The 71,079-nt window shown below is 35.5% G+C and overlaps 6 protein-coding genes across 8 annotated transcripts; 5 read left to right on the top strand and 1 right to left on the bottom strand.

Moving 5' to 3' along the window:
- Positions 1-8,899: 8,899 nt before the first annotated feature.
- LOC109012030 (protein SCAI-like) lies at positions 8,900-15,750 on the top strand. 2 transcript variants are annotated; one of them, XM_035694328.1, is made up of 9 exons: positions 8,900-9,714; positions 11,452-11,658; positions 11,778-12,020; positions 12,735-12,801; positions 12,884-13,078; positions 13,240-13,331; positions 14,117-14,299; positions 14,386-14,522; positions 14,937-15,750. In XM_035694328.1, the coding sequence occupies exons 1-9, from the start codon at positions 9,217-9,219 to the stop codon at positions 15,121-15,123; spliced, it is 1,809 nt and encodes a 602-aa protein (XP_035550221.1). In that variant the 5' UTR covers positions 8,900-9,216; the 3' UTR covers positions 15,124-15,750. The 2 variants fall into 2 exon arrangements, 1 of the variants encoding a protein (XP_035550221.1); XR_004802501.1 differs by lacking the exon at positions 14,937-15,750 and having other exon boundaries at positions 13,240-13,335; positions 14,386-14,499.
- A 7,720-nt stretch (positions 15,751-23,470) lies between these two features.
- Positions 23,471-25,304, top strand: LOC109012029 (histone H3.3). The gene is made up of 5 exons (XM_018993457.2): positions 23,471-23,583; positions 24,324-24,395; positions 24,496-24,572; positions 24,690-24,780; positions 24,862-25,304. The coding sequence occupies exons 2-5, from the start codon at positions 24,324-24,326 to the stop codon at positions 25,030-25,032; spliced, it is 411 nt and encodes a 136-aa protein (XP_018849002.1). The 5' UTR covers positions 23,471-23,583; the 3' UTR covers positions 25,033-25,304.
- A 1,112-nt stretch (positions 25,305-26,416) lies between these two features.
- LOC109012031 (putative WEB family protein At1g65010, chloroplastic) lies at positions 26,417-29,707 on the top strand. Its single transcript, XM_018993459.2, has 2 exons — positions 26,417-26,986; positions 27,707-29,707. The coding sequence occupies exon 2, from the start codon at positions 27,727-27,729 to the stop codon at positions 29,539-29,541; it is 1,815 nt and encodes a 604-aa protein (XP_018849004.2). The 5' UTR covers positions 26,417-26,986; positions 27,707-27,726; the 3' UTR covers positions 29,542-29,707.
- Positions 29,708-38,635: 8,928 nt separating this feature from the next.
- On the top strand, positions 38,636-43,044 carry LOC109007618 (serine/threonine-protein kinase SAPK1-like). 2 transcript variants are annotated; one of them, XM_018987365.2, is made up of 9 exons: positions 38,636-39,006; positions 39,124-39,198; positions 40,768-40,869; positions 41,322-41,375; positions 41,490-41,582; positions 41,785-41,877; positions 41,967-42,071; positions 42,200-42,298; positions 42,429-43,044. In XM_018987365.2, exons 1-9 carry the CDS (start codon positions 38,881-38,883, stop codon positions 42,714-42,716), a joined length of 1,035 nt encoding a protein of 344 aa, XP_018842910.1. In that variant the 5' UTR covers positions 38,636-38,880; the 3' UTR covers positions 42,717-43,044. The 2 variants fall into 2 exon arrangements, with proteins under 2 accessions (XP_018842910.1, XP_018842914.1); XM_018987369.2 differs by lacking the exons at positions 38,636-39,006; positions 39,124-39,198 and adding an exon at positions 39,225-39,656.
- Positions 43,045-48,486: 5,442 nt separating this feature from the next.
- Positions 48,487-50,941, top strand: LOC109007609. The gene is made up of 6 exons (XM_018987354.2): positions 48,487-48,556; positions 48,654-48,746; positions 48,847-48,939; positions 49,070-49,644; positions 49,986-50,112; positions 50,624-50,941. Exons 2-4 carry the CDS (start codon positions 48,663-48,665, stop codon positions 49,400-49,402), a joined length of 510 nt encoding a protein of 169 aa, XP_018842899.2. The 5' UTR covers positions 48,487-48,556; positions 48,654-48,662; the 3' UTR covers positions 49,403-49,644; positions 49,986-50,112; positions 50,624-50,941.
- Positions 50,942-65,296: 14,355 nt separating this feature from the next.
- Positions 65,297-67,249, bottom strand: LOC109007617 (peroxidase 17-like). The gene is made up of 3 exons (XM_018987364.2): positions 67,014-67,249; positions 66,697-66,888; positions 65,297-66,077 (listed from the first exon to the last, which is right to left on the bottom strand). The coding sequence occupies exons 1-3, from the start codon at positions 67,206-67,208 to the stop codon at positions 65,421-65,423; spliced, it is 1,044 nt and encodes a 347-aa protein (XP_018842909.1). The 5' UTR covers positions 67,209-67,249; the 3' UTR covers positions 65,297-65,420.
- Positions 67,250-71,079: the final 3,830 nt, after the last annotated feature.

Here is a 71,079-nt window from a genome sequence, read left to right as displayed (position 1 = left end):
GCAGAGCGACACCGTTTCAGAGGAGTTTGATGGCTTCTCATGGTGTTTAGAGGTGACTCTCGTCGAGTTGGAGTCATTGAGTGAGACCTACAGGATTCCTCGGACTGTGGAACTCGAAGTGCCTCCCCTACCGAATGGGCGGTAGATTTCAAGGGTTTTACCTCCAAAGTTGCAGTATATCCCGTCATGTTCTCTAGCGATCTCAAATTGTAGTCTTAAAGTATGCAAATCACACATACTCCATTTAAAAGAAAAAAAAAAGATTCATGTAAATCTTAAATTTATTCATTTTTTTTTAAAAAGAATTGGCAATATTTGCACATTCTAAAACTACAAATATCATTTTTTTTAATCTTAATTTGAAGCGATGAAATGCAATGCATATTACATAAATTGTGCGAGAATGAATCATTTGATGATTTATATATTAAGAAAGGCAAGTTTATATTTTTTTTTTACAAGCTTTTATACAGTCAGATGATCTTTTGACTGACCAAACGTGCAAAAAATTAACAATCATTATTTTGCTCTTCTTCGTGTTTGACCTGTGAAAGGGCTCTATATCCAAATCATTTCTAATTATCAAGTTATTGCATCTGGTATGGGAACACTCGATACAATGTCAAATTGAATTAAATAGACACTCTAGGAGAAATGAAATTTGTATTTCTTGAATGTGTAAGTCTAGCATATTTTTTTTTTTAAATTAATAAATATGAGATTTATATCTAAAAAAATTATATAAAATATGACACATTTATTACAATTTGATGATTCTAAAATGAAAATAAAATCAAAGTAGGATGGATAGCATTATTATTTTTTAAAAGAAATACACAATACTTAGGCTAAATATATAAACAATTACTCAAAGTTAAAACAACATATGCTGCACTACGGTGAAATACCCAAGACTGGATGATTGGAGAATGAGATGAAATGATAGTAAGATGGTTTGTGAATAGTAACGAGATAGTTTGAATTAAGTATTTATTAGATTTTAGGAAATGAGAGGAAAAAAAAAGTTAAATAAAAAATATTATAGAGTTAAAAGATATTATTAGAATATAATATTTTAATATTATTTTTATTTTAGAATTTAAAAAAATTAAATTATTATTTATTTTAAATTTATAATAATTAATTTAAAAATATTTGTATTTAAATAATGGTCACAAGACCCACACTGCCACGAAACATCCAGCCACTCAGAAAAAAGTGTAAAAATTTTCCTTAATTCCCTCCATTCATCATTTGTAGGTCAGGTCAGGTCAGATGGCTCTTCGTTTGTTTTTCCTTTCTTTTTTGGATCAATCGCTTTTGAACTTCCTCAAACGGGAATGCTTTGGAAGATTCTCTCATACAAGACTAAAGAAAGCTTTCCACTTCCTTTGGTGTCCATTCCGTTCTGTTCCTTAGCTTGTTTCTCTTGACATGGATGGGCCATTTTGTTTTTCATTGGTTGCTGTCATTCCATGTAACATTATAAGATAACTAGAGGCGGGTCGAATTACTAAATTTATTAAATAAATAAAAAATTATTTCTTAGACAAAAAATTTGAAAAGAGTGTCATGACTACTACTAATATTTTAATCTCTAATGAGAACCTAAATCATTTATCTTATATTTTTCTTTTGTTTGAATAAATATATTTGCAAACTTGTTTAGTGACACACTAAACACATTGCTGATGTGAAACCTTGCCACATTAACTTACTTTAATAAATATTAGTGTTTTGACTATTTTTGTACTAATATAATGAAGTAAAAATGAAAATTTCAATTATCATTTTTTTTCCATCATTATTTTAACATTTCTTAACGTGATATTAAATGATTGGTATGTTCACAGATAGAACATAATAAATAACCTTCATTCATTGAATGTTACATCATCATATGGTAGAAGGATGCTGGTAAATCCCATAGTAAAAGATAAATGATATTTACAGTCACGAGTACGTAAGTGTCACGCAATCTTTTTTAAAAAAATGAGTAAATACGAAATTCACATGTAAAAAAATAATAATTTTTAATAGTGAACCCCCCTTTTTTAAAAAAAATAATTTGTACACGCTCCAAATAAATAAGCTCTGAACAAATCTTTATAAAAAAGTAGACCATACTTTAAAAATGTCTAAAAAAATTATTTTTTATTAGTAAGATTTATTTTTTTACAAAGGGCTTGCACGAAGTTTGTATATTCAGGACTTATATCTAGTATTATTCTTTTTTTAAAAAAATTATAAAATACTTATACAATTCACGATTATATTTAATATTATTCTTTATAAACATTGTTTTTCCTTTTGTAATGGACAAATAGCTAAAATTTTTATTACTTTTTCTTTGCAGCCAAAACTGGAGTTTTGTTTTCATGGGGCAGATAAAATTGAAGTTGGGATTTAATTTGTACGCCCAACTCCTACTCTTGTAATTGAAAGCTTCTGGAAATGACATGTACAGGAAAAGGACGAAATATTAATAATAAATAGGACAAGTTTCTACCTGAAAGCAAAAGAAAATGACGTCCATAGAAAATAGGAAAAGATGATAAAGCCATGCTTGGAGCATTAAAATGTTTTGATAGGAATAAGTCACTGTAGTGGTTCGTAACATCTTACGTGTCAATTTTTTTTTTTTAATGCAAAATGCACCATCTCTCTCAATCTCATAGGTCTCTCTCTCATTGACTCTCTCTCTCATCGGCTCTCTCTCATTGGCTCTCTCTTTCTCTCATCGGGTATCTCTCTCATTTGGACTTTTTTTCTCATCAACAGCTCTCTCTCTCTCAAAAGGAAATGAATTCAAAATATCAAATAAATCCGTAGATGCCAGTCAGTCACTTTACAAAACGCACCGTTTCAGACACGTCATGTGTTTGCCAAATGCAGCTGCACAGTAACTTCTCTCAAAATTTATTCTTAAAATAAAGATCAGCTTTTATCTTTATCTATATCATAAATGCAAGAAATTCGTATGATGTTACATACAACTAAATTTATTTACTTCATTAATTAATAAAAAGTGTTAAATTTATATAATTTTATTTAAAAAAATGTTACTATTATCACTTATTCTTATTGCTTAGAATTATCGATGTATTTTTTGTTTTATTTTTTAATTTTTTTTATTTAATGATTAAGAAAATATTTTTATAATAATATTATATTTTTTATTTTTTAAAAAAATATTTAAAAGTATTAAAAAACATATGTAAGAAAAAGTTAAATAAAATATATATATATATATATATATATATAGAGGCTTATAGCTGTTATTATTGAATGGACGGACCCTTTATTTAGCAAATTACAACTTTTGGCATCCTTTTCAGTGCCGCATAATATTGGAATGAATGAGTGAGTGGTTACAGTCCAATTTTGATAATATATACAAGATTTCTTTTATTTATTCTTCCCTAATAATTGAGCTTGCTTCGTGGATTTCACATGATGATGATACTCTCAGAAAGGGGGTCCAATTCTAATGGTTGTACAATTATTAGCCAACAATGTCAACAGACACCTTTCTTGCTGCAACAAAGTTAAGACACTTAGGGTCAGTCCTACCTTTCTTGTTAGGGCGGCAAAGGCAAGACACCAGGCTCAGTGATATTGCTGATTAAGATTTAATTTTTTTTATTTACACATATTATTATAATTTGAAGATAAATGGACACACAAAATTTTCGTAATTTCTATAATATATATTTTAAAATAAAAATAGATTTATAATTCAATATTTTATATTAATATCAATCAATTTTGTAAATTTATTATTATAAGATCTCTTTGTGAATAAAATATTTCTCATTAAATATAGAGAGGCTCATAAATTATATCTATATCTGTCTAAATTGTAAAAAATAATTGAATTAAAAATTATAACAGATCGTTATAATTTGTAATAATTGAATTCAACACCAATAATATATTAAAAAATATATATTTGTAATTGATAATTATGTAATAATCATGTAATTATTTTAAAAAAATTGAATAAAATATAAAATTTATATAAAAATATTATTTTTTTCAAAATAATTGTATATAAAATAATTCAAAAAATGTCAGCAAAACAAACATGCAGGGATGATTGTATTAGTACAAAATATATTCTCCAAACAGATCAAAAGACTGATATATGTAAGAAGATATCAGCATCACGTTTTGGCCATTTGGTGGTTGTCCAAATATCTTTTGGTTAATACAGAGGGGATCGAGATTCGAGAATGATGCACAGCTGATCACATGGTAGTTGTGTGCAGACCTGTACTTACCAAAAGGCAACCAACTTCTACGACTTTGGATAATAATTTATTTATTTTTTATTTTAAGAAATTAATACCATGTCCAATGAGTTTGTTATTTTAATTTGATTTTTCATGTATTTTATTTTAATTTTTAATTTTTTTATTTAATAATTAAAAAATTGATATATTTTAAAAAATATAATTTACATTAGAAATGCTCTGAAAAGCCAGGCGGCATAGTACCATCAGATTATTTTTATTTATTTATTTTTATGTTGTAACCCTCAAGGAATCCTAGTGAAGAACGTATCAAACATCCAATGAAATCTACGGAACAAGCGGTAGAAGGACACCCTTTTCTGAAGTGGTTCTCCATCGCTTCAACAACTCAAAGCTTCCCATGACCTAGAACTAACTGCCTTTGTGGTAGTTATTTTCTTAGTACCTGATCGTTTATAAGAAAGGAAGTAAATATTTTTTAATAATATTATGAATTTTTTAAAATAAAAAATTATATATTAAAAAAATACATGTAAAAAAAATGAAATAATTAGCAGGAGCCCAAACGGCAGCTCTCAATAGTGAGAGTAAAACTACCAGTTAAGAAAAACTAGAACCGGAGTATTCATTTACATCTATTTTACTTTTTTTTTTTAATTTTTCAATAGAGTTCACAAACTAATATGATTTATTGTGATATCATATATATAATATCAAATCATATTATGAACATAATTTACGCTAACCAAAATCAAATGACATTAAGATTACAACAAATGATGCATGAGAAATGCTTTAGTTATAAAAATATTTTATAAAATTAAATTTATAAATTAACGTGATTTAATATAATATATTAAATTATAAAAATATTTTTATTATAAAATAAATATATTATATTATATAAAATATTTATAACTGGAGTCTGTTTCGAAGTTATTCTCTTAAAATAAAATAATGGATGAATAATTACGGCCTACACCTGGATGAGACATTATTTGTGGCATTATGAAAACTACTGTAAGTGTCAATTCCCGGACTGAAAATAAAATAATTTGGTTCAATAATTGTATATACATTTTGGGCAAAACACCTTGACCACAAGTACAAATAGCTTTACAGCTATCTCTGCCTATAGATGTATGAATATAATAGCATGATTGTGATGCATTTGATTCTTGAGTAATCATATACATATAATATATTTTTATAATATATTTTACAATAATATTATATGATAAAAATATTTTTATAAAATAATATTATTTTTAGAAGATATTTTATAAAATTACTTCATTTAATACATAATTAGGTAAAATGTTATAAAAAATATTATATATAAATCATTTTCCTTGATTCATATATTGAGTTTGGGAGGATTGTGGTTTTTGTTTTTATCTCCCGTTTGCCTTTATTGTCTCGTTATACATCAGTTACAATTAACTTTCACATATTATATTTATAATTTTTTTTTACAAAATATAAATATATTTTTTACAAAATATAAAGTGTGAAATGGTAAATAATAATTGATAAAAAATAATTTATTGTTACCTTTTGCTTTTGTGGTATTTTTCTGTTTTCTCGTTTCCAGCAGAGAATAATATTGTTTTTAGAGAGAGTCTATTTTGCCTCCCAAAATTGACAGTTCCATTTGATCGTTGATTAAAATTTTTATTATTTTTTTTTATTTAGTGATTAAGAAAGTGATTTTAAGTGTATTAGTATATTTTTTTATTTTTTAAATATATTTAAATATGTTAAAAAAATGTGAAAAAAAAAAGTTTTACGCTGGGCAGTATGCCCAATAGTCAAAATGAGACAGCATGGTAGCTGCACCCTTGTTTTTATTGTTGTTGGTGAGTTTGTGAAAAGAGAAAGTCTACTTTACCTCTCTAAGTTGACACCTCTATTTGACCATTGATTAATTTTTTTGTTACTTAGTAATTAAATAATTGATTTTAAATATATTAATGTATTTTTTTTAAATATATTAAAAAATATATAAAAAAAAAGTTTTATACTGAGCGATATGTCTAGCGATCAAAATGTGGCGGCATAGTAGCCGCACCATTGCCGAAAACACTAGCGACAGTACTTCCACTTCGGAATACTCAAAAATACAAGAGAATAATCGCTTCCCTTCCTTTTAATATACTAAATTACGAACACATAGTCCTTCCATTATGTAAACTTTAAGGTCATGCTCCGTTGTATTTTAATTCATCTCTTAAATTCATTATTGATAAAATTTATTATTTTTTTTTTATAAAATAATTTAAATCCATCTCAATATATTTTATAGGTTCAAATACATACTTCAATATATTTATATTCAAACACATCTTAATATAATTTATAAAATATTACTATTTATTAACTTAGATCATTTAAAATCATCTCAACATGTAAAAGCAACCTAAAAAGCATCAAGTCTCATATGATCTCTACAGATAATTAGGACATGATTAGTGAACCTACACTATAGACTTATCATTATCTAGACTCCACTCAATCCAATTCTAATCTTCTTCATCCGTTTGTTAAAAAAAATCAAATCAAGGAAATAAAAACCTATATTCTAAAATGAATAATGCTATCATGTTTTTTAATTTATACTATTCACTTTATTTTACTGACGTAGCACCACATTACAGTAGCACCACATTACTTAGTTTATAAAAAAAACCTTAAAAAATATATATTTAAAACAAAATGCCCAAAAATACAAAAAAGAAGAAGTTTAAAATCATAGACTTCCTCTACTATTTTATATTTGTGTGTTTTAATTATGTTAACAAGTCATGTAGCGCCACATCAAGGGAGCAAAATGAGTGGTATAAATTAAGAGCATATAACATTTCTCTTCTAAAATTAAAATCCTTTTAAACTTTTTATCTAAATTATAAAACTTAGGCTGCGTTTGGATGTTGAGCTGAACTCAGTTGAGTTTAATTCTTTATAAATAGTAATGAGTTGAGTAGTTGAGTGAGTTATGTGAGACTCATCTAAACTGAGTTTAAAGTGTGTTTGGATATTAAGACGAGTTTAATATTTTTTATGAAAAATTGAAAAAGGTTGTGAATCCCACGTATAAATATGTTTTAAGTTAAAAAAAGTTGTGGGTTCCACGTGTAAAAATGTTTTAAGTTGGGATGAGTTTAATAATTTGAGAGTTGAGTGTTTGGATATTAGACTCAGCTTAAAATTAGACTGAACTTAACTGAACTTGAGAACCAAACACAACCTTAGAGTAAGAGAAAAATAGACATATAAAATAGACATTACATTACTCTAATTTCATCCCTCCGTCTTTTTCTAAAAGACTTATGACTTGATAATTAGCTTACCAAAAAGGAAAATTCTAGTATGACTCTTAAATGTGCCTACCAAATATGTCAATTAATATATTTTAATTTTTTTTCTTAATATTTAAATAAGTGACTAATAGTGAATTTATATTTTTTAATTTGTTTGTCAATGATTAAAGATGTATAAAAATTGCTTGAAAGAAAAAAAGAAAAAAATCATTTACACTGATGTGCATATTTGGAGTGCACATTTGGTGTGCACCCTAGCATCGTACCACTTTAAATTTTTGCTTAGTCGTTTCTCTTACATGCGACAATGTAAAATTGCATAACTTTGTTACCTAATTTGCATAATAAAATAATAGTTATAAACAAATTGTTATAGTTTAGTAATTCAATCATTTTTCATGTTCTTTATCCAATGCAACAATTGGTGAACTTCTTGTCATCCAACTTTTGTGACTTATCCTAATTTGTCCATACAATAGTATCATGTGTTTTAGCATAAAGAGTACCAATTATAACTAGTTAATCTTTTACTGAGCATGGTACCATACAATAGTAACTTTTGTGACTTATCCTAATTTGTCAACTATTGATTATTGAGAATGGTACAACTACAAAGAGATCTTATAAAAGTAATTTTACAAACTGATATGATTTCATATGTTATATTTATTTTACAATAAAAATAATTTTATAATCTAATATATATGACATCAAAGTACATCAGTTTGTGAGTTTATTTTTATAAGATTTATACTTGGCTAAAATATCTTTTTATATTGATTACTTAATTTGTTAGTTATCAATTTTGACAATGTAATGCGTAAATTAGGAAAAAAATAATTGAAAGATGTAAAATGTAATTTATGATGTTTTCTTTTTATGGGTTTCGATTTGGGGTAGGTAAAATTTTCGAGTTTCAACAAGGCTCCAATTCTAAATTTTGTAAAATTTGAAGTCGGAATAACTAGTAATCGGAGTTCGGAGTAGGAGCCGGAGTCGAAGTCTATATGGACTTTGAACTTTAATTCCGAATTCCAACTTTTTTGTAAAAATTAAAATTTTTTTTTTGTTAAATTTTGGGTGATGTTTGCTTGTTATATAGATTGTTCGCTCGAATGAACGCAACACAAATTATTTGTTCGAGTCCGTTTTCTATACTGGTTAGAACTCCAAACTCTGATAGGAGTCGAAAGTCGGAGTGCGTTTTGACCCCTAGTTTGGATTGGCAAAAAGAAAAAGAAAGTGATAAGTTTATTGCAAATAAAAAGTTCAAAAAAGGGGGAAAATAGAATCATATAGGACAATAGTATTATAGAGCCAAAAACGCATCCAACGGTAAAGAATGCCCAGGAAGGCGTACTTGCGTGCATCACAGCAACAACACCCGCCAGGAGGAGACAGGAGCAGGAGAGCACTCTATTCTGTAGCGGGAGTCGGATAGCAGCAAGTACCGGTTTTCCCCGTCGTCCCACTGTCAAATCATCCAATATCTCATTGCAGAAAGTCCACCTCTCTCTCTCTCTCTGGTGTTTTCTCTTTCTTCCAAGACTTCCTCATTTTCCAATGGCCGCGAGAGGAAACCATTACGGTTCGGAGGATTGATTTTTGATTTTTGATTTTTGATTTGGTTTGGGCACGACATGGCTGAGAACGACGCCGTTGCGCAGACCTTCCGGGCGCTCGTGGAGGGCGCGGACCAAAAGTTCGCGAGGGTCCGGGACATACCTGCGTACGGACGGGTGACGAGCCACTACTACTTCCAGAAAGTATTCAAGGCGTACACGCGCCTCTGGAAGTACCAGCAAGAGCACCGAGGGGACCTTCTCAAGTCCGGCCTTAACCGCTGGGAAATCGGCGAGATCGCCAGCCGGATCGGCCAGCTCTACTTTTCCCAGTACATGCGGACCAGCGAGGCCAGGTTCTTGGTCGAGGCCTACATCTTCTACGAAGCGATTCTCAGTCGGAGGTATTTCGAGGAATCCAAAGGCTACAGCAAGGACCTCGGGGTGAGGTTCAAGGAACTGAGGTTCTACGCCAGGTTTTTACTAGTCTCCTTGATTTTGAAAAGGACCGACATGGTGAAGGCTCTCGTGGACCGGTTCAAGGCTGTTGTTGAGGATAGCAAAGCTGCTTTTCGGGTAATTTATTCGTTTATATTAGCTATACGAGGAGTTTGTGAATTTAGAGCTTAACTTTCGTACGACTTTTTATCTTCTTTCTTTCTTTATATTCTCTTGTTCTTTATGTACTGTAAAATTTAACGGGATTGGTTCTATTTACTCGCACTTGGATTTGTTTGGTTGCTGGGAAAATGGATTAAATAATTCGGAGTAATTCGAGTTGCCTTGTTCTACAATTTCTACTTGTCAAAGTTTTTTTTAACTCAATATGTATACAAACTTTTGCAAGGCGCTTTTACATTTTCCTTTATTATTTAAGAGATTATAAGAAATGCTTGGTTTCAGTTTCTCATTTATTTTCCTCAATTTCTCAGCAACCAAACAACGTCTTAGAAGTTAGGAGCACGGAGGATGATTAATACTTCAAAACTCTTTGAGAAAGAAAACAGTTTAAATTGTGCAAGGATCTTTCAAGAAATTTTAAGTAATAATTTATATTTTATCCAATTTTCAAAGGTTTATGTCTGCAAGAACTCCAGATTCGGTTAGAAGTGAGACGATGCTATTTGAGCTGTCGTGATAGCTAAGATATATAGATTATGGAATCTGGACTGGCAGTACCTTTCGCATGCTCATGTTATGCCCTTTTCTAACGTGAATAACAGAATATGACTTATAAATTTGAAATTAATAGATATTACCTTTTTATATTGTCTATAGATGAACTGTATGACCAAATCCTGAGCTGTAAAGTTGTGTTATAGTTGAAGTAAGATGATAAAGTTAGGTTATGGTGTGAACTAATGCTTATTTAAAGTATGGCGGTTGCGTTATTGGCCCAAATGTGGCTTAAATAGCGAGTTGCCATGTATAAAACTGATCTGTACAGTAGATTTGCTTGGTTGACGGGGTGACTAACCCACACAGAGGAAGGGGTAAAGAGAGAAAGGGGCAAGAAGAAAACAGAAATAAAAAGGAAGTCTTGCCTTTGCCAGCAAGTCTATGGATGCTCTAATTTGTTACTTCTGACAGTGATATAAAACTAATGGCTGAATGCTGTTTCTTGGAAAAATTAACATGGCACCAACATCAAGAAATTAGAGAATAGGTATCGCAGAAGTTTAATCCAGAAAAAGCTTAGCTGGATGGACTGTTTAATACGGTGCTCCACGGGTCACCTAAACTGCAAAAATAGTGTATTGGCGAAAGTAGAACGGTTGAATATTTGCTCTTTTTACAAGACAATATTCGCCTTCCACTTATTAACAGACTTTTATAAATCAAACTATTAAAATTTACTTTCTGAAAATAAACCTTTGGTGATGTAAAATGTTTAACTGGATGCATGTGACTTGAGGAATTATTAATTTAAAAGATTAGGAGTATTAAATTGAGTCTTTAAATGTATATCTCTTGGTAGTCTATTTACATGAATATCACCACAGACATCATTGATTCCTCCTAAATTTCACCGGTTTAGTTTAAGATCTTTAATTAGAATTTTGATCTTTCTAAATATCAACTGATACTACTTTCCAGTCGTATACTGACATGATTAAGGGCATTTATACTCTCCTGTCAGGAAACTAACTTCAAATTTACATGAATATCACCACGGACATCATTGATTCCTCCTAAATTTCACCGGTTTAGTTTAAGATCTTTAATTAGAATTTTGATCTTTCTAAATATCAACTGATACTACTTTCCAGTCGTATACTGACATGATTAAGGGTATTTATACTCTCCTGTCAGGAAACTAACTTCAAAGAATGGAAGCAAGTAGTGCAAGAAGTTGTCCACTTTGTGAAAGTTGATACAGCATTTATGGATGTTAGACCGTTGCGTTATTGTGGTATGTTTGATTCGCATCCAGCTTCTCTTCCATATGTGACTCGCTTCCATGCAAAGAAGGTCCTAAAGTTTCAAGATGCACTGCTGACAAGCTATCACCGAAATGAGGTTAATAAGTCATGTTTAAATGTATTTTTCTTGATTAGAGATCATCTATACTAGATGGATCATTAATTAATTCCTGCATTAGGAAAATCTTACAAATGTTCACGTCTTGTTATATTCAGGTCAAATTTGCTGAACTTACTTTGGATACTTTTAGAATGCTACAATGTTTGGAATGGGAGCCAAGTGAATCTTTCTATCAAAAGCGGCCAGTTGAATCAAATGGGAATGGCACTTCAATTGATCATTCTGGAGCATCTGGATTGATTGATATAAAGTTGACTGCAGACATGACTGATCCAAGCTTAACTCCAAATCCAAGGAAAGCTATTCTCTACCGACCATCTGTTGCACATTTGATAGCGGTGAGTTTTTAAGGCATTACTTAATTGTTTATACTGTGATCACTTATTCACCTGCTTGGTTTCTCCTAGTCAACTAAACTGTTGCTTATACTTCTGGATCGGTAGAAAATTGAAAATTCTATTAAGTTTTTAGTCTGGTGATCAGAAGAGAATTCATATTGGAGTGCTTAGTTATCTCTAGGTGGCCTAGATGCTTGGTTATATAGGCTCTTCTAGTAATGAAGCTCATCTGGATATCATATCTCGAGGCGTAAATTCTATATGGAGTGCCCTTAAACACAATGTTTTGTCTCTGCTTTCTTTTGAGGGAAGGGGGGGGGGGGGTTGTCGTGTCAGTGTGGATACTATCCTGTGAAAAGCAGATGCTATCAACCCTTTTGCATTGGTACTCCATGTTCTAGTATCCAAGAGTTCATATCTCAGCATTGTGTTAGTCCCAACCTCGTTGAACCAACTTTCATTTGTAGCTAGTTATCTTATAGGGTTCTACTGCCTACAATCCAGTGTGCTAACACACCGCTTACTGTGGGGACCACGTCAATTATAAACAAATTTAAAAAAACATATGTTTTTATACTAATTGATGCGGCAAGCTTCCACATCAGTAGTGTGTTCATTGAGTCAGCAATCAAGTTTGCAAAAAAAACTTATCCTTCCTTCTCTCATGGCGTTTTCATTAGTAAGTCTGCTTTTAACTTAGTGATGCATGGGCAGGTTATGGCTACAATTTCCGAGGAGCTTCCTCCAGATAGTGTTATGCTACTATATCTATCGGCCTCAGGTTTTTGTCAGTTCTATGTAACCACAATAATAACTGAGCTTTTGTTATCCTGGATTAGTTACCTACATGATTATCCATGCAGGGAAGGCTAGTCCTAGTAGTAATATTGCTCAGATGGAAAGCTCCGGTGGATCACGGAAATCTTCAAAAAACAAAGTAACTTTTCAGTTCTCTCAAGAGCAGAATAGCAATATGTCTGAATCGAGTATTAATCATAAGGGAGAGTCAAGTGGCTATTATGATAGTTGTCTGTGGTTTGGTTCAAGAGGACATCGTGGTAGGTACCTATATTGAATGCATGCTCTGCGTGTTATGTATTTGAAGCATTTGTGCATAGAACCTGTTAATTTAAGTGCTATTTAGTTTCTATTCCATTTATGAGTGGCATAATCCCCATACCATCCGTGTACTAACATAGTTTGTTTTTGTATTTTTCAGGTTCAAATAATCTCTACCCTGGTGATATAATTCCTTTTACCCGTAGACCTCTTTTCTTGATTATTGATAGTGATAATAGCCATGCATTCAAGGCAGGTTTGTCAAAACTTTTATATGATTTGATAGGCTTAGTGCTTTATTCTAGATAAGTATATATGTTCTAAGTATAAGTATATATGTTCTAAATCAGGTTTTGCTGCTTTAAAGTCATGATGAAAATTTGTGCTTATTGTAATATCTACACTAAATTTAATATTGGAGTAAGTCTCGAAATGTTAAGACTGGGATTTGGAATTTAACCCAATGGAAGTCCACTGGGTTGATATGGTGCCATTGCTCCATGTTTTTGTAGGTCTTATTTTTGCCCATATGACTGAGCAAAGTTTCCAACCAAATTGAGTTGTGCGATTTTCATTGAAAGGGTTCCAATTGTACCGCCACCACCCCTTGATGTGTATGCCCCATCCCCACAAGCATTGTTCAACTATAACTTATTTTACAGAGTTTATTTGAACTTCTTGTTTTAACTACAACTATGTAAATGACATTTGGAGAACCCCTTTCACTGAAGGAAATGTTTGGGGATAGAACTCATGGAAAAAGTACGTCCAAAGCCGGTAGAATATTTCTACTATTTCATTCTCTCCTAGAACATATATTCAAGCATTGCATTTTTTACCCCATACATTTGGTATGTGCCAAGATTAATTGTAAAACGCAAATGTTTTAAGGTTCCTTTTAATTGTATTAGCATATACCTTTATCCAACATATAGTGTTTCTTCGTTGCAAGATTAAATGAGCGAGCATGAGTACATCTGATTCTTATTTCTCTAAAGTTGCTTCTACGTTCCATGTTACTGATAAATGATTTGCAGGTTTTACATGGTGCGGAAAGGGGAGAGCCAGCTGCTCTACTCCTTTCACCTTTGAGGCCAGCATTCAAGAACCCATCAAATGCTGATTTATCACAAAATGGAAGTCAGTTTACCTTTTTCTTGACTGCTCCTCTACCAGCATTTTGCCAAATGGTTGGGCTCTCCTCTCCTGATACTGACTCAGTAAGTTAATTGCTGAATTTTTTTAAATTTGTTCAAGTTCATTATATTCTAGTTGTTGCAATGTGTTAACGAGGCTTTATTTTTAGGATGTTTACAATGATGCGGAAAACATACTCTCCACTGCCTTCGCTAAGTGGGAAGTCATACTTTGTACATCAACTAGCGTGGATATTGTTTGGGCACAAGTTTTAAATGATCCATTTATTAGACGGCTTATTCTAAGGTATTTTTTTCTTTCATTTTGAGCAAAGTAGCATCTATTATTATTTATTATTTGTTATGCTCATTATTGGTCCAATGGGACCTACAGCCCGACCTAACTGAACTTGACCTTATAATCATTTGTGATCCATCGGGGTGTAGAGTCAGACATTCTAGGTTGGATTCCCCGTTAGGAGTTCCCTTGGATTGTTTGATACATGGTTCTGGTGGGTGGAGTCGTGTACCCGGGTTTACTGTCTAAGGGCGAGGGACCTTGGACACTTTACAGGGTTAGGTTGAACGTCATCAAAACCTTATAATAATTTAGGAGGCCAACTCCATAATGAAAAGACAATTACAATATCTGCGGAATTGAATCTTGTTATATTTTTTTAATTAACTTGTTGGATATTCATATCCTGTTGGTTTTCTCCAGATTCATATTCTGCCAATCTGTGCTTTTATTATTCTGCCCTTCAGAAGATAGTGATCAATATCTTCCTGCTTGCCTACCCCATCTGCCTAGTTCTGTCTCTCCAAATTCTGAAGTTGTGCGGTCTTCTGTCGTCCGGCTTGCAAAGCACTTCAGGGTTGCTGACTATTTTCACTTCGATGACATGTGATGACCACACATATCAAAGTAAGCTTGTAAAGTTATATTGCAGCCTTCAGGCGTTGATAGCTTCTGCAGTTTAATGGGGGTAGTGACCATTTGAATATATATACGAGAGGTTTTTGGGGAGATTTTAGGAGGAATATAATTCGTTAAGGGGAGCTTTAGCTGGCGGTTTAGAGGTATATCCATGTTTGCATAACTAGATTTTTTTTTAGTTTTCTTCACACATACATGATTTAAACCCCAAAATAAATTTTCATTTGTTCAAAAAAAAAAAAAAATTTGTTACGCAAGCATTCTCTATATGTCCGAGTGAGGTTTCTGCTGCTTGTTTTATTGTGCCTATGTGCAACCCCGCTGGTTCAACAGTGCTGAATTTGTATGGTGATTTTGGTGTTCTGGTCAAGACAGGGGGGTGTAGGATGATTTGTAGGTTTAGTCTGAGCATTGCATATTAATTGTTAGAGGCTTTCGATTTTGTTCTAATTGTTCATGCCCCCATTGTTAGAGGTGTTGGATTATTCTTCATTCTCTTTAGCGTAGTTTTTGCAAATATTCTAGGACACGGGAATTGACTGAATGCTATTTGTTGATACCATTATGGGCTCGGCTTTCCAACTTCTTTTACTTCTTACTCGGTGTATCTGTTTTTATTTTTATTTTTTTGGGCATTGAAATGAAGTCTGACTTGGCTATCTTGTTGGGCATTGCTGTCTCAATCGGATAGGTGATAGAAATCTACTAATGATTAATTGATCTCTTTTTGGGTGGATATTCCAAATTATTAGAAGTTGAGAACTGAAACTTGTTTTTTTGGGTAGCAAAAATGTTCATGCATTAAGCAAATCTTAATGATGTTACATGAAAATTTTATTTAAGGATTAGCTTGCTACCGTTAATCCATGTGTATAAATGATGCCGAGGACACTAGAGTAGCTGCTACTCCCAAACCATATGAAAAACCATCGTTTCAATGGCTTTCGAATTAAAATAAGCAAATCTTGCTTGTGGCCATTATTATGCTTGGCTCAAAGCGAGATGCAGAACTACATTGTCCAACCTCAGTAAACTTGGTAGGCATTTGCCAAGTCAAAACCCTATTTTTAGGTTGAAAGCAGCAGCTTCTCCAAAATGGCTAGCAAAGTAATGTTCCATACATGTGATGATGTCAAGACATAAAAATATCACTCCGATTCCGAGAATTAGATCCAACAGATTATATAAGTAAGCTCGTTGGTCTCCAACAGCACGAAAACAATAAGCCAATTCCATACAGCCGAACCAAATTAATTAGTCCTTTTAGGGGTGGCTGGGCGATTTTATTTTGCTCTACTAGGGTTAGTGCATCTTCGTATGGGTGCTCAGGGGTCGGCCTATGGCCACTTTGTCTTGCCCTCCGGTGGCCCCTATTGCTTGTGGGATTGGGGTGAGTTCTGGGAAGGAGTTACTGCAAGTCCGCAGGAGGGGGTAGGAAAGGAGAAGGAAGCGTCAGTGATTGGAGGGGGGAGATCAGCGTTCGTTTGCCCAAGCGCTTCAAAGGCCGTTGCCGTCTGTGAAATTCAAGTTGCCTCTGCGGAAACCTGAATTGATTAACGGCGATTTGGGTTTCGTGTTCTTGGACATAGAGATGGATAGGGCGGCAGAAGATTTAAAAGTTTGCGTTAGTGCTGAAATTTCTATCAAGGTCATCTATTGATGTTCTGAGGTTACATATCATTAAGACTTGGGGTTTTAGTGAAGTTCCGATGATAAGTTTTATGGATGACTTGCATGTGCTTTTGCATTTGACGAATGTGAAAGATTATCTTCATGTGTGGGCGGGCAAAGGAAGAATTATTGCAGATTGTCAATTTCGTCTTTTTAACTGTTTGTGGATTTTGATGTTCATAAGAAGCCTTCTATTGCTCCTCAATGGATTTTTGTGCCAGGGTTGCCGTTACACCTTTATAGATTGGATAATTTGCAAATTCTTGCTTCCCGGGTTGGAAGGTTTCTTGGTACGGATAATGCAACTATATATAGAACAAGAGCGACGGAGGCAAGATTATGTGTGGAAGTTGATTTACAAGATGAGCTGGTTGGTGGTTTCCCTTTGATTATAAATATAAAAAATCAGCTTTGGCAGGAAGTAGTGAATGCGAAAAAAGGTTTTTATTGTACTAAATATTTTCGATAGGGTCATACTTCGGTGGTATGTAGGTCTGGTGAGAGAGTTAAATCTAAGCCTACTAGGAAGGAGGGGGTGAAGGTGCCTGGGAAGGAGGGAGAAGATAAAATTTGGAAGAAGGTTGGCCGTAAGAATAAGAAACACATGAAGTCTCGGCCTACAGTGTCAGGGGAGAATGTTATTGGACCTACAAATTTGAGTGTTGGGGATCAGGAAAAGGTTGAGGGGATATCTGCGAATCCGATTATCTTGCAGCTGAACGATGGAGTTTACTAATAAGGTTTCGAATATGATGGTTCATTCAGGGGATCATGTTGAGGAGAGGGAAATTATTAAGGCGGGGGTTTCGGTTGAGAACAAAGAAGTTGGAGAGAGTAGTCTTGCTCTTGTACCTGTAGGAAAAGTGTTGAAAGGAGTGGAGGGAGAGATAGTTGTGGAGGAAGAGAGTGATCATACTAGGCGGACTGGTGGAGATTTTGAGTGTTTTAATACTTTTGCTATTTTGTCGGAAGGTGAGAATGAAGTTACTCTTAATGCTTAGAAGGATTATGGCTCGGATCCTGGATCTATTTTGGGGGATCATCCCTTTAAAAAAGTTTCAGTGAGGAAGTCTCGTTGGGTGAAAGTTGAACTTCAAAAATTGAATTTATGATGGACAAAATAGTAGTGTGGACTGTGAGGGGTTTGGGTACATTGAAAAGAAGGATAGGAAAACTAGTTCAAAAGCATGATATTTTAGTATTAGTGATCTCGTAACCTTTCCAGGAGCTGTCGAGATTGGAGAGGTGGGCTATTAGTTTGCATTTTACAAATTTTGCTTCTAATTTGGAGATGGGTGGAAAAATATGGGCGTGTTGGAAAGATGAAATTGAGATGGATGTTGTAGGTATAACTAATCAATCCTTGAATGGTTTATTTGAGGCAAGTGGTGGAAATTTGTTAACAATATTTGTATATGCTAAATGCACTCAAATTGAGCGTCAGGAACTTTGGTCTCATTTGAGTGGAGTGTCTTGTGCGGGACTGGCATGGGTGGTGTTGGGGGGCTTTAACATTATTAGAAGCAATGAGGAAAGGGTGGGTGGTAGGCTGAGGCTCCTATTGGCTATGAATGATTTTAATGCCTGTATTAACAGGTGTGGTTTATTGGATTTAAGGTTAGAAGGAAGACAACTATCATGGTGCAATGGACAACAAGGTATGACTAGAAGTTGGGCAAAACTTGATAGAATGTTGGTATGCCTTGATAGAGTGCAATGGACAGGTGTGATTTCTTCTTTAGAGTCGGTTTGTCTTGGGGTATGCCTTGGAGATTGGTGGATTTTCTCGCAAGCTGGACAGGACTACACGAAGATTCTTAGGTAGTGGCAATCTGGAGATTGGTACCAATATGTATGTGTTGGTGCATTTGGAGGGAGAGAAATTCTAGATGTTTTGATGATCAAGAGAGAACAAGGGAAGAGCTTAAAGTTTTCTTTTTTAAGACATTGTTCTTATGGGCTGGGGCTATAGTTTGTAACGGGCATAGTGTCCATGATCTTCTTCTTTCTATTGTATCCGCTAGTGAGGCGTGTTTTCATGTATACTTCCTATATACCTAGGCTATGCCTATATCTTTGAATATATTATCTTTGATTACCTATAAAAAAAAAGACTTTATGTCTAAATTTGATGAAGCAAATGCCAGATTGTTGAGTAGAAGAACATTGGATCGCTCATCTATTTTGTTGCAGTTGACTTCGGGGTCTGAGATATGGCCTGACTCCTTTTCAATTTCAAAACATGTGGGTCTCTCACGAAAAGTTTTTAGAAGCAGTGGAAGTTTCTTGGAAGGAATCGATTGATTGTAGCTCAGGACTATTGAAATTAGCCGGTAAGTTAAAAAGGCTAAAAATGAAGCTCGTGTATGGAATAAAGAGGTATTTGGCTGTGTTGGTGCAGTGATGAGGGAGTTGGAAGAGAGAGTTGAACATTCTTGACTTTGAGTTGCAGGTGTCTTACTCTGAGGAAATCGAGGAGGAGCTTTTGGTCACTAAGGCTGAGTTGGATATTTGGATTAAAAGGGAAGATACGAGATTGGTACAAAGATCTTTATTTTTGAAATTTGGTTGGAATCTCTAGACTCAAAACTCACTTTGGGCGAACTTTTTTTAGACCAAACATGTAAAGCATGTTCATATTGTGCTTAGTGGTGATAGAAGCTTGGGTTCACTGTTTTGGAAGAAAATAATGGAGGTGATGCCGGTGTTACTTGGAAATTCTAGATGGAAGGTTCGGGAGGGGAAGTCTCATTGTGGTATGACAATTTTTTGGGTACTGGGTTGCTGTTTGAAGGAAGGAATGAAGTCTTGGATGAAAATATTAAAATTCAAGATTTGGTTGTGAATGATAGATGGAATATGCAATGTCTTCAGTTGATGCTTGGAAGTTAGAAGGCTTTAGAAGTCGTGAAATCAGTTGGTGTTTTGAAAAATAAAATGATATTTTGTTATGGTTACCCAAGAAGAGTGGATGTTTTTCTAGTAAATTGGTGTGAGAGATAATTAGAGTTAAGATGCCAAAGTTTGAATGGGCGAAATGGGTGTGAAATAAATTCTTGCCAAAAAAGGTATCGAGGTGTTTGTGGAAGGTTGTGTTTAATTGCTTAAGTGTGGATGAACATGTTCGTCATTTGGAGATTCCTTTAGTATCTTACTGCAATTGCTGTCTGGGTGGGCACATAGAAAACTTAGAGCATGTCCAAGGCAATGGTGAGTTTGCCATGGCAGTCTGGAAGAAGGTATCAGCAGAGTTAGGGATCCCGTTTTTTCCTCAACAGAGTTGGGAGGAGAGGGTCCAAGTCTAGTTTAATAGGGCATCTCGACAGTCACAAATGGGTATGTTGATGGGGCTACTTCCTTATATTGTGGTGTGGAGACTTGGGCGCAGAAGATGCATGGCAAGGATGAAAGGGAGAGGCGAGTCCTTACTGGAAGTGTGGAGCTTGATCAAATTCTGGGCTCAGCAGCTTGCTAGTCGGATGGTCAAGGTTCAAAACTTTCAATTTTTGATGAGCGCAAATTGAGGAGTTTAAATGTGCCGACAATGGAAAAGAATTTGTTGAAGGTGAAAGTGGTGCGATGGTTAAGACCGTGTACTGGTCGTTTAAAACTAAATTTGGATGAGTAGCTTTGGGAACCCAAGTTTAGCGTGGTTTGCTTCGGGATTCTAGAGGTAATTTGGTTTTTGGTTTTGCAAAATTCTTTGGTACTTGTTCTAATAACGAAGTTGAGCTTTGGACGGTTATAGAAGAAATAAAAATATGTCAACAGTTGGGGCATAGAGTGCAATTCTTTGCTGGTTGTTTCATGGATTTTCGCTAGAAAATGTATAGTATGGTATCTTTGGGACTATTGGGATGAGTTGATGTCGTTGTGGGCGAGCTTTGATTTCTCTATTAAGCATTCATTTTGAGAAGGGAACCAAGTAGCGAATTCTTTGGCTAAAGGTGGTGCGTTGGGGGAAAATAAGCTGTTCACAGATTATTTTTATTTTCCTTGGTCGATTAGAGGGCAGTATAGATCGAATAAAATGGGCACAACGTATGTTCGACGTAGTTGGAAAATTGTATAGCTTATATGTTTCTTTTGTTTGGTAAATTGTATAGTTGGTAAAATTGGCAAGGGGGGAAGTTTCTTTTGTTTTGTTTGGTTTGTTATGTTTGAGGGTTTTTCTGAGCCATAAGCAAGGAGTAATAAAGTTTATGGTGGTTCCGTTCTCTTTTTTATTTTATTTTTAAAGATGGTTCACTATATTTCTTGGTCATAAATGAGGATTTGATTTATATTATAATTACGGTCATCGGGTTAAAAAGAAAGAAAAACATTTTACCCACTCGTAAGCTAAATGATTTATAGCATGTTTGGAAAATTATACTCATCTCATCTTAAATTTTTTTATATATTACTTCTCAAACATCACTCAAACATAAATACTTTTTAATTTTTAATTTTCAACTTTTTCCATCTAAGCATTATCTAATTATTACAATTTTCTTAAATTTTTAAATAAATCATAAAAATAATACTAAAATAAAAATAATATTCAAAAATTATTTTAACTTTATACCCTATCTACCACTCTATACCCCACAACCTATGAAAAACTCCTCCATATCCTATGAAAAACATCTCTACATTCTATAAATAAACTATAGGTGTGAGGTGTTAGAGTGAATAGTGACTGATGCATAGTAAATCTCTAATATTTTTATTCAACTTTTCTCTCTCATTTCTCACAACTCAATAAAGCATTATAACCGAAAATATTTTATTATTATTCACAAAATTCTCATTTCATCGCATTCACAAGATCCTTCTTAACGCAACTTCTAAGAATGTTAGGGAGGGGGAGTTTATATATATTTTTTTCCATTTCCTCTCCTTGACTGCTCTTATCAGATCCCCTGTGATCCCATCGAGATACAATCCTTTCTCCTTCATTTTTCCCTTTAGGCAAAAGAGATTGTGAGTTTGTAGCATTTCCCTTTGTATTGAACACCAAAATCCATTCAAGTTTACAATATATACAAATCTTATCACAGGGGATATCCATTGACAACTGAATTAAAAACTGTTTCGCCCCCACCGACATCTCCCATCATCCTAAACGAACCACGAACGACAGCAGAAACAGAGTCTTTCCAAGCTGCATTAGAAAATTTATCAAACATCTCCAAATCCCACGGTTTGATCCTCCCTACAGAGTGAAATGATCTTGCCAAGCTTCCTGCCTCGAGCATCTTCTCGCATATGGACCAAGCAAAACAAAAAAACTGACCGCCTACACAGTGCTTCGATTGTGAAATAATTATGCATCCACATTTGGGACACATCCGAAATCATCCCCAAACGAGTTATAGACACCTCTAAACGTGGCCCTTCTCTTTACCCAAATTTGAAAACAAAGCTGTTAAAATCATCGAGAGCCTCCACATTCAACACGCTTTTCTTCTTCTCGCCTACCTACTTTAATCAAATCCCACAAGGCCTATGCATCTTTCTGGTTAAGATCACCACATATCCCACAAACAACTGCATCCACCACTCATGTCGTTACCTGAAATTCGGGTTCTCCTTCATACCCCACTTGAAAAATCTAATCAGATTCTCGCCCGAAACAAGTGGCATTTCAAGCACTTTCACCACAAATTCCTTATGTCGGGTCAAACTCATGTCATCAAGACTCGACTCCGAAGACCCATCAACACTACTCTGTAAAAGAGACAACAGATTCTCCAACTGTTCCACATTAATCTCATAACCCCTCCCCTCTCCATCCCCAAAACCAATAGCTTCAATCCGAGCATCACCATTTCCCTCCCCGGCGGTTAAACTATCCCAATTTAGCATCACACGATTCTTCCCCCGAGTTCCCGAAACCACATCCCCAGAGGCAAAACTATCCAACTGGGCATCCCCATTGTCATCAAAATCGACAGAATCTTGGTGCAAAACCTCATGAGTCTCCAAATCAGGTGCAAAATTCTCCGACGGGTATCACCATTGTCAGCAAAACCCTCTGCGGGTTATTCTGCCTTAGAGAGATGGGAATCGAGATCAGAGTGGTTCGTTGAGGTTTGAGAGAAAATATCTACTGGGGGAGACCCTTGTTGTCTTGTTGAAAAATGAGGAGATTCAGCTTGTACCTAGAGAAACAAAAAAGGAAAAGGATTTTAGAGAAAGAAGGTACCTTGGACTTGGGGTTCTCTCTTGCTACAGAAGCTCCGTGCTCCTTCCTTTTTTGGAAAGAGCAATCTCGCCACCACTTACCTCCGCATCCTCTCTCTCTCTCCTCAGTGCGTGCATGCGCGACTCTGCCACTGGGCCCGACCCGTACATAAAAACCAATCAAATCACGACGTTGAGCGAACCTTTAAAAAAAAAAAAAAAGAAAATTCCGAAAAAGAGTTTTTTTATTTTTATTTTTATTTTTATATACAGGAATTTCTAAAGGCCTTGTACAAACCCGAAAAAGAGTTAAGTTGCTTCAACCAATAGGAAAAGGATATTCGTTGCACACAATCCGCGTGAAAGCTCTAAAACCACATCCTTACCGTCCATTCCGGTCGAGAAAACACAAGTTATGCCCCCATCCACCGTTTGATTCCGTATATAGAAAACACACGGATGTTAAATTCTATCCGTTCGATCCTATCGTCATAGGCTATATATAACCCCCAACGTTTTCTAAATCCGAATCTTTGGTTGTTGCAGACACTGCTCATTGAGTAGAGAGAAGAAACGAGTGAGAAGAGGAGAGGTACGTTTTCATTTTTTTGTTCGAAATTTTGGTTTTTGTTTCTATCTATTTTCTGATTTGGTGCTCTTTCATGTTTTTCTAAAATTTTGCGTTGTCTCGTTGTCTCTCTTTTGAATTCCTTAAGAGTTAGGGTTTGGAATCAAGAAGGTATGTGTCTGATTTGTGGTCGTGTGATCTCATAATATTAGTGTTTTGAGTGTGTTTTTGGATCGTTCTTTTGTGATGTAGTTGATTTTTCTTAGATGACCTGCCATGGTTTCTGAAAACTTGGTGGACTAGGAAATTTGCGGCAAAGTGTCCTTGATCTGTAATTATATTGAGTTTGTTCAATATGGGGTTTTGAAGAGGACACGAAAACTTTATTTTTGTCTGAAATTTTCGCCCTGTTTTGGAGAAACATGAAGCATTTGAGTTTATCTTTCTTTCTTCTAATTTTCTTGGTAACCGAACAGAAAGTCTGCCTTCAAATATAAGGACGTGCAGTTCCAATCTTAAAATTGCTCAATGTTAATATTTATCTCGTCTTTTTTTTTTTGGGTGTGCAGATACATTTATAATCTGGGAAAACTTATATTCTATCTAGTCTAGCTTAGCCTATTCTTATTATTATTTTTTTTTGGTGCTGTCTATAGTCTATTTGTGAGATTATTTTCGCTCTGTTTCGGAAAGGACAACTTGATCTTGGACAATATTATTCAGTCTCGCTTTTTCATTCTAATGACTTGGGTATTTTTTTGCAGATGGCCCGTACGAAGCAAACTGCTCGTAAGTCGACTGGTGGAAAGGCTCCTAGGAAGCAACTCGCTACCAAGGTTTGTACTTTGGAATCTAAATTGTCTCTCTTGTGATTGTAGTGTTCTTGAATATTTGTTAATTATATCCGTCATCCCATGGCTTTGCTACTATTCACAGGCTGCCCGTAAGTCTGCCCCGACCACCGGTGGAGTCAAGAAGCCCCACCGTTATCGCCCTGGAACTGTTGCCCTTCGGTAAGTCGAGTAATTTTCCTCTTTGGTTAGGAGAACATGCTTTCCTTTGCTTTCTGGGGTTGGAAGACTTGTTCGATCTACTACTAAATGTCCTCTTTTTTTTCCCATTTTAAACAGAGAAATCCGTAAGTACCAAAAGAGTACTGAACTCCTGATTAGGAAGCTGCCATTCCAGAGGCTTGTCCGTGAAATTGCCCAGGATTTCAAGGTAATTATTTATTTATTTTTGGGTAAAGAAGGTATAGCCTGGTAAATGGTTCTTGCTAATCATTTGTGACTGCCATTGCAGACCGATCTGCGTTTCCAGAGCCATGCGGTGTTGGCTCTTCAGGAGGCGGCCGAGGCTTACCTGGTGGGTCTATTCGAGGACACCAACCTGTGTGCGATCCATGCCAAGCGGGTTACCATCATGCCCAAGGATATCCAGCTGGCTAGGAGGATCAGGGGTGAGCGTGCTTAAGAAAAAATATGACTCGAATGGGGGCTTGGATGTGGATGTTGTGGTGGGGGTGAATTGAATATATGGTTTTGGTGGTAGTTGATGGTGGGATTGTGTGTATTGTTATTTTTCTATTAAATTCTGTTAGGTAGCCAGCTAATAGGTGAAGGTCTAATATTGATAGTTGTAGTTGGATATATATATTGGTTATAACTGGCAAACATTTCATAACGATGCCTTTGTCTCGACAATTTGATAATTTAATGTGTTTGGTGGTTTTCATTGTTTTATTATATATGTTCCTAGATCGCCGCCCTTCCCTTTAAAATCTATTAAGATTCTAGTTGTTGGATGATTGTTAACTTTCTCAGTGTATGATGATCATGAAATTGAATTTTGGGGTATTGTATCACTTTTGGTTGGAATTGATTGTGGTTGGGGTAACAGATAGTGTGGTCAGGTTCTGTTTCGTGTACGTATTGCGCCACTACTAAATGTGAGAGATTCGAGAGAGGGTGTTGGCGCTGGGGCAGCCTTGGGACTTTTGCTTTTACCAAATTTCATTCCAATTTTTTCGTGGGTGCACGACTCTCCGCTGCCTTCTTGTTTGAAGCCAGGGTTAGCTCTGCCTGTAATTCTAGTTCTTTTAATACACTCGTTCATTGTGCCAATGACCAAATAAGAAATGGGAGAATGATGAAGCTTTCCCCTTTCTGCTATGGACACAGACGTGTACTAAAAGAAAGTACCCACAAACGTTACTGGAATAAAAAGGCAAGAATGAAAACGTCCAAATGCTGCACCCAAGAGAAACGGCCACTCCATTCTAAATGGGCCTCCCCTCCTCTGGGTGGGTCAGCTTTTTCGATTGTTAAAGCATATAATAGCAAGTTAAAGCATATAATAGCAAGTTATGATTAGAAGTTAAAGTGAGTTGAATTGAGTTGAGATAATAAAATATTATTAAAATATTATTTTTTGATATTATTATTATTTTAAAATTTAAAAAAGTTGAATTATTTATTATATTTTGTATTGAAATTTAAAAAAATTATAATGATGAGTTAAGATGTGTTTGAGATTCAAACGAATCCTAAAGATTTCATTTATTCGGGTCATGGGATTTTCAGTTGGTCGCTGTTGGAAGTCTAGTCGTCTCCCAGTTCATCACCGGGCGGTCGGAAAGAGAGACAATGTTTTTGGACATTTCCCAGCAACATATACACACGCATGGTCAGGTTACGAAGATCCGTTCCAAGCACAAGAAAATGATACCATTTGACAACTATAGTACATTGCTAACATCAGTAAATGAAATGAAAAAAAAAAAAAAAAAAAACAATAATAAATAATAACAACAGGGATCGATCCTGAGGTGTGATAAAATCCTGTTTATCATCCAACGTTCGACAAACTTGTGTCCAAATTCCCAAGTAGCACCCACCTCTCATTTCTCTCATATTTGCCGCTGCGGAACACTACATTCAAGCCGTAGGTTCCTTTAGTGGAAAATCCGCCAACCTCGGGTTTTCCTCCATAAACACACACGGAAGACAGATACACACTCCCTCTGTCTCTCTCCTCTAGTTGAAAATACGTAGTACAAAGAATCACACGTTTCCCGTCTAAACCGATATCCTTTTGTTTCATTCCATTCTACAATATCAATCTCTGTTGAAAATTCCATGCTTTGCTGCACTTTTATGGGATTGTCCCTTTCCAGACAGTTTTCAGGCCTTAATCTTTGGTGGGTTTAATTACAATTTCTTTCTTTTTTAAATTTCCACCCACGTTTTGATTGCTTATCCGAGTTTCCTAACCCGTTGTTTCATGGATTTGGCGAAAACATTATTGGTTTCTAGTTCAGGGTCTTGTGTTCTCCAAAACAAATCCTTCATTAGTCATACCTATCAGCCAGTCATCTGTAACATCAGAAATCAATCCAAAGCTTTTGGAGGTTGCGAAACTACCCGAGGTATAAATAATTTCTTTTGGGTGATTTTTTCTTTGATTTAGAATAGATTTGTTGAATCATGCATCAATGTGATGATTACTCCTAAGGAACTTAATTAATTTGTTCTTTTCTTAGATTTCATTGTAAGAACACGAAAAATATGTTAGAAAACAGAATCTCAATGAACAAATATAGAATATGGAATGTAGAGAATGTACTTGCGGAAGTTATGATTTGAGAATGCAGACACACCGATCTTTCCTTCCTTGCTCTTCACAAAATATCAGCTATCGATGGGGCACGCCAATGGACGTATAGAGAGGAGAGGGGACCTAGCCTCTTATAAATATAAAACTTATGGAGTCTTCCTATTAAGGATTCAAATTCCAATGGGTCTATAAAAATTCCAGAATAAAGACCCTTAAGTTTCTAATCCTACATACGTAAGTTTACCACAATTTAGATAGGATATAATCCTATATTACTAAGGTGCAATAAATCCCAAATGATCACTCAACTTAGTGGGTTAAACCAAAGTACCATTGTGAGCTATATATATATATCTAACCCGTTTTATACAACATGCAATCAAATGAAATCTATATTTGAAATTATTCTAACATTCATTTGATAAATAACCAAAAGAAAAAAAGAAAACCGAAGTTTACTTTGATTTTGATAAGGCAAGATTGATTTTTTAAAATTGTAATTATTTTATTTTTTATTTTTTTCTGTGTCAAGATTTTTGAAGAGTTTTGGAGATGCAGCAGCAGCAGATGGGGCAGCTTGAGGAGGAGCTGAAAGAGTCGCAGGCGCAATTAAGTGTAACCGAGAAAGAAAGGGATCGAGCACTTGATGAGCTGAAAGAGATGAAAATGCTGGCTTTGGAGGCCAACATGAGGCTTAGTGAGGCGTTGTCCACCACGAAAGTTGAGGAGATAAAAATGGAGCTGAACTCAGTGCAGGATTCATTGTCGATTGCAAGTCAAGAACTTGAGATCAAAGAAAAGAATATCGTGTCTTTGAAAATCGAATTAGCAAAGGCAAAGGGTTTGGAGAAAAAACTAGCACAGAGAGATGCCTCATTGGCCAGGTTAAAAATGGAGTTGAATAACTTGACAAGATCCGAGGCTAGTGCGAGAGCCTTATTGCCCGAAAGTAGGAAAAGAATTCAGGAATTAGAGGCAGAAGTAGAGAAAGAAAAGGATTCTGATAGGAAAACGTTTGATTCATTGGTAGCGCAGACAAAGCAGCTCGAGCAAACCAAGATTCTGCTTGAAGAGTCAAAGCTTGAGATTGCTTCTCTTCGTGAGAGTTTGAAAATATTGGAGGGCTCATCAGGGCAAAGTGTTCCAAATTCCCAAAGTTGCATGGACGATGATCTTGCTATGCAAACAACATTAGAGAGTTTGGGTCATGGACAGGAGAGTGAGAAAACTGCTTCCTTCAAGGGAAAGGGAACGACTCTCATGAAGGAAATGGATTTGCTAAAAAATGAACTGAAGTTGGCAACCGAGGCAGAGGAGAATGGGAAGAAGGCGATGGATGATTTAGCATTAGCACTGAAAGAAGTTGCGGCAGAAGCCAACCAAATAAAGGAGAAACTCGGAGTAACCCAAGCAGAGCTGGAGTACACAAAAGAGGAGGCAGGGAATTTGAAAATGATGCTAAAGAGCAAGGAGGAGAAGTACCAACTACTTTTGGGTGAGACAAGGAAAGAAGCTGATCGATATAGAAACAATGCAGAGAGGCTGAGATTAGAAGCTGAAGATTCACTCTTGGCATGGAATGGGAAAGAAACCGGCTTTGTTGATTGTATCAAAAGAGCCGAAGAGGAAAGGTTTGCTGCACAAGAAGAGAGCAGAAGACTGCTTCAGTTGCTCACAGCAGCTGAGAATAAGGCCATGGCGTCCAAGGAAGAAACTCAGAAACTGCGTGACATCCTTAAACAAGCCCTGAATGAAGCTAATGTTGCAAAAGAAGGAGCAGGGATTGCCCGGGATGAGAATTCCCAGCTCAAGGATAGCCTGGCTGAAAAGGAGGATGCCTTGGATTTCCTTACTCGAGAGAATGAAAACCTTAGGCTTACCCATTCCGCTGCTTTTGACAACATCAAAGAGTTGAAGAGGATGCTTTCTGAAACATTAACAACAAAGGAGGTGAAGAAGGAGGACAAGAATACATGTTCAAAAGAAGACGAACATAAGGAGACAGGGAGAAAACTGAAGACTCAAAATTCCAGGGATAAGGAACATTACAATGGCACTGTAATGTGCACAGCTTTCGGTTTCAGTCTCAAGGACCTGAAACCTCCCAGTAAACACAAGGATCATGTGGAGGGTGACCTTGAGAATGATGAGTCACTTGGGGGCTCAATATTCGACACTATAGATCATTCACCAGATTCAACTGCCCATAACAGCAAAAAGCCCTCCTCTATATTCCAAGATGATGAGGAAACAGTACATCTGGATGAAACCCATTTTGATGACTCGGATAATGATAGAAACTTGAGAAAAAAGAGAGCTTTACTACGAAGATTTGGAGATCTAGTAAGGAGAAGAAGTCTTCAGTGAAAGGAACCATGGATTGAATTAGAAAACTTTTCCAACCACTTGGTTTTGATTCTTGTCCATGCACTTAGTTTTGATAATGGGAACATAATCTCAATCATCTGGAATATTGTACAGTTTTACCTCAAATACATGTCTTACAAAAGTGAATTTATAAATTAATATATTATAATATGATGCATCATATTATAAATATTTTTTTATTATAAAATAGATTTAACAAATAACGTCAAACTACATCATTATGGAATTAAAAAAAGTGATCAATCTAGCTGGTTGGTTGTTGCCCTTTGCGGTTATTTAGTGTAAAAAAAATAAAAAAATCAATACTTTTGTGGTTCTACCAAAATGTGAATACCGATCCTATTTGGTCATATTTGATAGGACAGGCAATCAGCTTTTTCCAAATGGTTTTTTATAAGCAGTTTTTTGCTAATATTTCTGTTTAAGTGCGCCCTTTCATATGGAATTCATTGAAAAAAATAATGATAGATTTATTACTTTTTATCATTTATTTATTATTATTTTTAATTTTTTATTTAATAGTTAAGGAAATGACTATTAATGAAATTGTATATTTTTTAATTTTTTTCTTAATGATTAAAGATATTAAAAAAATACTTAAAAATAAAATAATAAAAGATAAAAATTTCAGATATACTATAGAGTAGTAAAAGGATAATAGGAGGTAGTAAGGGCAGGTTTGGGAGGTGAGATGAGAATTTTATATTTTATTTTAGTGTTTAAAATATTATATTTTAGTAATATTATTGTTTTGAGATTTGAAAAAGTTGAATTGAGATTTGAAAAAATTGAATTATTTATTATATTTTATATGGAGATTTAAAAAAGGTGTAATGATGAGATGTGATGAGATGAAAATTTTATGTCTCATCCCACCGCCAAACCTGGCCTAAGTCTATCATTACCTAAAAAATAGTACTCCCAGACTATAAAAAGTAAATTCACAACCTAAATCAAAATCTGGTTTAAGAAGTCATTCATTTCTCATCTTAAGAGAGTTCCAATCTAGTTTTGATTTTGAACGTTTTATACATGAAAAATAAAAAAAGTAAATAAAGAATATGATATTAATTTATAGAATTGCAAAAAAGGAGTTTATAAACAAAGATGGTTTGATATAGGCTTGCTACCTGCCCTTAGTGGGAGGCGGGCTGCATATGGACCCCAGTACTCGGTCTTGTCCCGAAGTCCCCTCCCTCGCGTAACTGATTTCTTTACCCCTCCCTCTCACGCAACACCGATTGCAGCGTCGATTTTCTCACCCTTGCACAGCGCAGCGTAGCGCCGATATCCTCTCACAATCGTGGGTAAGTTTTTGATTTTTTCAGATGCCATTTTTTTGTTGGATTTATGGGTTGGATTTTAGGGTTTGATTTATGCCATTTTTTGTAAGGCCTTTCCCGATAACTATGAGGTTGATTTATGGGTTTGATATATGCTTTATGCGTAACATTGCTTTTTCTTTTGATGCTCCAAGAGACCAATTGGTGCTCGACTGAGGAATTGGATTTATGGGTTTGATTTATGCCATTTTCTGTAAGGCCTTTCCTGATAACTATGAGGTTGATTTATGGGTTTGATATATGCTTTATGGGTATGATTCTCACATAATTATTTATGTAAACTATGCAAATTTACGTAAACTAAATAAATAGTTTTTGACTAATGACAAATTGATGAAGAAATTTTTATGTAAACTATGTAAATTTGTGTTTCTTTTTGCACTGGGTTGTGTTTTTTTTGGTCTCCAATGGGTTGTGGGGTAGCTCAATATACGACTAGAGAATTTGGGGTTCATTCAAATTAGGAAGAACCCAATGCAGTTTATATCTTTGTGAAGATAATAAGTAAAGCAAAGGATTTTAGTGGAGCTGTAGTTTAAGATCACTTCAGGGGGATTGAGTTGTGTGGGGCTTTGCAATAATGTCTGGTGAGCTAGCCACCACAATTGAGATTTTGAATGTACTAAAATCAAGCAATTGAATGAAGTGGTCCACCTCCACATATTCCTTATTTTTGAGACTATCAAATACCATTGTAAATCTATACTGCCATCAAAATGGTTGTAAGAGAGTGAGGTATAGAACTCGTTTGTTTACTGCTTGTTTTTATATTCTTTTGTAGAAATATGGTAAGTAGTGGCGGAGACACCATATCTAGTTTACGTTTTATGAGGGCAGAAGATGAAATGATATTGGGACGAAGACCACTATGTTATTGTGGCATTCCCTCCAAACTGCAGACGTCGGCCAAGAAATGTTATCAGTGGACTGCTTCATATATATAACAAAGACGTTCTTTCTTGTATTTTAATTTTTTCTTCATGATCATGGCACATGAATTGCTTCATATTTGAATGCAAAACTCTTAAGAAAATCACACGAAATTCCAATGTATTTTTAATGTTACCATTTTTTTTTTTCATTTTACAGCTATTGGCACATAACACTTCATGTGTGTGTGATTGAATGTTGAAAATCCGTCAATAGTCACTAGAGTATTAATTAAATAATAATCTTTCAATTGAAACGGACTATCAGAAAAGCTTTCTACTATCAAACATTCATCAATCTTTGATTCTCATTGCACTTAAATATTTATTTCATATTCAACAACGAATTGTAATTAGGTTTTCAGAATTGCTCCCTGGCTTATGCAAGTTCGAACCAGGTCCAAAAAATGATGGATACATAAAAAGAATGTTACATAAATTAATAAATATGATCCTTACATTTTAAAAATATAATAGTGAGAAAAGTAAACTAAAAAAAGATTATAAAAAAAAGGAGATAGAGAAATGCCTTCTGGTTGTTTCAGTTGATTAAATTCATAAACCCTAAAATAATTTGAGAAAATAAACAAATAAACAATTGGAGAGAGAGAAGGGTTAACCAGAGACCCACAAAAATAAAAATGAGGACATAAACAAACAAAAAATTTTACCTTTAAGGAAGGTTCAGATGAGCCCCACAAATCTTGAAAACCAAAAGCCCCACAAATCTTAAACAAGATCGTATTGGAGAGAGAGAGAGAGAGAGAGATGAGGGGAGAGTGGGACGGTCATGTGGGTGGGGGAAAGATCCAAAGAAATTGTATTTATTACTTGTGTGAGGGTGCAAAATGAAAACTATGGAGACACCTATGTGGTAGCCTTCAATTGGTTGGTGTAAAATTGTTTTTATCACCCAATCGACTCCAAGTGCCTCATAAATCTATCCATCAAGTCCACGTATCAAACCTCAAATACATAGATCCAACAACAAAAATCATTTCCAACAAAAATAATAAAATAAAGTACAGTTGCGATGCAAACCACGACCTGTCGTGGCTCTAGTTCTCTGAGCAAATCCATGGCCGAGCTGTTGCTTGTGGCTCGGGGCAGAGAACCATGGCTAGTCGTGGTCGTGGTTCTTGTGGCCGTGAGTCTCTTCACAAACTCATGATTGCACCATTGCAGGGTTGGGGCCGGGGACAAAAGAAGAGATAAGAGATTGAAAGATGGGGGGAGGGGGGGGGGGTTGACAATGGAGGGATTGAGAGAGAGAAAAAATATGTGAATGATGAAACTAGGGTTTTTTTTTTCTCATTTTATAGTTTGGGCCCTCCACGGGGCAGGCGGGTGAAGCATCACACTCTTCCTTTTCTTTTTTTGAAAAGCCCGCTCGCCTGCTTGGGCTGGACGAATTGCCCACCTGAGCCCATGTGGGGGCATATGGATGGGCCGAGAGGGCCTGATGCCGGGGCCGCTCCCAGCAACACTAGTTGGATATATATATATATATATATATATAACTTATCAAATTTACTTTATAATCTGCTATATAGACCAGGCCATGTCAATTACAAAATAATTGTTTTTATAATTCTCTATATGATTGAAATATGAGTGTAGTTCCTAAAGGTGTGTATTGGCAATAATTTTTTTCTCTTAATGTGGATTTTAAACTTAGTTAAAAAATCGTAAAACATCTTAATCTTACTTTCCTTTGGCAACATCTTCACTCTACAAATGACGAATATGTTGTTTTCTCCACGTGTCTTTGATCATGAAAAGAACATAATGTGTGTTGAAAACAACAAAAAAAATTCTAGAAAAATAACCATATTGCCCTCAACGGTTTTGGTCTCTGGGAGGGGAATTTTCACCCGACCCATCGAAATTGGGCCTGGGCCCAACATTGGGTCTTGTTCTAGCCCGAGTCTCACTCTTCCGAGGCCCTAGAGTTGCCTAAGGGGTCCAATCCTCTAGGTTGCATCAGAGAAAGAATGATGCATATCGCGAGAAACCAGACACAAGGGATAGATGAGACACCCCGACTCTGACATCTCCTTTTAAATCTAGCATTAAGGGACTTACGTCACCAGATAAACGGAAGACGCGGACGACCCTCCATTCTCAGATGAATAGTGCTAGATACAGTCGTGGAGTGTGAAAACGCCGTGCAATTCCTTTGAAAAAGAGTGTGGTACACCATTAAAAAATTAGTTTTTTTTTCTTTCCATGTGGGTCTAGTAGTAACTCACTTTTCTCAAAGGGATTGCGTAGTGCTTGTGTATTCTAGAACTGTAAATATAATTTCTCTTCTCTGACGGAGGGGACCTGAAATGACAGTGCCTTTCACCCACCATCGGGGCTCGCCCTGGAAGTCACGCCACATTAAAAGCACCGTCCTAGAAGCCACGCCGCATTGAAAACTTTGCCTCAGAACACCATGTCGCATTAAATACCCAGACTAAGATAGATGCGAGCAGGAAGGCTTAACCTTGACACGGGGAATTGAATGTTCCCTCGAAACTTTGTATAAAAGCCACATCCCAGTTACAAAGAATTCTCTCTGAACTCGATTATTCTTAGGCCAATACCGAAAATACGCAAGACTAACTTAGGCATCGGAAGTTCTCAGGACCATGTTGAGCCCACCTTCTTCTTTGTGTTCACGGGTGAATATCCTGATCTGAGTTGCTAGAATCTTGTCTAGGTAAACAAAACACGACGTTAACAGTCTCCTTTTTAGATGTTTGGCTAGAATAATTTGACAAGTTTCAAGCTTTAAAAGGTGAGACAAGTTTGGTTCATAAAGATGTGTAGTAAAAGCAAATTTAAGAATTGATATAACTTGATGTGACATATTAGATCTAATATATCATAAAAAGAACTTTACAATTTAATGTACCAGCAAGCCACATCATTTTATATGTTTTAATTTTATGAAATCTTTATGTGAGTGTAAAACATGCCTTAAAAAAAAAAATGAATAATGCATATTTCCATTGATATTCTAAACTAGGTATAAGTGGTGAAATTGATAATTCGAAGATGAAGTTAGAGCTTCTACTTGTCTTATATGTGCGGGTAGATACCCCCTCTCCACCCTTTCCCCACGTGGGTGGGGTGGCCATATGCCCCCTATCCTTCCTGTTCCCGCCACTAGCCTGCTCCGCACATCATAGTTGAACGGACATTCACCCTTGATCTCCAAATCTGTAAAAGGCAATATTAAACACAATAAATCAACATCGAACGCAAAAACTCTATAAAAAATTGCAAATATGCTCGCATAGAGATCACCATGCATGGGTCTTTGGTCATGATAGACCCCTTTGTGGGTCTAGTCTAGAGTAGAGATCCATGTCCATGGGTCTCTACATGCCAAAGATCTATAACTGTGGGTCTCTGTTTGAGCGCTACTCATGATATGAGAGCAATGTGAAGAAGAGAATTGAGGAGAAGGAATGAAGGAGAAGGAATGAAGAAAAAGAAAGAGTGAAGATGAATAACAGAATGAGAAGAAATGGAGAAAATAATTAATTGGAACAAGAGGTGAGCGATTATCTTAATAACTAGGGTTTCGACATTAATGTTATTATATATATATATGTATATATATACTAGTAAAAGATGTTATGCCTAAGCACGTATGCCCAATTGAATGTTTTCTATGTTTTTATTTCATTAATAAGACACTTCTTTGATTCACAAAATTTTCACAAGTAGATAAAAAGGTTACAAATTTGACTAAAATGTAATTTTTTTTCTTTTAGCCAATCACTCATTAATTGAAATCTACATTAAAGTAGTTATTATATACCCTATAATAATAAAATATTGTTATTCTTTATTATTAATATTTCTTTAAATTATATAAATCAACATTACTTATATTATAATTTGTTATAGGATAAAATTATTGCATTATCATTTACTTTGGACGATGTATGATGGATGCTTTGATTCGTCATCGGTGAGCTACAGAGAGTGAAAGAAAACAAAGAAATTGAGAAATTTTGTACTTTCTTTTATCTTCTACACTTTCTTACCCAGTAACCAAACAAAAAAAACCTAAAAGAAATACCTTACGGTTAGGAAACCCTTTTTTCTCGCTTCTCGCATTTCCAAGCAAGCAAACAGATCAGGTAAAAAAAACCAAAGTGGCTCAACCAATGAACAACTAAAATTCATCAAAACCCAAGATCAGCAACACCATTTCTCCCTCACGCCACCTCTCGTCAGCCAGCTGCCGCCACACGTCGACGGTACCACGAGCACGCCGTCACCAACGACTTCCCCATCTCAGGTCCTTCTCTCTCTCTCTCTCTCTCTCTCTCTCTCTCTCTCTCTCTCTCTCTCTCCCTTCCCAAAGCCCTCTCTCTATCTCTCGGATCTTGTTAGATCCTTGTATTGCCGCCATGCGTTGCCCATTCGGCCTAGCCTCGTTGGCCTCAACGCCACCGATGTCCCCATGCCGACCACCAACGTAAGGTGGTAAGCCCTTTCCCTCCCCTTGGATCTCTCTCCCTCTCGGATCTAGATAGATTCGTGTACCCACGCCTAGCCCCACCACCCACAGTCGCTAGCAGCGCCACCACGAGGCACCGTGGGCCTCATCCCATTCTCTATCTCTCAACCCGCGGCCTCCAGCCCTCCTTGTGCCGCCACCAATTGCCTTAGGCCACCACGGCCCATGTCCAAGCCCACCTCCCTTAGCTACTGCCTCTGTTCCCTGCACCATCAAGAGAAGACCAAAAGAAGAAGAAGATGCAGAGATGGTGTTACGCGGAACAAGTGTCAAAACGTATCACTGTTCATCACTGTTCATCTATTTATAGCCGCTTTTAAGTATAAAGAGGGATATATATATTTATATATATCATGTGGGCGGACGGGTACATACCGAGTTGAATAAAATTAAGCAAGAACCCTCCCTCCCTGTAATGCTTTGTAATAAAATCTGTCCAGCCCGCCTGTGTCAATGGACCTTCGGCCTGCGAGCTAATCAGAATTGCAAGTCAAGTAGCCCCACCTGAAACCATGTCTAGTTTTCTTAACTACAGAAACAATCACCTCCTACTTTCTTAATTAGATGAGATGAGATGAGATAAGATATTTGTAAATAATAGTCAAGTTATTAGTGAATAGTAGTGAATAGTTTGAGTTAAGATATTTTATGAAATTTTAAAAAATGAGAGAAAAAATTGAATAAAAACATTATAAAGTTAAAATATTATTAGAATATAATTTTTAATATATATATTTTTTTGGATTTGAAAAAATTGAATTATTTTTTATATTTTGTCTAGAAGTTTGGACAAATAGTAATGATTAGGTATAAATGATTAGGGAAATACTTAAGCCACAAAGAGATTACATAAAAGCAATTCTACAAATTGATGTGACTTGAAATAACTCGTCAGATTGTAAAGTAAATCTAACAGATTAGATGAAGTCACGACAGTTTGTGCAATTATTTTGTATAATTCCCTTGTGGATGTAGCGGTACTCTAAATGATTAGATAAAAAAGTTAAGATTTTTATTTTTTGAAGGAAGAAAAAGTTAAGATTTGAAATTAAAAAGTATTTATTTTTTAGTGATATTTGGACGTTGAGATAAAATGAAATGAGACAATCTCAATATCCGAGGGGGGATCTAAACCACTTCAGTGTATAGAATTTTATTTATAAGATTTATGCTTAGATCTTCTCTATTAAAAAAGTCGACGAAAGCTAAATTAGGCGTTAAAAAATAAATGAAAAATAATGACTATATAATATGCTTACCTTTTTCTATCCACAGATAAACACACACACATATAGATATATATATATATAGATATATATATATATATTTATATATATATATATATATATATATATCAGCCAAAAAACTAACCACATTAATTTACGTAATTAGTATTGTAAAACTGTTTTGTTCAACATTACTCATTGGCTTTTGGATTCTAATTCGAACTTCTCTTCCTGCCCTAATATTGAAATATAAGACTAACGTGCACGCGTGGACGTTACTAGTAGATAAACATTGCGATTTCCTTCGATACCAACTATCACCAATTCTATTAATTTATTCACCATTACTTTCAAGATAATGACATTCAATAATATTATAATATTTATTTAATGAGCAAAAACAGCTTCCACATTTTTAAGTATAAATTATAAAAAATACTATTCATCATCCATATGACCATTATTATCGGCCTTCATCATCTTTTTATTCTCACTTAATATATTTTTTAGAGAAATGCTTGGTGTACACATAAATCTTATACGTATAATAAAATTTACCTACTGATTTAATGTAATTCATCATTTCGTAATTTTTTTATTATAAAATATATAAATCTAATAAATCATATTAAATTTTTTGATGTAGGATTTATGCATATAAATAACACTTATCTATTTTTTCACCATTTAATAACACTTTAAAAAACAATAAAAAAGACTAAACACTAGTTTGGATATAAAAATAGTTTCATATCATATCATTATTATAATTTTTTAAATTTTTATAAAAAATATAATAAATAATTCAACTTTTTAAATAATAATTATATTAAAAAATAATATTTTAATAATATTTTATTTAATTCATTTTAAAACATTTCATTTCATCACATTATTGAAATCAGTGTTAAAAATACGACCAATAGCACTCCGCTAAAGTTAAATCATGTTGAACTAGAAGAGCCCATGTGGACACGTTGCTCTCTTGTAAAGCAATAAAAGCAGTTTTGGCAGATCAGTAGCATATGTGATTGGTCACAGTTTTGTTTAGTTCCTTTCGAAATTATAATATCATCTAGTATTAAGCCACGTGTACTTCCTGCTCATCCTTGTCCTCGCTTCCGAAGACTTTCCACAGGGGGGCAGGCCGGGCATAGAAAACCATGGAGATGCTCGAAGCAAACAAATAGAGAGAGAGATAAAGAGACACAAGAGAGAGAGAGAGAAAGAGAGATTTACTATTCATACGTAGAAATAGTACTTCTTAGTTTTTACAGGCGCTTTTAGAAGAAAAAATGGAGCGGTATGAGAGACTGAAGGATATTGGATCAGGAAACTTTGGGGTGGCTAAGCTGGTGAGGGATAAATGGAGTACTGTTGATCAGCTCTACGCTGTCAAGTATATCGAGAGAGGTCAAAAGGTCCCTTTTTTTTTTTTTCGTTTTGTTTGCTTAAAGCTTTCACTTCCCACTTAATTCGCTTTTGGTATTTGCTGTAATTCGATAGATATTGATCTGGGTTTTTGTGAGTTGGTGCAGATTGATGAACACGTGCAGAGGGAGATAGTGAATCACAGGTCCTTGAAGCATCCCAATATAATAAGGTTTAAGGAGGTATATCATTTTTTTTACACATGATGGATGCAGATTTTATATATGCATGATTGCGGCCATTTTTCCATCAAAATCTACATCTGTGCTGCTCATTGGTGATTACGCATGCCTTGTATTAGTACTTGTTCAATGAAAAGTTCTCTCCCAACTACAGAGAATTACTTCAAAAAAAGTACCCGACCACTTTATTAATTTGGTCGTATACATAAGATATTGTGCTTTAGTTTTCAGCATGTTTTTATTTTTTTCCTGGTTTTTCGAGGAGAGGGACGTGCCGTCGAGGCAAGGGAGGCGCTTCGAGAGGATGGACTTAATTGCCGTCTTCGATAGGATGCGCTTCGTGGAAGGATCGAGAAAGAGAGTTCTTGAGAAGGGGGCCATGGACTGAGGAAGAGAGGAAACGCAGAGAGAGAGGGAATGAGGGAAAAAAATTTGAGGGAAGGCCATGGAGTGAAATGGTTCGTTTCGATTTTTTTTTCCCACATCAACAACCGCTTACGCGGCGTTTACCCCGGTGATTGAATGCATCATTTTTCATATATATACATGAACGATCTAGCTAGCTAGCAGAACATGAGCTAAAACTTTAATTCTCTCCCAATTAATCTTCGTCGAGATCAAGGCCGTACGTGATGATCAATCATAGAAAGATTATTCTTTTAACTAATTATTCGTTTGTTTACTTATAATTTATTTTGATATTGGTCATGCATGCATGTGTGCCACTTAGGTTGAATTCTTCAAACGAATCAGATTCCTAGCTGCATGGAGTTTATCTTTTTGGATAGAATTATTATATATGTTGGCGTACTTGCTTGCTAATTGCTTGTTTAATTTTTACTCTATACTAGGCTCTAGCTAAGTACCACTTTGCCGCGTCGTTATTAATCCATTTATAGTGGTCAACGGACACATAGATTAATTAGGGTATTTTTAAACTAATAAAATTCCCTATATTTGTCCGTCCGGCCGTGTCATGATGATAATAGGATTGTTTGACCTAATTAATTGTTTGATGATAGGGTTTAATTAAGTCCCCTGTCAGATGCAATGACAGAGTGATAGTAGTATTGATGAAGATGATCAGAGAGGTAGAGAAAAGTGTCGGAGCATTTCTTTTTTTAAAAATGATATCTATGTAAAATAATATTTTTAAAATAAATTATTGCAATTTAATTATTGAATTTATCAAACAATGATAAAACAATATTCCGAGTCCTAATCAAAATGAAGACTTTTAAATTGACGTGATTATTGAGTTGTCAATTAGCTAGCTAGGCACACATGCATCAAATTTATTGGCCCATGCTCACTTTGCAATTAATTTGCTCGTGCGTGGGACACGATTGATGACGATAGGTACTTCACCTACGTATAATATTACACTATAATTAGCGAAAACAAGTTACAGTTATAAATATCGATCATGTAGTAGACACTTGCAGCATTAATATTGATATTGTACGTTTTACACACACAAACACACACACGATATAATATATATATATATATTAAGTAGAACAGAGGGGCATGGCATGTGATCATCTTTAATTGCATGCATGCATGCAGGTGCTGCTAACACCATCTCATCTAGCCTTGGTCATGGAATATGCTGCTGGAGGAGAGCTATTTCAAAGAATATGCAATGCTGGCAGATTCAGCGAGGATGAGGTACTGAATCAAAATTAATGTCATGTATTTGTAGGAGATGATTAGATTAATTTTGTATTTAATTGTAATGGTAATGACTCGTACGAGAGGCATGCATATATACTAGGGTACGTATAATTAAACGAGTCGAGTTTGAGTGAGCAAGTGATCTCTTTCATTGAATTTTTGTTCGAACAATAGTACTCTAGCTCGAACTTTTCATCGATCGAGTTGGATTTTATGATCATCACTAGCTGATCATTTAATATTTATAAATTTTATTGACAAAGTTTTTTTTTTGTTTTTAAATCAAAGTAGCTAGTTAGGACCTAATTATTATATAATATTATTGAATGTTCATGCATAGTACAATTGAATAATGTGGCGTATTAAAAAAATAATTAACATGGGCTATACTTCTCCTCTCATATTTAATTGATCTTAATTCATGTTTGTTTGTAAAATGCATGCAGGCAAGATATTTCTTCCAACAACTTATTTCTGGAGTTAGTTACTGCCATTCGATGGTATAAATCATTTTTAGTTCATATATATATATATATATGCAAAATATCGTAAAAAGGATAATTTATCTTATATCTATTAATTATTTCCTTTTATTTTTCTTTTATTTTTTTCAGGAAATTTGCCATAGAGATCTGAAGCTGGAAAACACCCTTCTAGACGGAAGCTTAGCACCACGTCTTAAAATATGTGACTTTGGCTATTCCAAGGTGGTTAGATTAATTTACTGATCATTCATGTTTTAATATTCAACAAAATATTAATATATAATGAGAAAGGATATAGTTATTATAATTTTATAATTAAAAATATGATCACGTCAAATCAAATCATTTTATAAATTTATTTTTATAAAATCATTTTACGAATAACACTTCTCGTTATAATACATGGTCCTGCCTTATTTTGCAGTCATCTGTGTTACATTCCCAGCCCAAATCCACTGTAGGAACACCGGCTTATATTGCACCGGAGGTCTTGTCAAAGAAGGAATATGATGGGAAAGTAATTTATATTCCTTTCTTCTTTCTCTTAATTTATGGGTTTTCCTTATCATTTTAATCTTTTTTTTTTGGCCCCCGAAAATTTTAAAGATCGCAGATGTTTGGTCTTGTGGGGTTACCCTATATGTGATGCTGGTTGGGTCTTATCCCTTTGAAGATCCAGAAAATCCAAGAAATTTCAAAGAAACTCTTCAGGTTAGTTTTGGGTATATATAACCAGTTGGCCATATTCCAGATGCATATATCCTTGTCGTGCGTGCATATATGGCTTTTAAAAGGAAAATTAAAGATTATGCTAAGTACTGCAAATATATATATGGCAGAGGGTTCTTAGCGTCAACTATTCAATTCCAGACTATATTCGTATTTCCAAGGATTGCAGACATCTTTTATCTCGAATCTTTGTAGCCGACCCAGAAAAGGTATGATATATCATGCATGCATGAATTAGAAACGCTAGTACAAACTTCGTTTCAAACTTGAGATTTAAGCATATCCCTTGTACGTGATTGATTTAAGTTTCATGCATGCGTGCATGTTGTCATCATGTAGAGAATAAGCATCCCAGAAATTAAGAAGCATCCCTGGTTCTTGAAGGACTTGACAGTCGAGAATGAATTAGATGAATTATGTGGCTTGGAAAATGGTGATATTTCGTCCCAAAGTAATGAAGAAATACTGTCCATAATTAAAGAGGCTAGGAAACCAGGTGAGGGACCCAAACTTGGTGGGAATGATAATATTCTTGATGGAGGCAGCATGGATTTTGACGAGATAGAAGCAGATGATGATGACACAGACGACATGGAGACAAATGGGGATTTTGTCTGTGCATTGTGAGTGCTAGCTAGCTTGCATGCAGGCCAAAGTTCGCATATATATATATATATATATATATATATATAAAGGCATTCTTTTCATGTTCAAGGGGAATCAACTTTTTTTTGTTTAGTGGGTGGGTGCATATTGATGTTGAATCGTTGATTGCCTGAGTCCATGGAATTAAGCTGGCTGTCTTGTTCTGATATTCTCTGTGTAATCAAGAGCATCAAGTTGTTACTTAGGCCATGCATGGTATCTTGCTTTTTAACATTTTGTAGCTACTTTAAATTATCTGTTCTTTATGTTTCTTCTTGTATTTATGTTTAATGATCAGCAGTTTATCTAACTTTTTGCAGAGAGTTTTAGTTTAAATGAAACTTTCTTTTTCATAATAATAGAGTAATTATATGTTTTATCTTTATATATATATATATATATATATCTATATTTTAGTCATTTAATAAGTCAACCACTTATTGTTGAAACGTGTTGTATAAGTTTTTAGTTGCTACTCTGTAGTTATCACTTGTAGGATGTCTTTTTATTTATTTTTATTTTTATTATTATTATTATTGAAACTTTATGAAAAGAATAAAAAAGTAATTAAGCCCGAAACAACAAAAGTTGATGGCATGTTCACATCAGCCATGCATGATTGATGTTATCAACGATGACATCTTCAAACCGAAGGGATCATGCCATGCCAGGCCATGCCCCTCCCCTGGTTACTCATATTATTGGTATTTGTTTAGCCAAATACTTTTTTATTTTTAAATTTGATATCATCCACATTTAACCTATATTAAATTAGTCAAACTGATTTTATCTAAAATATAAATTAAAATAATTTTATAATTCTTTTCAAATATGAAATGTACAGTCTAAATATATTTTTTTATTATATTTTGAGATTATCATCCACATTCTTTTCAAATATGTACTGTGGCAATTATATCATTCACATTCTTTTCATGTGATTTTCTCATATGTTATTTTATTATATTTTGAGATTATTATATTATATAGGATTTTTATGGATTGTACATATGATATTTTTATTTACATATGAGATAATACACAAATATATACATATGAGATTATTATATTATAGATTGTTGGATTGTAAAAATGAAAATGAATATGATTGTTGAAGATTATGAAAATAAAATAAAAAATTAATTAAAGAAATATAAATAGTAAAAAATAATAATATTTTATTATTATAGAAAACGTGATGGTTAATCCAATGTAAATTTTAAGTGTTAAGTGATTAGCTAAAAATTAAAAAGTTATATATTCTTTAAATTTTGAAAATTGAAATGATCAATCTAATGCCAATGCTCTCATATCCATGTGAGCCCTTAGCTACAAGCGAAGTATAAATACATAAGGAGGAATGCAACGTACACATCTATGGCATTCGCATTTTCTATCAAGTAATGCTAGTTCGATACAGTTGTAAAGTGTGTAAATCTCGCACACTCCTTTTTTTAAAAAAAAAGACCCACCATTAATATATAAAATAATTTTTTCATACGAAATGCATGAAACTTATGTTAAATATCATTTCTCTTCCCATCTCCTGTCACTTTCTATTGATGTGGTTGTTTGTCGTCTGAAATTCATAACTCACTTTATAACGAACCGTTCTACAGTCACCGCTCCCGGCTACCGCTGGGAGCTACCGTTAATTATAATTTTTTTTTTCTTTTTCATAGATGTATTTTTTAGTACTTTTAAATATTTTTTTAAGAAAATAAAAAAATCACAATAATATTATTAAAAAAAATACTTTCTTCATCATTAAGTAAAAAAAAAAAAAAAAGAATTAAAAAATCAAAGTGGTAAAATAGAGTGATAAGAGTAGTATTATTCCTTTATAATATTATATCAAGCTGTTGTAGTAGGGAGGGCCATATTGGTTGGTAAATTATTTTTATAAATATATTGATATCTTTACGTTTATATAACACATAATCCTTAAATATACTCAATATTTGTAATATTCTTATCTTAGATTTTATCGAGATACCTCAACTTGTAACACATATTTTAAGTGATTTTATTGTTTGTCGTTTAATTGGACATTCGTTTAAAATATGATAAATGATATTTATAGTCATAGAGTGTGCAAGTGATGTGCACTCCATAAATATGAGATCCTAAAAAAAATTAATTTTTTAATAGTGTACCTTACTATTTTTAAAAGGAATGTGCAGCGTTTGTACAACCCATGATTATATATAGTATTATTAAAATACATCACATGCATCAAACTGTATGTTATAGATTCCATACAACATACATTTGGTAAGGGAAGAAAATAAAAAATAAAAAAAAGCTGTGCTATGCAGCTGGAGAAAGGCATTTAATAAAGGATGTGGGTTTCTATTAAATTGGAATTTCCTAATGTGCCAACCCAGTATAAAGAAAGTACGTAGTATCCCTCTAGCATATTGACTAGAGAACAACATCGGTTTTACTCTAGGAAAATTCTTCTTGCAGTCCGGGACTTCAACGCACTCCCTACATGGCAAAAACTCACCGTTTCACTTAAATTGTACATGACGTCGTTTGGACAACAAAAATGAAGAGCTGTGAAATGAAGAGTTTTTGAAACCTTTTTCCCCTTTCCCTTTTCCGTTTTCCCCTTCGAGAGATTGCTCCCGAACTCCCCCCATCTCCTTCCGCTTGAGCTTTGTCGTCCCCTTCCTTTGTGCCAACAAGTTGATGCAGCGCTGTCCCTCTCACAGGTATAAGTCTCGTCGCTCCCTCTTATGAAGGTACTGATATTTTTCCAAATGTGCTTCTTCGAAAAATGAATAAATTCTTGAAGAATCTGTACGATATGGGTATTGATTTGGTTAGTTCTTTCTTGGACGTGGGTTTTCTATAGGGTATTGATTTGGTTAATTGTTTCTTGGACTTGGGTTTTCTAGAGGATTTGGGTTTTCTAGAGGATATTGATTGGGTTAGTTCTTTCTAGGACATGGGTTTTCTATGCGATTTATATATCAATTATCACTTTGTTTCTTAATTATAGTAATTATCTTTCTATACTTAGCACCTCAACTTCATTAAACTGCCATTGAATTTGTCCTTAAATTTGGGAGAACAACATATGTGCTAACAATTAAATAAGTCTATTTAGATTGGTTTTAAATTGATAAAAACAGGAACTGAATTCGATAAGTAAATGGGTATTATATATTTGTCGAATGGGAGAAGGAGAAGCCAGTTTAATGTAAAAGAATCTGCCAATGTTTAAGTTTGAACTAATTTTACTCACTAAATAGTTTGTAGTAGCATCAAACTTCAAATTTAGAAAAAGAAAAAAAATGTTTAAAGAGAATTAGACACTTACAGAAATAGATACACTCATGCAATTTTGTTTTCTTTGATGGATGACATAGTCGTAATTATCTAAAAGAGAGCTGCCAACAAAAGGATCACTACAAGGAAAACCACTTATTGTGTCGAATTTGGCATTGTCGCAAACAAAATCGTCAGAAATGGTACCTAATTGCAATGGTTAAAATGTCGCTGCAAGTTTTCGTCGACAATTACGGGATCGGCAATCAAGGAGCAGTGATTCAATCTACTACGGCGATTCTTCATCATTTGCGACGATTTTACCGTCGCAATAACCATAGCTTTACTGCGTCGGCTGGTCATCCACGAAATAAACATATTGCAGCGATACTAATCAACCGACGCAAAAAATAAAGTTTTTATTCTACAATCTTACGTCGACATTTGGTCCTTTTTTGTTTTCCAGAAATCCCCCATCTCCTTTTCGAGGGTCATCTACAGCCGTTCTCGTTGTTTCGATTTCCCCCAACAAAAGCCTTAATTTCTGACATGAGCTCCTCGTTCCGGCAAGGTTTTGATTTCAACGGTAGGATAATGATGATTTCTCTTTTTTTTGGGTTGCAGGTTTTTCATATATAATTTTGTATATATAGAAATCATCATCCCATACCACTTGCCGACTAAATTTCAAGCACCATTCATGAGTAATGAACTTGCATCCCATATTTGATTTTGAGATTCCTTTGAGCATGCGATGATGATTTCTCTATTTTTTGGGTTGCAGGTTTTTGTGATTTCTCTTCGTAAGCCATTCCATCCCTTAGCAGTAATGTAAATGGCAATTTTTGGGACTTTGTATGATGGGGAATGATCCAAAATCTGGCATAATCGAAAATCCAGAGGTTGATTTTTAACAAATTTTGGCTTTTATCAAGGTAATTTTTTCCCCTGATAAAGTGATGTTTGTGAATTATATAGAATTATTAATTTGTGTACAACTGTGAAAAGTTTGAAAAAATATAAGTGTTTAGATTATTTGGTTGTTTCTTGGAAACAAAAATGTTATGTTTCCGTTATGGCATTTCATAGTTGGCTTTTTACTTCCTGGCTGATAATAGAAGAAGTGGGCATCTTAACATTTGCAAGTTTATCTATTTTTGGCTGAATGTTATGTAGCATCAATGTTTTGCTTTAAGCCATTTACATAGGCTTCACCTAATATTCATTCATTCTCAATAAAATCTCATCTTACTTGCCTACAAATTTTTGGCAATCCGCCATTTACTTATATTCTTAGGAATGGAATCCACTTTTTCTGATGAAAAGAGGCATGAGAAACACTCTTAAAGTGAACTCCATCCATTCCTAAGTTTTCTTTGGTGCGTGCCCAGCTCCCCCACAAAACCAGTTTCTTGCATTTTTCTTCAAGTCTTTGGTTAGATTTGAAGTTTAGAGCCATTCAAAGAGAGGAACCCAATATTCATCCTTACCTTTCAGTTCAGATTGAAGACTCATCAAAATGACACTCAATAACAAACCCAAGAAGCCCATTACTTCTTTCAAATCCTTATCCATTTAATATGTATGAAGTATTAAATGTTATGTATGAACTATTAACATTTGTTTTGAACGATAAGAGACATAGTATGAACAAATAAAATAGAAGAGGAAACTAAATCTATTTCTTTTTCTTTTTTATTTTACATACTTTATATACATATAATCTTTATTCATCTAAGCTATAAAGTAAAGAATATATCTTAAGACACGTATGTATCATGATATATTTAATGAAATAGATTTAATGAATATGTATATAGACCCATATCCATTAATTGATACTCATACAAATTGAATAATGTGCCAGGAACCAGAATTGAAATGGTGACACGAGGATTTTCAATCCTCTGCTCTACCAGCTAAGCTATCCTCTACTCTATGAAACATATAGGTGGTTAGAGCTATTAATACCAATAAACTTTATGTTTGTTCCCCTTTTAAATGAAGAAAAGGATCTCAAAATTAATTCCAGAACTGATTAATAGTAAGTTAAAAAGAAATTATAGTTAATATATATATCAACAAACTAACTAGGCAAGTACTAATCATACGTATCTCAATTGAGGTGATGGCATTTTATAGGATACTTTATTCATCATGGAAGTCATGGTTATCTTCTATGAAATTCTTCTCAACTCATTTACGTATTACTATACATATACCTGAGTCTAGATAGTTGCTAAGTTCCAAGAAAAATGCAGTTTTTCACATGCATAAACTCAAGTTTCAATATGTCAAATCTGAAAAGTCTTTTTCCACACACTTTGCTATGTGATGCATATTAACACAACGTTATGTAGCAAACTAATGTTAGTAATTTGCTGAAGTTTTTTTCACTCCCAGGAAAAAATAACCAATAAAATTTCTTACTTACAAAATATTTGGCTTATTCAAGTCATGAAGAAGCGTTGGCCAATGGGTGTGTCTTGCTGGATCCCTTGGTGTGGGTTAAGTTATGCGGGAGGTGGGGAAGCCACGCATTCAAGGTATTGGACACAGAAGTTTATTGCATCAGTTTTTTTTTTATGTTCATTATTGACTTGGTTTAAAATAATAACTGACTTCTATTTGTTCATATGGCAGAAAGTTTCAATGCAAAATACAGAGAATAGAAAGAGGCTGACAACTAATCACACAACTGGAAGAAAATCGTTTGTGAGAATACTAGAGGAGCAGGTATATAAATTGTATCAGCCTTCATTTGATAAGTGAACTTTTATCTGTACTTTTAACACAAAATGAGTATGAACTGTATATTTTAATTGACATACAACAGTCACCTACAAGCAACCTAGTGGACTTTTACAAGGAAGTTCGTTGGTCTAAGAAGAAGGACCAGTTTGTGTCGCCCACAACAGAAGAACTTTATGTGAGCAATTTCCTTGGAGGTTGCTTTGTATTCATTTTCGTAGTCAAGTTCTTTGAATTATTTGTTTCAGTTTATATTTCAGTTAATTAAGTACATTGGCTTACAAGTAACGTAAAATTTGTTGGTGTAGCACAAAATGGTTGGAAAGTTGTCTGATTTGGAACCCGAAGTTCGTACAACAGAGGCAACAACATGGGTTTTTAGAGATGTTTTGGGACATAAGTCTGGGTATGCTAAAGGTTTAGGAGAGATGATAATACCAGAGTCTATCCAAAAACAAGACAGCGAACGTGATAAACAATATGTTGAAGTAGTAAAAGAGGCTGCATACTATAAGAATGAGGTTGCAGAATTACGGGGAGATGTGAGGGTCCTTTTGGAGAGACAACAAGAGTATGACAAGTTGATAAACATGTTAATGTCCGAGAGGCAGTCACGGGGAGATTCTCTCCCTATTGCTTAGGATATTAGGTCCTCCAAGCTCTAATAAAACATTTTGTGTTTTTTGAGATTGATGTGCTAGCATCCTTTTGCAGGAATCAGTATTTTGCTTTTGAGGCTAGAGGTAATGGGTTCTAGTTACAGTGTAGTAACCTAGTTGGGCTTGCAATATTTTCTAACTTTTGGAGGGTCAACCAAACGTCGTGAAGTGGAATTGATGGCTATATGGTTTGATGCAAGAGATGGGAGATGCATATTAATCATGTGAGTAGAACCATATTATCCACTCCATTGATTACATGTATAAATATATAAATTAAGTCATGCATATATATATATATATATATATATATATATCTAGGTGCAATTTCATATTGAGTAAATCATTTTCAAATAGTTTAGATTCTTGGGAAATGTAGAAAACTTGTGTATGATAAATTGCTTGCCATTTTGCTACACATACTGGGTGTTGGCATAAGACATAGGTAAATACTGAAATTTTCAGTTCTGAATATGCTTCTAAGTTTGATAACTGCCAGTTGTTGCCTCTCTTAATTATTTCAAATGTAGTGTCAATTAATGTTATTTTTTTCCTCTTCTTCTAGGTGTTATAAAGTGATGTTTGTTGAAAGTGGATGTGGTTATGCATGTGAGACTTGTCAGCATTGAGTTTGAGAAGAATGATTGTGGATGGCTTTTGTAAATTCCAAACTTTTAGTGAACAAATGAAAGGTAACGAACTGAGGCTGTTTTTGGGTTTTCTTGCAATACTTCATGTTATCAAAGTTGTGCATATGTTTTCTTGTTTCTTAGAATGTCCCTGCATATGTAATGTTTTTAGATGGATCGAGTTTATAATGGGCTATTCTGCAGTTTTTTGTGTTTGTGCTGAAGCAGTTTTTGTATTTTTAAAAATCATTGCTTATCTTCAAATAAGCCAGATGCTTCAAGTCCCTACTAACTTCCTGTGCAATATTGTGTCCTTAAAAAAATGTTGTTGTGTAAAGCCTTTTTAGTGGGTAAAATCTTTAATGCTTCACCATGTTTGGCTTAGAAGACTTGACAGTAGGCAAACAAATAAGTGTAGTTTCCTTTACCAATAGTATTTGACAATTTCTGTACAGCTTCTTATAAGATAATTGTAGGGAAATGATTTTTTGTTGTATAAGGTTATAACATATTTGAATGATGCTGTCCATAATTGTAGTAATCCATGTTAACTGGTTCTTCTATTTTGTTTTAGGCAACATCAAGTTATGGGTAGATGATAAGTATAACCATCCAAGAAGATTCTTTGTCTATGGGCTCACATGATTGAGAAGCAATATGGTACAATGATAAAGTAGATGCAACACCAACTTCAGATCAAGTAAGCAGCCCAGCTGGAGATAGATTCCAAATATAAGGTTAATTATGCTAGCATATAGGGACTTATTTCCTACATAGATGGAGGAATATCATGTGACAAGTCATATGTTTAGTACTTAATATGGATCTGTTACTTTATTAATGTAAATATTAGACTTGTTGATATTATATCCAGTATGCATTGAGATGTTGATCCACCACATGATATTTGACTTGAGTTCAATATATAGTTCATCAATGAAGTTGGACAACAATCATGTTCTAGTTTCTGCCCAAATATGGTAATTATCATTTTTTCCATACTGATCTTGACTATGAATATTCATCCAATAATGGTGAATATCTATATAGCCAAAATGTTACTTCTGTTATTATTTGAAAATAGCAAAAATTCTTTAAAGAATACATTGAGGAGATTATAATTGAGAATTTATCATTAATTAATCTGCATTAATTTATCATAAAGTCATATTAATATTGTTGGGTAACCATATAATGTCTCTCATTTTTTCCCAACATTAATTAGTACACAAAACTATTTTCAACGCCATTTGGGATGTCCCAAAAATAGAGTTTCGAGTAAAAATACTGTCTTGACAAAATAAATCCGACAAAAAAATACTGCCCCAAAAGAACAATTTCAACCAAAAAAATGGTTAATAAGTCTTATATGCAGCGAATGTTATCCACGTCGAAAATTGAATCTTGTACTATTTTCAACACTATTATATGGTCTTTTACGGTGACCGTGATTCGACCCAAATAAATATTCCAACGATGTTACAACCGTCGAAAAAAAAAAAAAAATCGACTGAAAAAACAGCTGGAAAAGAAGACGCTATTTGTGGCGATGAAATGCACTTTTTGCGGCCACATATACTCGCCAGAAAAACTTTTTTCAGCAACAGAGAAATCGTCGAAATTCAGTTATGACCTTTTGCGGCGAAAATATATTGTTTTTATGACGACAAAAACTCGCCACAAATAAGTTTAATGAACCATTCCTTCGTCCGTCAAGCCAGCCAATTAGGTCGAACTTTTTGACTTTTTGTGGCGACATTCTGGCCGACACAATAACTTTTATTTGTGACGATTTTACAATTTCGTTGCAAAAAAGTAATTGTGACCATTCTTTGGCAACCAACGTGCAACGGGCGAAAACCCACGCAAAAGGCTTTTTGCAACGAAAAGTTCCACTTTTTGTGACGATTCTTGGTGCTGGAAAAAGTGGTTTTCCTTGTAGTGGATAGGGGAAAACCAAGTATCAATTGCATGTTCAAGTTTTTTTTTTTTGAAGAAAGTTGCAGTTTGGGTATATCCTAGTCCAAATTAATTGTTTCCCACTTATTGATGCAAGTTTTGGCACCAGCATGCACTAATCACTTGAGATATGCTGGTAGCCTCAATGTATGCCAGAATTTAGAATGAAGTGAATAAAAAAATGTTGCATTTTTTATTTGTTATAAGGAAGGATGCAGGAAGTATATAAGGATATGTTATAATTTTGGAGCAGGTTTTTATCTGTTTGGAACTTGTAATTAAACTGAATTTGAGATTGTTTGTAGAAAGTAGAGTGGGTAGGTGCAAGCCTCACTGTTTGTAGGGTTGTGTTATGTATGTTGATTTACATATTGACATGCTTGAGTGGATTATGACTGGTGTTATTGAATAGGTGCTAGCCTCACTGAATTGCAAAGTGCCAAAAAAGTTGTTTTGGTTTAGTTATTGTAAGACAGTTTTGAGGGTAAACTGAACTATTACAATTACACACACATGGAATCCGTTATTGTGAACAAACAACCTCAATGCTTGGGCTGGGTGCATTCCTTCCTGCATATCCATATGTTTATGCAGGATTCTTCAACCCTTTCCAGTTGGTGCCACATGCACATGCACATGCACATGGAACCCAATCTATTTGGCCAGGGTATTGAAGGAAAACAGGACACATGATTTTTTTGTGCCCTCGTGTCCATAACTTTTTTGGTTCAAGTTCAGCTTTCATGTGCAGACATATAATTTGTAAAGTGCAATAAAGTGCAATGTCTTCATCACAATCACAATCACATTCGTCATCTTCTTTGAAAAATGCTCCAATATGTTTATGTGGATCGATTGCACGTCTCAAAATCTCGAACACCTCAAGAAATCCAAGAAGCCCTTTTTTTACTTGTCCAAAGTACAACAAGGAGGTTATCACTAAAAACTTTTGTTTGTATACTTTTAATCTCCTACACTATTGAAGTAATATTTCAATTTTCTCCAATGATGTTGACAAGTTATTTGCTGCAGGGAAAGCCATACTGCAACTACTTTGTATGGGCAGATTTTGGAGAAGGAAATGAAAGTCCCGTTACCAAAAAAATAGAATTCCAGCAAAGAGAGGAAGAACTCGAAAAAAGAAAAGTTGAAGTCCAAACGAGAGAGAAAAAACTCTAGTATGCCAGGGAAGAGATCTAGAGAAGAGAGGAAGACATCCAAAAGAGAGTGTTGGTTCTACTTAATCATCGGGAAGAGCTTCAAAGTCAAATTAAAGATATTAGTCATGCACGCATGCTACTCTGCGTGTATTGGGAACTTTCAATTCTAATCTCATATTGTTTGCTGCGATCAAGTTTGTGTTAGGGACTTCTTGTATGTTGTTTAGTTTGTTAGTGTTTCAGTGTAGCAAGACTGGTGACTTATAAACATTCCACATTAATATGCAGTTTTGTTAAAGTTGTAATGTGCAGTTTATGTTTCAACTGTAGCAGACTTATGATCCTTTCAATAGAATGTATTTTTCAACAAATTTTATGTTGTATTAGTAAGCTTGATTATGTGGCAGCTGCTCTTTTCAGTATATTAATAAAGTGTAAAGCTGTCATACTAGCTAACTCTCAAAATGCATTCTTCATTAAAAACCACAAAACAACCAGATTGCTTGTATAGTCATACAGTTGATCCATTTGTCTGAAAAATCACAAATATAAACAACAACCACAAATAGGGAGTACAAAAATCCAAAATACAAACAACGGCACAAATAGGGTAAAAAAAATGCCAACAACGACCATAAACAATCAGACTCGAAATGAACGTATGGCCATAAGCAAGCAGCTTCAATAATGCCAATAGCGACCACAAACATCCCCACTCCAAATGAACAGAGGCCATAAATGAAATTAAATCATCAATTGTCTAGAGATGCATGATGTTGAAGATGCACCTGTAAGAGGGTAAAAAAATACACTTAATAATCATAAATAAAAATTGTCATACTTTAGTAAACAAACATCCAGATGAACGTATTGAAACCTGTGTAATGACACTTTGTTGGGTGCTAGAAAGTAAGACATCATCTGTTGTTGGTGCAGCATCGCCACTCGTGTTCAAGATCTCATCTCTTGTTGGTGCAGTGCCACTTGTGTTCAAGACCTCATCTGTTTTTGCCGCAACGCCACTCGTGTTCAAGACCTCATTCGTTGGTGGTATAGCGCCGCTCGTGTTTAAGACCTCCACTGTTGTTGCTACAGTGCCGCCACTCGAGTTCAAGACATCATCCGAAAGTTTACTTGCCTACATTTCAACCATATATAATTAAATAAATAATATAGATTTAGGAAACAACTTTGCATAAATATGACAAACAAATTAAATACATTTTTTCTCTGTCTCTTGGCACCAGTATCAGACTGTTTACGCTTAGTTTGTGGCTTCCTCATAACCTTCTCTATTGTAGGTGCCATCCTCTTTGATGGAGGCCTCCCTTTACCTCTAACAACGCGAGGACTTAACAACACTTGTTTTGAACTTCCCATCTCAAAATAATTGACCTCAGTACTACCACTTGCAAGTTCAGGTTGCGCCTTAGTTTCTATATAAATCAAGTTCATTGCCTGTAACTTCTGTGCCATATCCATTGCATAATCATCGCTTTCTACTGCATTTGTGGCAACATCGTAGTATAACTTAATCAAAGTAGAGTACCTTCCAGCAGCTGGTTTATCACTAAAATCATCATAACTCACTTGAATGAGAGCATACCTACGTTTAATATCCTTCCTCCACCTGTTCATAATATATTTTGAAGGCAATGATCGGATATCCTTTACTGAGAAAATAGCAAGAATGTGCCTACGTAAAATGCCTCTCATCTCAAATAGTCCACACATGCACTTCGCGTCACACTCATCTTCGTTAAAGTATGCCTGGTATGTAACTCGTTTGATGGAGCCTTCGACTTGCAATTGGTCATTAACTTGATATGTTGAAATTGCCCCTTCTGTTTTAATGAGAATACAATAAGAATAAATAATTCACATTACTTCAAACTGTACTTCCTTAAATTTAGAATTAGTATACAATTCTTGAAATTGTTTCTCCACAGGCAAATGGGTTATACATGGGATTGTGTGGTTGAACGAGTGAAAGTCCGTTGCCATCTCATTCTCTCATTTCTTCCTTAATGCATTGTCAAACTGATCAACTAACTCTTTTAATATGGTCCCCGAATGCACATAACCATAAAAAAATGCATTCATGCTCTCACTCCTTTGAGTTGTGCTCATTCCAGCCCAAAATGTATTTTTTAGATATACAGGAACCCAATGCATTCTCTCAGAATATAGACTTTGAAGCCATGCATTCTCGTGCAAATTGAACGTATCAAGCAATGCTTCCCAAGACTTCTAAACTCTTCAGAAGTTTGACCATCAGAAATACATCTTTGCAATGCGCTCTTCGAACCATCAGTATATTTCGAATGAGAATCCAACTTCTCTGGTAGTTTTTGCATAATGTGCCATAAACAATACCTGTGTCGGGTATTCGGGAAGACTATTGCTATGGCATTTTTCATGGCTCTATCTTGGTCAGTGATGATAGCATTTGGAGCTTTCTTATCCATACATCTTAACCAAGTCTCAAACGACCAAACAAATGTATCAGTATCTTCGCTTGAAATCAAACCCGCTCCAAAAAGTATTGATTGTCCATGATGGTTAACATCGACAAAAGGGGCAAATGACATACCATATCTATTTGTTAGATATGTTGTATCAAATATCACAAAATCTCTGAAATACCCATATGCTGCTCTGCTACGTTTATCGGCCAAAAAAACATTCTTTAATCTTCCATCGTCATCTAAATCCATCAAGGAATAGAATCCATCATTCTTATACTGCATTCTCTCAAAATATTGACGAAGTGCATCAGCACCTCCTTTACCAAGTCTAAGGTATCGGGCCTTATCAATATAATTCCGCGCATCTTTATTAATGAATGGAAGATTATCATATCCACCTACCTCTACGACCAATGAGTTGAAACTTTTAGTCATGCTTATACCTGCCTTGTCATTGATATCTAGCTGCCTTTTTACCGAATCGTCAATGACTCGATGACATCTAAAGAACCTTGCCTTTCGTTGACTTAACCCATGATTGTGTGCATTCTCAACGGTAGTTTCACACAATACCCCATCAAGTAAAATTGCATTAATCTTCGCTTTACAATTTGTCTTCGTTGTCGAACGTGGTTTAGAAACATTTGAAGTACGGTTCCTTGCCTTACCATCACGAGCACGACCAAGTGTTACATATCTAACACTTCCATCATCATCCCTTTTACTTCTTTGGGTCATTACGCCAAACCCAATCTGTTTTCCATATTGCTTATAGAAGTCTAAAAGCTCATGCTCAGTTTTAAATGACATCCCCGACTTAGGCTCTGTAACACCATTATCATCATTTCCATGACTGATTGACTTCACTTCCTCAATCAGTGAATTATCCACATCAATATTCCCCGAATCAATTGTAGTGGACATCTCTATATGTTTTTCTCTCAGTAATACATCATTAGTCTCCTGCATTATACCATAACGCAAATCAGGGAAGAGAATGTATAAACCCAACTTGAATATATAAAGCCTAGTTGTTATGTACATAAAAGCAACAATTTTTTGGTTACATGCTGCTTTAATTCGTCTCCCACATTTGAGCTATCCTGATAAGTAGTGCTTTCATAAGAAAACAAGGATCGCCTAGTAGATGAGGTGGGTTTTGTTATCTCTTTACGATTACTTGGAGTACCCGTATAAGGGATTGGCGGAACAAAATGATAGGGAATTGGTGGTCCAAACGATACCCCCATTTGTTGTTGCAATTTATATTAAAAGACCATAAATGTAACAACAATAGTGTGGATTTAAACATAAATACTTCTAAAACGAAATTCTTCACCTCGTTTCTCCATGGATATGGGTCGGCATTTGGACGTGGTACAAAAGGTGGAAAAAATGTAGGTGGCATTGTCCCATGGTAATAATGCATATAGATATGCTGACCAATCTGGATATAATGGTCTTGATATTTCCTGAAATAATATCGAATATTAATTTATCACAAAATATTAAATTACACTAATAACATAGCTCTTGTATATGACAGGAATACTTGAGTGAATGCTGTAGTGTTGGTAGGCGCCGACGGCCTTGTAGTGCTGCTGGTAGGCGTTGTGCTTTCTTTCCCTTTCTCCATAGACTTGTCCACCAAAATGGGCCTACCTTTATATAAATTTTCAGCCAATTCAAGATTAGAAATTAATTTGACAAGGCTCATATTTCTTTAATCATAGTCTGATCCTTTGATTGGCTTTCATATTACACGTCTTTACACCCCTTTAATTCAGACATCAAATCTAGAATACTCATAGTCTGTTTTGCATTATGATTTTAAAATGTTGAAAGCTATGGGTTGGAACCACATATTAAGCACATTTAACCAACGCCTATGACACTATTTATTCAAAATTATCATATAATTATAAAAAATATAAAACATTATCCAACATTAGCAAAGTCTGACCATATAATTATCAAACATTATTAAATGGGTATACCTGCAACTACCAGAGGGTCTCGGCGTGGGTCACGTTTGGGGGCTTTACTTTAAGGGGCAACCAGATTTAAGATGTGTGAAACACAAAATTGAAACCATGTAAATGGGGGGTACTGTGCATGAGAGCATGGTATGGATGTACAAAATAAGGGGAAAGAGAGTGAGAGTAGAGCAACTACCTGGTTGACAGGCATGCAGCGTCGTGGTGGAGGAGATGGGTAAATTTACTGGTTGATGGTGGTGGAGGAGCTGAGCATGAATTCGGTGGATTGGTGGTGGAGGAGATGAGCACGATGTCGGAAGTGATAAAAATTTCTGGAAGGCGCGACCTGGGCAGTGGCAAAACGCTTTAATTGAATTGCGAATTCTCTTTTCACGGAAGGCTGAAAGCAATTTGGTGAATTTGGGAGGAGGACATTTTGGTAATTCAATAAAGCTGATATGGACAAAAAGACAAACAAAAGTGTAAGCGGGGACTACCTTTCGGGACTGTAGCTAGCACTTCTCTTTACTCTAAAGGGGTACAAATAGTGTGGTATACATGAGGAGGACTGTGTTGCAGTCCCAATATGAAATGATCAAATTGTCCTCATTTTTAGGCTTGAATTGACTACATTATCCCTCTTTCTTCTACAACCTAAAGCCAAAACAAATTGCAGATTTTTGTTTTCTCTGCCGCGCACCCCATAGCCCAATCTCCTTCACCTTCGACGTTGACCACCACAACCCAATCTCCTCTACCATCGATGGAACAACCACCTCCACTATCAATAAAATCACAAAGCAATGACAAATGTTGGGGTGTTGGATCATCATTGACCCCACGAAAATGGGCTTTCGATGGTGATCGAAGAAGTAGATAGATGCAGTGCACCAAGCTCCCTTGAATGCTAACCCACAAGTATCACTTTGGAAATGCCTTGTTGATAAGAAAAACTAAGGGGTTGTGAAAAGGTGGAAGAAGCACAAATGGTCAATGGCCTTGATGGTGAAGACTTAAGATTTTTCTACAAACAGTTAGCTTTTCGTGTCAAAGCGGCTTAAGCTTTAAATGTAACCTTGGCTTCTTTTGCGATGAGACCTTGAGATATTCTAGTAGGAGTGGCAATTTGGAAACTTGATCTTTTGAACCTGGGTTTTGGAGATAATTAATTTGATTTTGTCGAGTGCAATTGGGATGACAAAGATATTTGATGGGAAGTTCAAAATATTAGACACAATATATTGTCTCTAGTGAAGATGGATGGTTCAATTTCAACTAGTCCACTGGCTGTCCAAAAATTCTCGGATCAAACCCATTCGAATTTGGTCGAAGAGCTTATATATAGCTTAAGTTCGTAAACTTGTCATTAAAACCTCAACTGCGCACTTAATTGTATTGCTTGGAAAATTCTCGGGCATACAGCACGGCCCAATATAAATTCTCGAGTATTGATCAGCACTCCTATCCAAAGCATTCTCAGTTCTGCTACTTGTCTTCACATTGACTTCTGTCATACTTGTAAAAAAAAGTTTCGCTATACTCGTATTCCTATAAGTGAAGTAGTTGGATGTCATCTTTTGAATGCCTTTTAGTTCTTCAAAGAAGTATTTAGGAAAGTACTAGTTTCATCCCAAATTTTCTCTCTTTCTACTTTTTTTTTAGTCTAAAACCATTCTGTCATCACATGAAGTTGCTTCAAGTATGATACAACAACTTTTATGTCACTGGTAAAGTTTGCTTATTGATAATGGTTCTTGCTACTTTATTGTCGTATTTGGCAGATACCAGAGGATGCTAGAAGCAATGCATGGGTTTCGCTTGATGGGGAAGAGAAGGTAGCAACAATCAAGGGGAGATTCAGTGCGAATATATATGAGCCAGCTGGGAGGGGGCTGTTTGTTGCAGATTTCCCTTTCCCTCTAATAATGAAACACTACGTTTCATTAAATTTGCAACGCAGTTCTTGAATGGGGACTGCAATAAGAATTTTTCAGTAAAAAAAAGATCATATATAGTGTGTGGTGTAGCGTGTAGAAATGATGAATATTTTTTTTTTAATAAATTGATATCGGGCCCAAACTAACTCGCAACGTATCTTCTTTCTAGGACGCTTAATTAAAATAAAAATGGTGGCCCAATAGTGTCCATTTAGCAAATAACACCCAAAGCCCAAAAAAAAAAAAACGATGTATATGATTATGCAACCGGTTCATCATTTAAAAAGCCCACCGACTAAAGTATGATTTACAGTATCCAAGTATACGGTCTCAGATTCACTCACATATTACCACTCTGTCGTAAAAACATCCAAGAGTCCCCTTGTGTAAATATAGAAGTCTCTTCTCCACGCCCACGACCCTGACAACAGAAGCCCAAGTGGAGGAAGAGCAAGTGGCAGCATTTTTTCGTATCGGCGGCTGTAGCGGCAAGTCCATCAGAAATGAAGGTTTGCATCTATGAAACCCAGTCGTTCTCTATTCCTCCGAAACGTAGCTCTCACCTCTTTGTTATTCAATTTCTTTGTTTTTCTGTTGTTTCAGTTCAACATCGCAAAACCAAACAACTGGGTGCCAGAAGAAGCTTGAGATAGATGACGATACCAAGCTATAGGAACCATATGCTCTCTGTTTCTTTTTCTCTCTCGAACCTCAATTTTCCTTTGTGTTTTTAAGTTCTATGGTTGGTGTTGGAATCAATTTTTTTTTTTTTTTTTATATCCGATATATACCTTCAGTTTGTACTTGTGATTGTGGATTTGTTTCTTTATTTCTCGAATTATGGGTTTGGTTGCCGTGGTGTTCCTTGGAAAGAATCGAAGTCGATTTGTTGTATGTAAAACTATAAAACTGTTGTTAGTGACAGTCCAATGCAAACTTCCAAATAAACCATATCCCTCACAATTTTGAGTTTAGATGATATCTCACATTTCGATGGACAGTACATCATATCGCCCATTTTGTTATGATAACTTGAATCATATATTACAATTAACAAGCGTGATGGCAACTAACTCTGGTCACCAGTCCCGTGTGCTTATCCTTCACGATCTCTTATTAAATGAAGAAGATACCTCATGTTTTGTAGTAGTTATCTTGCTCAAGATATTTATGTCTAGTTGTGGGGCTCATCCCTAATTCTTTGGGGTTATCTTATCCCGTGATTGTGGTTACGAGCCTTTTTGTCTGTGGGGCTCCTAGCTTTAAGTTTTCAATAATCCTTCTTAGACTTACGAATAAGCTTGGCCTTAAAGATGGGCTCGAAGCCCAGGGGTCTAAATGTCCCCTTGAATAGGATTTATCTGTTATGAATAAATGTCCTTCTTAAAGATGGGGCTCCTAGCTTTAAGTTTTCAATAAGCCTTCTTAGACTTACGAATAAGCTTGGCCTTAAAGATGGGCTCGAAGCCCAGGGGTCTAAATGTCCCCTCGAATAGGATTTATCTGTTATGTCAAGAAAGTGAATTTTCTTGGTTTGGAGAACTAAAAGCTCCGTTGCATGATCTATATGATCCAAGTGAAGACATAGGGTAACACACTTAGATATCAAGAGTCTGGACAAAGCTAGTGGTAGCTTTTATTTAGCTATGCAGTATCAAATAAGACTGTTCATCCTAGTAGGCTTTTTTCCCTGCCTGATCTGAATTAAATCAGGGCCGGTACCCTCATAACAATACCTGGGTACATTTGGGCCGGGTACCGGAAACATAAAGTAATTCTAGACCTTCTGTGTTAGTTCAAAATTTTTAACTAACACAGAAACCATGTACATGTTTCTGTCTTCCTTCTCTTGACTTAGGTCATTCGTTTCCTCTATTAAAATGCCAATGAAAGCATTCGTCTCCCCTCTCATTGGAACCTCAAGTTCATCAATAATAGCAGAGACCAACGCCTCTTTGTTGCAGACCCTTCAACCGAATCACGTGCTTCAGTCTCTCTTCCACACCCTCGACCCCATATCTCTCATCTGCTTTCAGAATTCAAACTTCAATCAACCTGTTCCTCTTAGGCTCATTACGGAGAGCTTTGTCAACACGTACGCATTCGCCGACTAGCTATTTACATATAAATACTTATTTCTTCGATTGACATGTTTAGCATGATTTCCGGTGATCTTCGGTGAAGATATACAAAACAACCGAAAACCCATCAAGTGGAATGTTTTCGTAGTAATCCGAACAGATTCCACATTTTTTGCTGTACTGAAAAGGGAGACGCAAGCACTTATCTCATTTCTTCATTTCCAACGTACACATTGAAATTCGTACACATTATTTAACCTTTCAAAAATTATGCAAAACTCTGCATGTATTGGGATGTCCATGTTGTGCTTTTCATTCCAGTAAAGATAGCTCCCGCTGTTCATCTTTGTTCTGCAAAGGGGAGCCATATTGTTTGGAAGGGAGAGGGTCGATGATGCCCGAAATCTTGGTAAGAGCAACCTGTGGGGCGGATTGGGTGAGGACTACAAAGCCAAAGAAGAAGCACAGAAAAACCTTGTAGATGATAAGACTAGTTTCTGCCATGGCTAGCCTTGCCAGTCTTTAGCTATATATATATATATATATAAATATATATTTATATATATATATATATATTTATATATATATATATATATATATAGAGCATTGCTATTCATAAGCCCATACACCACACACCAAGATTTTTTTATTTTTTTAAAATTTTTTTAAAGTTTTTTTTTGGTTTTATTATTCTTAAAATAATTGAATTATTGTACTCATAATCTACATATCACATATTTGATAAGAGAATAAAATTAAAGAAATCATAAAAAGGATGGTGTGTGGTGTATGAGGCTTAGGAATAGAATTTTTCATATATATATATATATATATATATAGAGAGAGAGAGAGAGAGAGAGAGAGAGAGAGGACGAGATCTACTGTTGTAGTTGACGAGACTTCAGAGAGACTTCGATCACACAATGCAGACAACAGATGATAAAGATGTGGCTTTGAGTTCTGCAATTCCCTTTTCAGTGCAGCAGCAGATGATAGAGATGGGCTTCTGTGTGTTTTAATTGCTTTACAATTCTTCTACGCACAGTCGAGGGATGCAAGCGGTGAGGAGTCGGCTGATTTTTGTAATGCCACGTCGAAATTTTACAAAAAGAAAAACTACAAGTACTGTGTGAAATCGTTATCCAGAAGTGAAAAGGAGATATTTTCTGCGCATCCCAAGCCCCATCAATCCAAAACCTTACCACCAGCTCCAAAACCAAAAGACCAAGAAAATCTCTTATTCAAAGCCAAGAGACCAACGCACAAAAATCTCTTGCAAGACAAGTGATCAAGATGGGTTATTGGATAACGACCAATGCACGAATATCTTGCTTCGTCGAGATATTTGTTGAGCGACACTACATACTTCGATGGGTTATCGGATTACGACCTGATTTTCTCGTTGGTTCCGGTTGCACAAAAGAAGAAGACTCAAGTTATAAATGATCAAGATGAATCCTCTTTTTCGAAACTTGTCTCTTCGTCGTCTCACCCAAAATCTTCTTCATCCGACCAGGTTCATTCATAAGCTAGTTCTCTTTTCATTTGAATTCAGGAATCAAAGAAATGGGAGAATCATTGGCAAGGTTGTTTTCGTACGATCCACATTGATATTCATGAAATATTTGTATCTATCTATCTAGCTATGAGATTGTTCTACTGATACAGTTTAAATTGGATGGACGCAACAGCAAGTTGCAAATTTTTTTTTTTGGTTCTTTTTCTTAAATATAAAGTTGCTCCCTTTATAAACTGTTTAAAAGAGAGAAGCAAAATTTCAAAATCTTGCAAATTTTTCTTGTGCCGTTGTTACTGTAACGTATTATGATGGAGGGAGGGAGGGAGGACTCGAGGGAGCTGGCTTTAGGGGAAAGAAACATAGAGGAGGGAAGACGAAACTGATGTAGGCCAAGGAGAGCTTGAATGGAGGGGGGAGAAATGTTTGGGGGTCAAACGGTGCATTTTAATTTTTTCTATCAAACGATGCGTTTTCATTTTATTACATCAGTCACGTTTTCCCTGCTTTTACACGAGGCGACTGAGTTTAGTTTTTTCATTGCCTTATCCCAACATATATCTCGAAGAAGCAGCATTTTTTTGTGCATTGGTCATAATCTGATAACCCATCTTGATCACTTGTCTTGGAGGAAATTTTTGTGCGTTGGTCTTTTGGCTTTGAAGAAGATATTTTCTTGGTCTTTTGGTTTTGGAGCTGGTGGTAAGGTTTGGGATTGATGGGGTTTGAGATGCGTAGAAGATATCTCCTTTTCACTTTTGGATAACGATTTCACATAGTACTTGTAATTCTTCTATTTGTAAAATATCGACGTGGCATTACAAAAATAGCCGACTCTCCACTGCTTGCATCCCTCGACTGTGCGCAGAAGAATTATTATGTTTTTGGGGGCACGGGGTGGTAGCGGTGGATTCGAATCTACTTTTGAACTCCTTTTTTTTAAAATCATATTGCAAAGTTAAGCAAGTAAACGACCTTGAATATGGTGCAAACGCATTGCCATCGTTTGTTTTTATATATAAGGTTAAAACTCCATGTCATCGTGTCCCTATACTTTTTTACAACTACTGACCATATCGACTCCGATTGGAATTAATTCCGCCCGGGATGTCCATTAGGAATATTTTTTCCCGGCCAAGAAATGAGCCATTCCGATGGAAGTAGGATGTAATAAACGTTGTTGTCATGTCAGAATAGTGTTAATTAAGGTTATTTTATTATAGTAAAGTATTCTTAAGTATTTTGTAAAAAATAATAAAAAATAATAAAAAATAAAAAATAAAAATAAAAATAAAATATTCTAAGAATAAAGATTTTGCTTGCTTTAGCCTTTGGGTGCTCATTTCCTTTCCCATTTCGTTTGAGGAATGGTTGTGCAAATGCCAGCAAATCAGAATAAAACCCACGTCTTGAAATTTTCCAAACAATTGAATAATGCAATTTATTAGCACCCAGCAATCTGCATATTAAGGAGAAGAGAAATGTTAGAGATCAACTTATTGTATATTGTACTCTCTATATATTTCACATAATTTTTTTTTTTTTTAAACCCAACATGTAAGGAGTGCTGGGACTTCTCCCAACAATAGAGTGTGAAGAAGATTTTTTCTAAGGAGAAAGGGTAATCAAGTTTGCATAAACTTGTAATTTCATTTGCTAAAAGACAAAACAACACTCTCAATCTCAACGTCATTGTCTTCGCTCATTTGCCTCAATTATTCGACATTCTATAGGGGACAAAAGAAGGGACCACCGCTATATGCTAGCTTCTGTGCCTCTTGAAAGTACGTTACAGTCTGATTTCAAAGTTCCTTACAAGTTGGCAGTAGAATTCAAGATGCTTTGGATGGTCCCCTATTTCCATGACTACCATCTCTTCAACTTTTAATTTGTATTTTTTTTTTTTTTTTTAAACACAAGTCGTAAATCTACGTCCCTTAGTTTTGTCACCACTGGGAGAGTAACAACATATGCCTAGAAATTAATCTTTTAAAAGGGTTGTGGAAAGCTATTTAAATGAAACAAAATAATGTAGAAATCCTATGGATATAGGGATGTTAATATGTTATGTTTATTTTATTTATTTTTCGTTTTAGACGCAGTGATCAGACTCAGATTATCCTTTACAACACACAATTCACATAATATAATTTAATTTCATTTTAGAAGATATTTATTAATTAGACTCCGACCAAAACCAAGAAGTGAAAGAACATCATCCTTGCAGGCATTTAGTATTAATTTATTTGAATTGTAAAGCTAGTTGGCTAGCTAGCCAGGTGGTCTTTCCATTTTCCAAAATATATTGCCATTAATCAAACTATGATCTTTACCCCAAGAAGATCTCTCCCACTGTCGACGATGGTCATTAACCACCCTGCAATTCCTTCTGATCTCCCCCGGTTGCTCAAGTTGCAAGTCACCCATCTTTAGCATTCCCTCCACAAAGGCCTTGAAAAACTCAGCCTGGTCTTTGCTAAACAGCTTCACAAACATTCTGGTCGGAGTGAAGGTGAAAAGAGTTTGATCGGAGTTGAGAAACCCTCTACCTGCGACCAAGTCCTTGAAGTATTGATTATCAAATACACGGGGCGTTGCATCAAGGTCTCCTGTAACGTTCTGGTCCACTTCCGACGGGCAGAGCTTGTACAGTTTTTCTCTATACTCTGGCTCAAAGGCAGGGTCAGCCTTACCGGTGCCTGATTGGTTATACAGCCGGAACATGATGGAAAAACAACGTGCTTGGCCAATAGAATGAGACCCAGAAAGCGCAACTAGGTCTTTCACAGAGAGATTGAATTTGGCAAAGAGGTCGATGAGATAACTGGCGTTGGATCTTGGGCTTGGCATGATTTCATTCGAGTCTTCTTGCTTTGCAGTTAAGCTATCCAACCTTCCTAGCCTCACCTCCCAATCAGGTCCTCCAGTCTGTTTTACGAAATCATTTCATTTTTGACAGAATACTATAACAAAAGGAATATTGGCACATATTGACAGTACTAGGACTCAACCACTTCATCATTTAGCCAAATCGGTCCTAATTAAATATGTGTATCAAATTTCGCTATTCAAGATGAACAATTTCGAAAAAGAAAATTAGGGTTAGTATATATGAGATTCAAAAGAAAAAAACCCTAATAATATTTATTAAAATCGAGGCTCTCATCACACAGAATTGGTGTGCCCCATGATCACTCATCACTCATCACCTACCTAAAATAAAGTACATGCTCCTTTGGGATTATCTTATTATATATGTCGCCGTCATTATAACTTTGGGTAGGGTTAAAAACTTAAAACCATTCAGGTTTATATTATAATGCTGGCAAGGGACCTAGCTAGTTGAAAAAAGCAAGACAAAAAGACCCTATTTGGCCGAGAATTCCGCGACAGAACTGCAATTGGCTCGATCATACTATATACCTGGTGCAAATTATATATATTATATATATATATATATATATATACACATATATATATACCAACTTCGTGTTTGTTTCAGAAGATAAAGCCAAGATATATGCAGGCGTAAAATAATAATACATACCAGCGCGACGGCATCTCTGGCGGCCATAATTATGATATCAGCGCATGAAACAACTCCGGGACAAACCTTTTCCAAGGCATCCTTGGCTTCATCGATGACTTCGAAAGATCTTAGAGAGTTTATGTTGGAAAGGGCTTCTTTCTCTCCAAGCATGGTAGGAGTTTCATCCAGCAGCAAAGAAGCATCACAACCCTTCAATATTGAACAAACTCTTAGCGTATATATATAACATCTAGATTTCAAAAGCTTAACAGAGGAAATAAAATAAATAGATGGCCGAGGCAATATTCGTAAAAGAGTTAACACTGAGAAGTTACATTAACAAAACAATCATGGAATTGAAAGCGCATGACCGAGGCAACACTCCTCGGTTCTCTAATCAGGGCCTTCCTCATAACTTCCCGAACGGTGAATTCGGCATCCGGGCAAGTTTCCGAGTAGAACCTTGGCCGGAGTTGGCCTGCGGCAGCCATGGATATGAGCAAGAGGAGGAGTAGAAATGGAGATGACATTATTTGTGCAGTACTGGTAGGTGGGTGTGTGTAGAATGGTCCAATTTAATGACTTAATTGGTATCTGAACCTTTTATAACATGGATGGAAGTTATGGATGAGGGGTAAATGTTTGTGGGTCCCTCCTCTTACATTTATGGCTTACAATTATGGCTGGGTTTGTTTTTAAGATTAAAACATAAAATTTTGAAAATTTTGAAAATTTTTTTATTCTTTTATTAAATTTTTATATAAAATAAAATAAATAATTTAATTTTTTTAAATTTTAAAATAAAAATAATATTAAAAATATATTATAATAATATTTTATTTTATTTTTTAATTTTAATTTCAACCGTCTTAATTATCCCATCTCTAAAAATAAATAAAATTTTTTCTCTTCTATTTTGTTTTGACAGTAGGAAGTAGCAGAAGCCAATCGTCTGAAGAATTTGAGACTGAAAAGAAACTGAAAGATCACTATATATATATTATATAGCTGTTTGTGGATATGGTAGGTTATGATCCAGTTTAATTATATGCTATTGCCACACCAAGTGCTTTTTGGAAAAGCTCATCATGCCCTTTGTTGAGTTTTCTCCCTTGTTATAGAGATAGATACAATATTAAATGTTCAAGTAAAATTCATTTACGACTAGCATTAAATATTATAGACCCGATCTCTCTCTTTTCAAAATTGCATATTTAATATGATGAAATGGCACGTTACAAATTCATTTAATGAGCCCATTAAAAAGCATATAACACATCTTAGAGTCAATAGCTGGTTACTCAGTTAGACTATTGTTATTATACCAAGTGATCAGTTAATTTCATATTATTTTGAGGTCTAGATGGATCATGAAGGTTCGGATTTTCTTGATGATAATTTACGCTAATATTGGTATAGAGTTTAAAATAGAAAGCAATCAATTTTTAATGATGAAATATAGACAATTTAATTGAAGTGGAATATGGAAAGTCGATAAAAATCCAAAATGAAGACATGTGAAATCGTTTGGATATTGAACTGAGTTGAGTTCTTTATTAATAGTAGCGAGTTGAGGTGATGAAATGAATTTTTAGGACTCACTTAAGATGAGTTTAGATGCGTTTGGATGTTAAGAAGATTTTAGATATATTTATGGGAAGTTGAAAAAGGGTAGGTCCCACGTGTAAAGATGTGTTGAGTTGAAAAGTTTGTGAGTCTCACGTGTAAATATGTTTTGAGTTGAGATGAGTTTAATGATTTGAGAGTTGAGTGTTTAGATGTTAGACTCAGTTTAAAATTAGTTTAAAATTAGACTCAATTCAGTCTATGTTCCAAACGATCTTAAGTATAGGTTTATGGTGGATCGAAGAAAACATTTTTTTTTTTATCTCTGATTTTATTTTAGTCTAGATCATGCTTAATTTATCTTGGATATATATATATATATATATATATATGTATATTTGACATATTGCAAAAAAGTGCATACCATTACCGACTGTAAGGAGATTTTTCCCACTTCACAAGCCTACTGGGCCTCAACCCAATACTTGGCCCCAGGGTCCAAGATCACCCATGAAGCAAGATGCCTACAAGGAAAAGTAATCGAGTGGCTGATGGGATGGACATGCCTGACATCGCTCGACCACACTCCAATCATAGGAACTTGTACAAGGTAGAGCGGGAAATACGGAGAACTCTCGATCCTCTGACATGGGAATATCGATGGACCATCAAATATAAAGTAAGGTCAGGTAACCATGCCGCATTAATGGCTCCATTACCTTAGCTACATACCACATTAATGATGCCGTCGGAGAGCCAAGCCGCATTAAAAGACTCTGTCAAAAAGAACAGTATGACGAGCACAGACTCCATAGGGATAGACACGATCTGTCCCATTCCCAGACCCGGGTATAAATAGCAATTCCTAGGTACGACAAACTCTTTTTGATCCTTAGTCTCTCTCACTTATTTACAAACTTCTAAAAGAATTCACTGACTTTGGTATCGGAGACTCGTCTGCCCCAAGGCCGCCCTCTCCTAGTTGCCTTCTTCTCTATTTTCCCAGGCCTAAGTTCTGAAGACCTGAGTTGCTGGAACCTGGTTCAAAGGCGTGCATAACACAATGTTAACAGTGGCATCGTCCGTGGGATCGTTATAGATCTTACATGTACTTCGTATGCCTGTGACAACCCGTTCCGGACAACTTAGAAGAGATACAGAGGAAGCCATGGAGGCAAGGCTGAAAGCCATGGAGGAGTGGGTGACGAAGCTGGTTGATGAGGTGCAAACGCTTTGTAAGGAAAATGAGGAACTCAGAAAACCTCAACGGGTGCAGGATGAGGAAGCAGAGCCCAACGATATCGACCACATGGGGTCCCAGAACACACAGGTCGGAGCAAATAGGGAAGATGAGCGAAAGAACATGTAGGATGAGCTCTGCAGTCTCGAAGAGAAGTATGAGGAGATTGCAAGAAAGGTGGGTACCTCGTCATCGATGGACCGACTACTCATGAGCACTGGTCTACCCTACACAGAGGAGGTGATGGTCGTGCCTTTACCACCAAAGTTCAGGGTCCTGACCATGGAAATGTATGACGGAGGGAAGGACTCCCTTGAGCACTTGGAAACTTTCAGGGCTCACATGATGCTGCATGGCTTCCCAGGTGAGGTAGCGTGCAGAGCATTCCTGCTGACCCTAAATGGGCTAGCATGAGTATGGTTCGGGTCTCTGGCGCCCGGATTCGTGGACAGCTTTGACGAGCTAGCCAGACTATTTTTGACTCAGTTCATGTCGAGTCGGAGAAGGCAGTGGCCAACAATGTATCTCCTCACCATCAAACAAGGGGAGGAGGAGAGCCTAAAGTCCTACTTGACTCGAATCAACAAGGAGCGCATGACCACTAACGACCAAGACGAGAAAATAACCTTGGTGGCGCTTCTAGGAGGGGTCTAGCCGCAATCCTAGTTCATGGATGAACTGGCGAGGAGGACCCCCGTGATAATGCAGGAGTTCATGGATAAGACCGACAACTTCATCAACTGAAGTCACTCTTCGGGCTTGACGGAGCCAAGAAAGAAAGAGTTGGAGTGAGCAGAGAGAAAGGCGAGGGCCTCAGTTAGGGCTAAGGCTCACGAGAAGTCGGAGAAGAGTTCCCAAGACAAGAGGTGGGACTCCGACGAGGTGGCCGGGACCTTGGCCGCCCACAAAAGGGATGACCGGGGTATTGCACGCCGCTACTGCACATACCACAGGTCCACCTCGCATAACATCAATGATTGTTTCTCCCAGCAAGGGAGAAAGGAGCATGTGGAGCGGACAAGGCAATGCTATCCACAGGCTAGGAGACTGGTGCTAGAAAGAAGTGGAAGGTCTAAAGAAAGGAGTGCAGACCAAGTTGACCAGAACAAGAGGGAAGAAAGCCCTCGGTGATGACCACCAGTGCGGGGGCCACAACAAGATCATCCATGTTCGCGACCACGGAGGGGACCTCCACTCGGGGAAATTTGAACCATAGTGGAAGGATTTTCGGGTGGGGGCGCTTCCTCCTCAAGCAGAAAAGCACATGCCAGATGGGCTTGGTACCACGAGGTGTACTTGGCCAAGTACCATCCTGCCAAGTATCGAAGGGGTAAGCCTACCCCTGCCATCTCTTTCACAAAAGCCGACAAGGAAAGGGTCTTGTACCCTCACGAAGATGCGATGGTGGTGACTATGTTGGATGTCAACTTCACCACCCATAGAATCCTCATTGGCAACGGGAGCTATGCGGACATCTTGTTCTGGGAGGCCTTCACCAGGATGAGAATAAATGTTGTCCAGCTGCATCCAGCCCTCATGCCTTTGAAGGGCTTCTCTGGGTGTATGGTTCAACTTGTGGGAACCATCACGCTCTT

The sequence above is a fragment of the Juglans regia genome, chromosome 10, assembly GCF_001411555.2.
Source record: "Juglans regia cultivar Chandler chromosome 10, Walnut 2.0, whole genome shotgun sequence".
NCBI classification, from domain to species: domain Eukaryota; kingdom Viridiplantae; phylum Streptophyta; class Magnoliopsida; order Fagales; family Juglandaceae; genus Juglans; species Juglans regia.
This window is presented reverse-complemented; position numbering and strand designations above follow the sequence as displayed.

What these genes read in the sequence shown, in the direction of transcription:
- LOC109012030 (XM_035694328.1), top strand. Translation starts at nt 9,217, where the DNA reads ATGGCTGAGAACGACGCCGTTGCGCAGACCTTCCGGGCGCTCGTGGAG. An exon ending in ACTATATCTATCGGCCTCAG is followed by an intron (nt 12,802 to 12,883) that starts GTTTTTGTCAGT and finishes TTATCCATGCAG; the next exon opens with GGAAGGCTAGTCCTAGTAGT. An exon ending in ATTAGACGGCTTATTCTAAG is followed by an intron (nt 14,523 to 14,936) that starts GTATTTTTTTCT and finishes GGTTTTCTCCAG; the next exon opens with ATTCATATTCTGCCAATCTG.
- LOC109012029 (XM_018993457.2), top strand. Translation starts at nt 24,324, where the DNA reads ATGGCCCGTACGAAGCAAACTGCTCGTAAGTCGACTGGTGGAAAGGCT. An exon ending in GGAAGCAACTCGCTACCAAG is followed by an intron (nt 24,396 to 24,495) that starts GTTTGTACTTTG and finishes TACTATTCACAG; the next exon opens with GCTGCCCGTAAGTCTGCCCC. An exon ending in CCTGGAACTGTTGCCCTTCG is followed by an intron (nt 24,573 to 24,689) that starts GTAAGTCGAGTA and finishes CATTTTAAACAG; the next exon opens with AGAAATCCGTAAGTACCAAA.
- LOC109012031 (XM_018993459.2), top strand. Translation starts at nt 27,727, where the DNA reads ATGCAGCAGCAGCAGATGGGGCAGCTTGAGGAGGAGCTGAAAGAGTCG.
- LOC109007618 (XM_018987365.2), top strand. Translation starts at nt 38,881, where the DNA reads ATGGAGCGGTATGAGAGACTGAAGGATATTGGATCAGGAAACTTTGGG. An exon ending in ATTTCAAAGAAACTCTTCAG is followed by an intron (nt 42,072 to 42,199) that starts GTTAGTTTTGGG and finishes TATATATGGCAG; the next exon opens with AGGGTTCTTAGCGTCAACTA. An exon ending in TTGTAGCCGACCCAGAAAAG is followed by an intron (nt 42,299 to 42,428) that starts GTATGATATATC and finishes GTCATCATGTAG; the next exon opens with AGAATAAGCATCCCAGAAAT.
- LOC109007609 (XM_018987354.2), top strand. Translation starts at nt 48,663, where the DNA reads ATGCAAAATACAGAGAATAGAAAGAGGCTGACAACTAATCACACAACT. An exon ending in TGAGAATACTAGAGGAGCAG is followed by an intron (nt 48,747 to 48,846) that starts GTATATAAATTG and finishes GACATACAACAG; the next exon opens with TCACCTACAAGCAACCTAGT. An exon ending in CCACAACAGAAGAACTTTAT is followed by an intron (nt 48,940 to 49,069) that starts GTGAGCAATTTC and finishes TTGTTGGTGTAG; the next exon opens with CACAAAATGGTTGGAAAGTT.
- LOC109007617 (XM_018987364.2), bottom strand. Translation starts at nt 67,208, where the DNA reads ATGTCATCTCCATTTCTACTCCTCCTCTTGCTCATATCCATGGCTGCC. An exon ending in TCCATGATTGTTTTGTTAAT is followed by an intron (nt 66,889 to 67,013) that starts GTAACTTCTCAG and finishes TCAATATTGAAG; the next exon opens with GGTTGTGATGCTTCTTTGCT. An exon ending in CCAGAGATGCCGTCGCGCTG is followed by an intron (nt 66,078 to 66,696) that starts GTATGTATTATT and finishes TTCGTAAAACAG; the next exon opens with ACTGGAGGACCTGATTGGGA.